This window comes from Felis catus, chromosome A1 (assembly GCF_018350175.1).
Source record: "Felis catus isolate Fca126 chromosome A1, F.catus_Fca126_mat1.0, whole genome shotgun sequence".
NCBI classification, from domain to species: Eukaryota; Metazoa; Chordata; class Mammalia; order Carnivora; family Felidae; genus Felis; species Felis catus.
In genome coordinates, this window is record NC_058368.1 from 89,131,221 (window position 1) to 89,203,309 (window position 72,089).

At 40.8% G+C, this 72,089-nt stretch overlaps 2 protein-coding genes, 1 long non-coding RNA gene and 1 pseudogene across 6 annotated transcripts; 1 reads left to right on the forward strand and 3 right to left on the reverse strand.

Annotated features, from left to right (window-relative positions):
* Positions 7,052-8,134, reverse strand: FELCATV1R-PS12 (vomeronasal 1 receptor felCatV1R-ps12 pseudogene; annotated as a pseudogene).
* On the forward strand, positions 17,359-48,172 carry BTNL9 (butyrophilin like 9). 4 transcript variants are annotated; one of them, XM_003980676.4, is made up of 11 exons: positions 17,360-17,553; positions 21,337-21,471; positions 23,290-23,637; positions 26,676-26,957; positions 31,979-32,107; positions 32,292-32,324; positions 32,625-32,645; positions 42,352-42,372; positions 42,632-42,658; positions 45,056-45,082; positions 45,944-48,172. In XM_003980676.4, exons 2-11 carry the CDS (start codon positions 21,360-21,362, stop codon positions 46,564-46,566), a joined length of 1,623 nt encoding a protein of 540 aa, XP_003980725.2. In that variant the 5' UTR covers positions 17,360-17,553; positions 21,337-21,359; the 3' UTR covers positions 46,567-48,172. The 4 variants fall into 4 exon arrangements, with proteins under 4 accessions (XP_019685899.2, XP_011279698.1, XP_006927541.2 ...); XM_019830340.2 differs by lacking the exon at positions 32,292-32,324 and having other exon boundaries at positions 17,359-17,553; XM_011281396.3 differs by lacking the exon at positions 21,337-21,471 and having other exon boundaries at positions 17,359-17,553.
* LOC123385247 lies at positions 26,956-31,986 on the reverse strand. The gene is made up of 3 exons (XR_006597448.1): positions 31,795-31,986; positions 31,344-31,435; positions 26,956-27,330 (listed from the first exon to the last, which is right to left on the reverse strand). It is a non-coding gene; the product is annotated as an uncharacterized LOC123385247 (long non-coding RNA).
* Positions 48,173-64,390: 16,218 nt separating the features above from the next.
* LOC101093739 (olfactory receptor 2M4-like) lies at positions 64,391-67,995 on the reverse strand. The gene is given in 3 exon segments (XM_045062378.1): positions 64,391-65,224; positions 65,226-65,316; positions 67,967-67,995. Coding segments are annotated over 3 exon segments (954 nt in total).
* Between the last annotated feature and the right edge of the window lie 4,094 nt (positions 67,996-72,089).

Below are 72,089 nucleotides of genomic sequence, written 5' to 3' on the forward strand. Positions count from 1 at the left end.
CAGAAGTACTTTTGGAAGAGTTTATTGCCTCCCCAAAGATAAAATACGCTGCAGGTACCAGACAAAGGCCTTTCATCAGCAGGATGGAGAGGCTCTACTCTGGAGGATCACAGTTCAATAAATGCTGAAGTCAACCACAAGGAAAATTTGGACAACACTCAAATACATGGAGGTAAAAGAACATCTTACTAAAGAATTAATGGGTTAACCAGGAAATTAAAGAAGAAATTTAAAAATACATGCAAACCAATGAAAATAAAAACACAACAGTCCAAACCCTTTAGGATGCAGCATAGGCAGTCCTGAGAGAAAAGTATATTGCAATTCAAGCCTGTCTCAAGAAGCAAGAAAGGTCCCAAATACACAGTATAACCTTACACCTAAAGGATCTAGAAAAGGAACAGCAAATAAAGCCTAAAGCCAGCATAAGAAGGCAAATAATAAAGATTAGAGAAGAAAAAAATGATATAGAAATAAAAACAAACAGTACAACAGGTCAATAAAACCAAGAGCTGGTTCCTCAAAAGAATAAGCAAAACTGAAAAACCCCTAGCCAGACTTATCAAAAAGAAAAGAGAAAGGACCCAAATAGATAAAATCACAAATGAAAGAGGAGAGATCACAGCCAACACTACAGAAATCAAACAATTATAAGAGAACACTATGAAAAATTATATGCCAATAAACTGGGAAATCTGGAAAAAATGCACAAATTCCTAGAAATTCACACTCTACTAAAGCTGAGACAGGTAGAAAGAGAAAATTTGAAAAAAACCATAACCAGCAAAAAAATTGAATCAGTTGTCAAAGATCTCCCAACAAACCAGATTCCTGGGCCTGATGGCTTCCCAGGGGAATTCTACCAGATATTTAAAGAAGAGTTAATGTCTATTCTTCTCAAAATGTTCCAAAAAATAGAAATGGAAGGAAAACTTCCAAACTCACTCTACAAAGCCAGCATTACCTTGGTTCCAAAACCAAAGACCCAGCTAAATAGGAGAATTACAGGCTAGTATCCCTGATGAACATGGATGCAAAAATTCTCAAGAAGATACTAGCAAATAGAATTCAACAGTACATTATAAGAATTACTCATCATGATCAAGTGGTATTCATTCCTGGGCTGCAGGGCTGGTTCAATATTTTCAAACCAATCAAAGTGATACACCACGTTAATAAAAGAAAAGATAAGAACCATAAGTGGTCCTTTCAATAGATGCAGAAAGAGCATTTGACAAAATACAGCATTCATTCTTGATAAAAACTCTCAACAAAGTAGGGATCGATGGAACATACCTCAGCATCATAAAGGCCATATACGAAAGACCCATAGCTAATGTCATCCTCCATGGGGAAAAACTGAGAGCCTTTCCACTATGGTCAGGAACATGACAAGTGTGTCCATTCTCACCATTCATATTTAACATAGTACTGGAAGTCTAGCCTCAGCAGTCAGATAACATAAAGAAATAAAAGTCATCCAAATCAACGAGGAAGAAGTCAACCCTGACTATTTGCTAATGGCATGATATTCTGTGTATAAAACCCAAAAGATTCCACCAAAACATTGCTAGAACTAATACATGAATTCAGCAATGCCGCAGGATATAAAATCAACATGCAGTAATGTGCTGCATTTCTATACACCAATAATGAAGCAGAAGAAAAAGAAATCATGGAATTGATCCCATCTACAATTGCACCAAACACAATAAGATACCTAGAAATAAACCTAACCAAAACAGTAAAAGATCTGTATGCTTAAAACTATAACTTAATGAAAGAAATTGAAGAGGATGCAAAGAAATAAAAAAGTATTCCATGTTCATGTATTGGAAAAACAAACACAGATAGACATGTGATAGATAGATGATAGATAGATAGATGATAGATAAATAGATGATAGAGAGATAAACAGGCAGATAGGTAAATGTTAAATAAATCTGTTAAATGTCTATACTACCCAAAACAGCCTATAGCTTTAATGCAATCTCTATCAAAATACCACCAGAATTTCTCACAGAGCTAGAACAAACAATCCTAAATTTTTTTTTGGAACCATAAAGACCCCGAATAGCCAAAGCAATCCTGAAAAAGAAAAATGAAACTGGAGGCATCACAATTCCGAATTTCAAGCTATATTACAAAGGTGTAGTTATCAAGACAGTGTGGTAATGGCCCAAAAACAGACACATAGATCAATGGAACAGAATAGAGAACCCAGAAATTGACCTAGAACTATATGGTCAACTCATCTGTAACAAAGCAGGAAGGAATATCCATTGGAAAAATGCCAGTCTCTTCAACAAATGGTATTGGGAAAACTGGACAGTTACACACAGAAGAATGAAACTGGGCCAATTTATTACACCATGCACAAAACTAAATTCAAAATGGATGAAAGCCATCAAAATCCTAGAGGAGAACACAGGTAGCAACCTCTTTGACCTCAGTGATAGCAGGTTCTTACTAGACATCTCGCTGAAGGCAAGGGAAACAAAATCAAACACGAACTATTGGTACTTCACCAAAATAAAAAGCTGCGGCACAGCAAATGATACAGTCAACAAAACTAAAAGACAACCTACAGAATAGGAGAAGATAATTGCAAGTGACATATCTGATAAAGGGTTAGTATCCAATATGTATAAAAAACTGATTAAACTCAACACCCAAAACACAAATAATTCAGTTAAGATATAGGCAGAAGTCATGAATAGACATTTTTCCAAAGAAGACATCTAGATGGCTAACAGACACATGAAAAGATGCTTGACATCATTCATCATCAGGGAAATACAAATCAATACAATGATGAGATACTGACTAACACCTGTCAGAATGGCTAAAACTAACAGCACAAGAAATAACAGGTGTTGGTGAGGATGCAGAAAAAGGGGAGCCCTCTAAAACTGGGGTGGGAATGCAAACTGGTGTAGCCACTCTGGGGAACAGTATGGTGGTTCCTCAAAAATTCAAAATAGAACTATCCTACGACCTAGCAATTGCACTATTAGGTATTTACCCTAAGGATACAAAAATACAGATTCAAAGGGGTACATGCACCCTGATGTTTGTAACAGCATTATCAACAAAACCAAACAATGGAGAGAGCCTAAATGTCCATCAACTGATGAATGGATAAAGAAATTGTGGTTTATATACACAATGGAATATTACGTGGCAATGAGAAAAAATGAAATATGGCTTTTTGTAGCAACGTGGATGGAACTGGAGAGTGTGATGCTAAGTGAAATAAGCCATACAGAGAAAGACAGATACCATATGGTTTCACTCTTATGTGGACCCTGAGAAACTTAACAGGAACCCATGGGGGAGGGGAAGGAAAAAAAAAAACAGGTTAGAGTGGGAGAGAGCCAAAGCATAAGAGACTCTTAAAAACTGAGAACAAACTGAGGGTTGATGGGGGGTGGGAGGGAGGAGAGGGTGGGTGATGGGTATTGAGGAGGGCACCTTTTGAGATGAGCACTGGGTGTTGTATGGAAACCAATTTGTCAATAAATTTCATATAAAAAAAAGAAGAAGATGTGGCATACATATAAAATGAAATATTATTCGGCCACCAAAAGAAGGAAATCTTGCCATTTGCAATGATGTGGATAGGGCTAGAATGTATTATGCTAAGTGAAATAAGCCACTCACAGACAAATACCATCTGATTTCACTCATGTGGCATTTAAGAAACAAAACAGGTGAATATATGGGAAGGAGAAAAATAAGAGAGAGTGATACAGACCACAAGAGACTCTTAGTGATAGAGAAAAAAATGAGGGTTGATGGAGAGAAATGGGTGGGAGATGGTCTAGATGGGTGATGGGTATTGAGGAGGGCAGTTGTGATGAGCACTGAGTGTTGTATGTAAGTGATGAATCACTAAATTCTACTCTTGAAACCAATATTGCAGTGTATGTTAACTAACTACAATTTAAATAAAAATATATAATTTTGAGATTTTTTATTCTTAGTGTATAATAATTCTACTAATTTTGTATGTTACTCTTCTATACTCCAATTTGTACAACTAACTTGTTAGTTTTAGTGGGTTTTTCCTGATTAACCTTGCAAATAGTATGTAAAAGATAATGTCATCTGCATAGGTTTCAAATCTGGAAGCCATTTGTTTCTTCATGTTACATGGTATTCTATTCAGTATAATTTTGGATAGAAGTGGTGTAATTGGACATTCTTCTCTTGGTCATAAACTGTAGCATAAAATACATGCACTTGTTATTTTTAATGGTTTTATAGTATCCCATCTGCAAATAGTGACAGTTTGACTTCTTCCTTTCTACTATGGGTGCCTTTCGCTGTGGCTAGGACTTCAGTACAATGTTGAATAAAAGTAGTGAGAGTGGACACCCTTGTCCCCTTACCTTAGGGGAAAGTTCTCAGTTTTTCCCCATTGAGGATGATTTTCACTGTGGGTATTTTGTATATGGCTTTTATTATGTTGAGGTATGTCCTCTCCAAACCTGTTTTGTTTAGAGTATTTATTATAAACTTATTTTGAATTTCGTCAAATGATTTTCCTGCATCTATTTAAATGAGCATATGATTTTATCATTTGTTTTTTTTAGTGTGCTCTACCAAATTGATTGATTTGTGACTGTGTGTCATCCTTGCATCTGTGGAATAAATCCCACTTGATTGTGGTGGGCAATCCTTTTAACAGAAACAGCCCAAATGTCCATCAGTAGAAGAATGGATAGGGGAAATGTAATATAGATCTTCATTTCACATGATATACAATGGAATACTACTCAGTCATAATAAAGGATGAAATTTTGCCATTTGTGACAACATGGATGGACCCAGAGGGTATTATGCTAAATGAAACAAGTCACTATATAATTTCACTTATATGTGGAATCTAAAAAGCAAAACAAATGAATAACCAAACAAAAAGTAGAATTACACATAAATACAGAGAAAAAGTGATGGTTGCCAAGACAGAGATAGTTGGGGCGTGGCAAAATGGGTGAAGGGGAAGTGGGAGAAATAAGCTCCCGGTCACACAATGTCATGAGAATAAAAGTTACAGCAGAAGGAATACAGTCAATTGTATTTTAATAGTGTTGCATGGTCACAGATGGTAACTATACTTGTAGTGAGCACAGCATAATGACATATAGAGTTGTTGAGTCACTATGTTACTCACCTGAAACTAATGTAACATTGTTTATTTACTATATTTAAATAAGCTTTAAAAATAAAAAAAATAAAACACCTGTTTATTCATGATTAAATATTACATTAGCTGTACACAATTCTTAGATGTGCTTTGGTAGATATAAACAGTTCCCTTATACAGCTAGTTATCTGAGGGTTTTTAAATGATCAGCTTTGGGTGTTGTATGTAAGTGATGAATCACTAAATTCTATACCTGAAACTAATATTACACTGTATGTTAACTAACTGGAATTTAAATAAAAACTTGGGGAAAGGGGCGCCTGGGTGGCGCAGTCGGTTAAGCGTCCGACTTCAGCCAGGTCACGATCTCGCGGTCCATGAGTTCGAGCCCTGCATCAGGCTCTGGGCTGATGGCTCGGAGCCTGGAGCCTGTTTCCGATTCTGTGTCTCCCTCTCTCTCTGCCCCTCCCCCGTTCATGCTCTCTCTCTGTCCCAAAAATAAATAAAAACGTTGAAAAAAAAACTTGGGGAAAAATAAAATAAAAATAAAATGATCAGGTCTTTGTTTTGTCAAATCCTTTTTATATTTATTGAAATAATTATTTTCAGTCCTATAATTTACCAATATTATGCATTACATTAATTGAGTTTTGGATGTTAAACCAAATTTACATTTTAAAGATAATCCTACTTGTTCATAATGTGTAATTATTTTTATACACTGGTGGATTCAGTTTACACATTATTTTTGGAAAGTGGATGTGCCTATGTTCATGAAATACATGGTCTGTAGGTTACTTGTGATAGTGTTGCTCGTTCTATTATCTGGATAATAACTGGCCTCATAAAATAAACTGGTAAATGAATTGGCAAATTTCCCAGTTCTTCCCCACTTTTGAAGTGTTTATAAAGGGCTGGTAAATATTCCTTATTAAATGTTTGATAACTTTATCAGTGAGCCCATAGGGTCTGGGTTTTTCTTTGTGAAATATTTCCCTAATCTCTTTACTTGCTACAGGTCTATTCATGTGTTCTATCCCCTCCCAAGTTTACTTAGATTATTTGTACCTATGTAGGAATTTAATTCTAATTGGTGGTATTCTTTGTTTCTAAGTTTCCATGCAAATTGAGATGGAAAAACAAAGAGTAATAATGTAGGAGAATGAGACTTTGGGGGCAATTTATGAGTACCACTGTCACAGATTATAAAATTTTAGGAAGAAGAATATACCTACCACTCCTTTTTCTTTTAAGTTTATTTTTTTTTTAAGAGAAAGAGAGAGAGGACGTAGGAGGGGCAGAGAGAGCAGGAGAGAGAGAGAGAGAGAGAGAGAGAGAGAGAGAGAGAGAGAGAATCCCAAGCAGGCTTTTCACTATTACCACAGATCCCGATGTGGTGTTCAAACTCATGAACGGTGAGATTATGACCTGATCCAAAACCAAGAGTCAGACACCTAACCAACTGAGCTACCCAGGCGCCCCATATACCTATCACTTCTGTAATTACTACTCATATTTATTGTTTGGGACAAAGAAAGTACAGAATAAAAACAAATAGGGAAATATCCCATTTCATTTTGGATTTTATCAAGACTGTGGACTAACTCTACCTTCTTTTTTGCATCAATAGTTAGGGCACAAAAATGAGTTTAAATATAATTATATAAAAATGGCATAGTAAATAAAGAATGGAATTGTGAAATTAATAATATTGTGATATTGTGATATGAAAATTTAAAAAGCTAGAGTGTTTAACAATTACACATGAGTTAGGCAATATCTAAACATATACACATAGACAAAATACCAAAGAATTTAGTGTATAAAATAAAAATTTATTAAAGAGAAAATAAGTTTTTGGATAATTATTTCATGAATAAGTTGTTTAAAATTGATTGTAATTTTGCCACATTTTTGCAACATATTTTTATTCTTTTGTGAGAACTAATTAGTACCAAAGGACTGACAGTGGCATAGACATTGCCCCAAATCTTCTGGCAATCTAGGATGATGGTGACACACACCCATAACAGGATTACAGATGATGAAGTCCACCCAGTACACAATCACAAAGAAACTCACCAACAACAGGATGGTCTGGTTGGCTCTTTCCTTTGGGGAGACTCTTGAGGAGAGGCTGGTGCTGTGAAGGTGCTGGCACCGCCTCTGATGCCTGAACAAGTGAGTCACCATGTATGTACTTGAGAGAAGCATGACTCCTATGAAGTAGACATCCCTGTATAATGTCAAAGTGAAAAACAGTGCCTTGATGCTGGAGGTTATAGGGAAAAGTGAACAGTATTTACTGACTTTCAGTAGACTGGTCTGGGTCACATTACAAGATGCAACAGTAGGGGCACCTGGGTGGCTCATTTGGTTAAGGGTCTGACTTTGGCTCAGGTCATGATCTTGCAGTTCATGGGTTCAAGTCCCGCATTGGGCTCTGTGCTAACAGTTCAGAGCCTGGAGCCTGTTTCGGATTCTGTGTCTCCCTCTCTGTCCCTCCCCGACTCGTGCTCAGTCTCCTTCTCTCTCTCTCTCTCTCTCTCTCTCTCTCTCTCTCTCTCTCTCTCAAATAAAAAAAATATTTAAAAATTTTAAAGAAGATGCACAGTAAAAAAGATGGGATTAATACTGAGAGACAAACCGAGAAACCACAAGATGATGAAGGAATGGAAGATGTTATTTGTGCATTTATGTTTAAATATACCCAACCAGGAGGTGATAGGGCTGATTGTAATGGCCTGGATTATGCTCAGGAGGTAGGTGATGCAGATGGAGAGACCTCTCGTCAAATCTGCTCATGTAGAATAAAGCCTTACATTTGAAATCATTCAGAAAGTTTGGTGATTCAAACAGCTCTATAGACAACAAAAACAGTATAGTGAAGAGTTTCATTATGTGGACAAAGGCCAAGTGACAGATTATCAGGTCAGTGGGCTTAGGTCTGTGATCCAGAAGGAATGTGAAGATGTGGAAGAGGAGGAAGGTGTTGGCTAAGATTCCAATGCCAACTTGTAAAAATTGACATAATTTAATAGTAACATGCATGGAAAGTGCAATCATCATAGTGTAAAAGAAGAAATGAATTTTGTACATCTAGAAAAAAAGACCTCACACCATCCATGTTATTTATGCTATAGTCAAAATCATCACCATTTTTTTATTTCACCCAGTTAATCAGTAAACCTATTTTGTATAAAGTCTTAGAAATACAGTCTCAACATTATTTCTACATCAAATTGAGTATCTATATCTATCTACAATCTATCATCTATCATCATCATCATCATCATCATCAAGAAATCTCACACAACATACTCTCAATCATGCCAGAATAATGTAATAATGTGTACTCATTTCCCATACTCCCGTGATACATGCATTTCTCCTTCTCCTTCTCCTTCTTCATCCTCTTCTTCTTCTCCTTCTTTTCCTCCTTCCCCTTCTTCCTCTTCCTCTTCTTTTTGCTTTACTGTTCTGTGTTTTGCTTTACTATTCTGTAAATATCATAATTTAGCCTATCTTATATTCAGCACCAACAATAGTAATGGCCATATAAAGGAGTCATAGGTGTTTGTATAGTTGAACTGAAGTAAACTTTATGCTACTGGGGAAAAAATCACCAAAACAGACAATTAAGAAAAAAAAATAATGTCCAAGAGGGAGGGAAGCAAACCACAAGAGACTCTTAAATACAGAGAATAAACTGAGGGTGAATGGGGGGGGGGCAAGGGGAGGGGAAAATGGGTGATGGGCATTGAGGAGGGCACTTGTTGGGATGAGCACTGGATGTTGTATGTAAGTAAATTTGACAATAAATAAATAAATTGACAAAAAAAAAAAAGAAAAAAGAATGTCCAAATAAGTCTTCCAACACATACTGTGGCACTTTCTCTTCTTCCTCCTTCCTCCTTTCATAATACATGAAAAATTATATGTAAATAAATTGAACAATGTGGAATAAATTGATAAATTATGGGAAACATATAATCTTCCAAACTGAATCAGGAAAAAAATAGAAAACTTCAATTTTTTCATAATGAAATTGAATCAGTAATAAAAAAAATCTCTCAAAAAACAGTCTCCAGGACCATGTAGATTCAGAGGTGAATTCTACCAAACATTAAATTTTTTAAATGTTTATTTTTAGTTTTGATAGAGAGAGAGAGAAAGTGGAGGAGGGGCAGAGAGTGGGAGACAGAGTCCAAAGCAGACTCCAGGCTCTGAGCTGTCAGCACAGAGCCTGAAGCAGGGCTCGAACTCACAAACCTCAAGATTATGACCTGAACTGAAATTGGATGCTTAACCTCCTGAGTCACACAGGTGCCCCATCCAACAAGCATTTAAAGACAAGTTAGTACTTATTATTCTCAAATTATCCCAAAAAATAGAAAAGGAAAGAAAACTTACAAATTAATTCTACAAGGCCAAAATTACAGATACCTACACCAGACAAAAACACTACAAAAACAAAATAAAAGGAAACTATAGCCCCAAATCTCTGATGAATATAGATGCAAAAAAATCCTCAAAAAAATATTAGCAAACAGAATTCAGCACTGCATTAAAAAATAATTTACCACCATCGAATGGGATTTATTTTAGAGATGCAAGAGTGCTTAAATACTCAGAAGTCAATCAGTGTAATATATAACATTAACAAGAGGAAAAATAAAAATTATATGATCATCTCAATAGATGCAGATAAGGTATTTGACAATATAAAGCCTTTGTTTATAATAAAAACTCTCAACAAAGTGTGTTTAAAGGAAACATACCTTGATATAATAAAGGGCATATATGACAAGTCCATGCTCACACCACACTCAATGGTGAAAAAAGGAAAGTTTTTCCTCTAAGATTAGGATCCAAATAAGGATGTCCATACTCATCACTTTTGTTGAAAATAGTACTGGAAGTCCTAGCGAGAACAATCAGACAAGAAAAAGAATAAAATTAATCCATATTGCTAAGGAAGAAGTAAAACCATCATTATTTGCAGAAGGCACAACACTATGTATAGAAAACTCTAAAGAATCAGCTAAAAATATTAGAATTGAAAAATTAATAAAGTTCTATAATATAAAATTAATGTACAGCAATCCATTGAATATCACTACACTAATAATGAAGTAGCAGAAAGAGAATTTAGGAATGTATTTAACCAAGAACGTGAATGACCTATACTCTGAAAACTATGTGATATTGATAAAAGAAATTGAAGATGACACAAACAAATAAAAATATATTTCATGCTCATGTATTGGAAGAACAAAGATTGTTAAAATGTACACACTACCCAAAGCAACCTACAGATTCAGTGCAATCCCTATCAAAACACCAATAACATTTTTCACTGAACTAAAAAAAATCCTAAAATTCATATGGAATCACAAAAGATCTCCAATAACCAAAGCAATCTTGAAAAAGAAGAAAAAAATATGGAGGCATTACAATTCAAGATTTCAAAGTACACTAGAAAGCTATAGAAATCTGAACAGTATACTACTCGCAAAAAAATAGACACATCGGTGGAACACAGAAAAATTCCACATTTATATTATAATTTAATTTATATAAAAGGAGGAGGCAACAATATACAATGAAAAAACAATACTTTCAATAAATTTGGGGGGACAAAACTAGAGCTACATGCAAAAGCATGAAACTGGACCACTTTCTAAAACCACATACACAAAAATAAACTCAAAATGGATGAAATGCCTAAACTTGGGTAGAAAAAAAAGTACCTTTGCAGTAACTGAAAAAAAAATTAAATAGCTATATTTGATAACTGAAACCATAAACCTTCTAAAAGAAATAGGCAGTAATCTCTTGGACACTGACTGCAACAACACTTTTCCAGATATGTCTCCTCAGGCAATGAAACAAAAGCAAAACAAACTATTGAAAATACACCAAAATAAAAAGCTCATGCTAAACAAAGAAAACCATCAACAACAAGAAGACAACCTACCAAACGGGAGAAGGCATTTGCAAATTATATTTCTGATAAAGGGTTATATACACAATATACATAGAATATACAGGAGAAGGCTTAAGACGCTAAAGTAGGGGGACCCTGGGCTTTCTTCATCCCTCAAACACAGTTCTATTGAACTGGTCTGATTACCGTGGTCTGATTACTTGGAACACCTAGGATATTGATCTAAGGACTGGTAGAATGATCTCCACAGTGGAAGGGAGACAGCTTGGCAGGTGTGAGGTATGTGGAAGTGAATTGGGGGAGAGAAAAATGGCCGTGCCACAAAGGGGAGGGAACCGTTTCTGTAGAGATAGAAGGGCTAGAAAGAGAGAGGGGTCGAGAGTGTGGCATTGAGTTAGCACAAGAGGAAAAACCTCTCTGGACCATGGACTGGGGAGGGAGAAGTACTGAGTGTTCCAGTTCTTTTTTTCAAACAGCTTTTGGAGCTCAAACTCTGAGGTTTTGGAAGTGTGTGACTTTCTCAGGAGTGGAGCTGTGGTGTGCACTTCTGGGGAGGAGGGAGGTGGCCCCAGAGTGCATAATGATGTGTAGACATCTCTGAGGTGCACTGGGAGAGAACAGTCGCCTTTGTGGAGTACTTTTGGAAGAGGGTTTCTTGACTCCACAAGGACAAAAGACCCTGCAGGTGCCAGGCAAAGGCCTTTCATCAGCAAGGTGGAGAGACTCTATGTTGAACAAGGGGAGAAGATCCATGCCATGCTGGGTCCTTTAAGAATTTAGGTTTTGAATCTCAGCCATATGCCAAAGATAAAATACAGGATAGTTGTGGGGCTGAGTGAGCTGACTGCCCTTACTATTCTGTGAGGGCTGCCTGAACAGCAGGTTTGAAAATCCTGGTCTAGGAGTGAAAGATTGGGATGGTGGCATTTTCCCCCCAACACCAACATGGTGGGACCTCAGAGAGCAAAACAACAGCCCCCACTGGAGGCAGGACTTACTTACCTGACCCTCCTAGCCTGGCAGCTGCTTATTTACTGGGGCAAGACTGACTCTGAGCCAACGCAGCTGGCCTCATCTCCAAACTAGCACAGCCAGCACCCGCCTCCCACACCCATGCACAAAAACCAGACAACTCTTTTTTTTTTCCTATTTTTCCACCTTCTTTTTTTCTTTTGGAATCAGGATCATGTTTCTTTCTTTCTTTTTGTTTTTCCATTTCCTTTTCTCTCTCTCCCTCTCTCTCTCTCTTTTGACCACACTTTATTCTGTTCTTTTTCCTTTTTTTTTTCCTTTTCTTCTCCTTTCTTCTTCTTAGTTTTTTCTTTCTTTTTCTTTGGAATAAGCCTCATATTTTTTTATTCTCTTTTTTTCTTAATGTTCCTTTTCCTTTTCTCCTTTTTTGAGATCATGCTCCACCCATTTTTTTCCAAGTTTACTTCAACAAACAGATCAAATCAGACTTAGTTAAAGGTCCAAACACTCCACCACTGCAAGCAAGGATGAGCTCTGCAGAGGACTTAAACCAATAATATGAAAATACAGGTAAGGTGAATAATTTTCCAGGAAAATATAAATGACCAAAATTGATTTATTTGTCAATTCTGGTCTATTCAGATACTGAACATATTTTTACAATAGTTACACATCAATTGTCCCCAAAGCTCTTGTCCAGATGGTTCCCTGAGTTAATGCTAGAAAACCAACAGTTCTGTGGTGCATTAAAAAAAAATTCTTGGCAAAGAAGATGGAAAGTTTCATTATTTGTTCTGAGATTGCTGTGCAATCTTTTTTTTATATAATTTTATTTTTAAGAAACACAAGGTGAGGCTTGAACTCACAACCTGGGATCAAGAATCACATGGTCCACCAACTGAGCCAGGTGCCCCAGCCACATAATCTTTACTCCAAATTGATGAGAATAATACTGGGGGTGGTGGTGGGGAGAGAATTAAATGTAGGGAAATTACATACCTACCTCACTAATGAATATAGAAGAAAAGCTGATATTAAATATTAGTATACAGAGAAGAATATTGTAAAAGTACTACACCAGGACTGAGTAGAATTTATTCTAGGAATAAAAGAATTCTTCAGCATTGGTGTAGATGACATAATAGAGCTCTCTCTTTACTGCAGAAAGAATCACATGTTTGATGTCCATGAATGTGGAGCACCATCTTTAAGATCAGATCTTTTTTTTTTTTTTTCATTACAACCTCCTTATATAATTCAGTCTCTGTCCAACTCTAAGTTTGGACCAACTCTCTGAAAAAGCATAATCAAAGTATAGTAACCAGAGTTCATCTACTTCCTTCCTCCAAGTGGAAAGGATTCATGTGAATGCTGTTCTCAAAGGGCCTGCATTCAGCTGGTGGCTTCTTTACAACCAATTCTCATTCTACACAGTTCTGCATATTATGAGAGGATGCTGGCTAACTCTACTGCAAAGAAAGTCTTCTGAGGTGGGAGTGCCCAATGCTGATGCCTTAGGGCAACACTCTTCAAGTTATCCCAGAAATGTCCATTGACCTTGTAGACTTCAGTCTTGTTGGGCAGTGTGTGAAGCCCTTGCTGCTCCAAACCCCTCCCTCCTCCCAGGACCCAGCTAAGGATGTGTGCCTGCAACTCAGAGAGCAGACAGTGTACTTATCCCACTCTCTCACTCTGTGTGTGTGTGTGTGTGTGTGTGTGTGTGTGTGTGTGTGTGCTTTACCATCTGTATGACAAATGTACAGTGGTGAGTATGATGGGGTTCTTGAGCAAAAGGCTAAGAAAAAATTCTTGAAAGTCTTTGGTACAAGAAAGGTGATTTTATTAAAGCACAAGGACAGGATCTGTGGGCAGAAAGAACTGCACTGGGGTTGTGAGGAGTGACTGATTAAGTTAGTGGGGGTTAGGGATAGTGTTAAGTCACTTAGGAATTTGAACACAAGACTTTCAGGACCTTGAGAGGCTAGCTACTGTTAAGATAAAATTACTTTTAGTCTTTGATAAAACAAAAACATTAAGGAGGTAAGGCAGCCATGAGTTGCTTGAGCAAGGTCACACTCTGCATGTTTCAGTTGTCTATTAGTGGGCTGCAAGCTGTAAGGAGATTTAATTCAAGCTACATTTTTGTTGCCTTTGTTTCCCTCATCAGGTTCATGCTGGCTGACAGGCACACGACTTTCAGTCCAAGCTTTTGGAAAACAACAAAGGAAGTTATGTAATGAGGAAAGCTCAGGGGGCCATGCTTTGGGCTGACCGGGGTGGAGGGAGCAAGCAATGAGAAATTAGCAAATCCATTCTTTCTGCCCCTGAATAGTACAGAGCAAAATCCATCTTTGTTAATAATTGTCTCTTCTTTCATATGTCAATCCACACAACTGACTAGCTTCCTTTGTAAGGAGTAATTTGCTGGTGTATGAGAACATGGCAAAGGCCAAGGAGACTTGGTCCCTAAACTCCAGGGGCCAAAATTATAGATGAAAATAGAGCCACATAAAGACATACACAAATGTGTCCCTATGAGACATTTATACAAGTTCAAACTATGAGGGGCAACTTGAAGAGTGAGAAGGAAGATATTTGTACACAAAGAGAGGTAGAGTTCACCCATGAAGATACTGGAAGAAGGAGTTATGAGCAGGGTCTTGGGGAAAGAGCATGGATTGGCAGAGAGAAGAGGTGGGTAGAATGCCATGTGAAAAAGCATGATGGTAGCAGGTGCTGACTGGTGAAGATTAGGGGCCAAAAATAAAAGGAGAGAAGTCTGAGAGGTGGAGATAGAGGTGACACACATTTCTGCATGGACTCTGAAGATGAGGGAAAACAGATTTTTTTCAAACTAAGGAGAAGACATGACTCCCCATCCTTCCCAAGCCTGCCTCTGTGCTCACAAATTCATCATAAGCCCCTCTTACTGTCATTTCTTCTGCTGTCTTTCCTGAGAAGAGGAGGATTAATTCATCTCATTGTGAATTCAGCAAGACTTTTTGTTGCATCTCCTCCAGTGCCCCAATGTGGTGTTGGAGAGTGGCCTTTGTGCTGTGGAGGGGATTCTCTGGCCCACCCCCAAGTTCCCTTAGACAACCCCCTGGTGAGGGCCAGGGTACACCAAAGAGAACTGGTTTAAATGAACTGACAGAGAAGCTCTAAGGAGGTGGGTTCTTCACTGTCTAAGGGCAGGTGGAAGTTCTTCCCTCCCCACTTACAGCCTCCGGGAGTACAGAGGTCATTCTTTTTTTGGATACAGGTCTTTATGTGCTTCCCGAGGACTTCAAATGGAGGTACCCATATGCAGCCGGTGGATGGGGCACGGGGCCCTGTCCTTGCTGGAGATGCACCCTGATGTGCAGGGAGTAGCAGGTGGTGTCTGCCTTCCACATCTCAGCAGGGCTGTATCCAGAGTCACACAAGTGAACTCTGCCTGTGGCCTTGGCATTTCTGCTGTGACAGTTCCTTTTTTCCCCAGGCACTGTGGAGGACCCCAGGGGAAGGACAATAAAAAGGTCAAGATAAATGTTGCCAAATAGCCTGTCAGTGTGGTCACCATTTTTCTTCTCTAGCCTGAATCAATTCACGTCCTTTCAACTTCAAAATAGCTCTTGGCTGTCCGTAGAACAATGTTCCGTTTCACCAATGTTCCGTTTCACCATGTGACAGGAAAGATCCTTTGCAACTTGATCCCATCTATTTTTTTTTTACTTTAAGTTTTAATTTTAGTTCCAGTTTGTTAACATACAGTGTTACACTAGTTTCAGTTGCACAATATAGCATTTCAACGTTTCCATGCAATACCAGCTGCTCATCATCACAAGTGCACTTTTTTTTAAGGTTTATTCATTTTTCAGAGACAGAGTGTGAGTGGGGGAGGGGCAGAGAGAGAGGGAGACAGAATCTGAAACAGGCTCCAGGCTCCGAGCTGTCAGTACAGAGCCCGATCCGGGGCCGAACTCACATGGACAGCGAGATCATGACCCCAGCCGAAGTTGGAGGCTCAACTGACTGAGCCACCCAGGCACCCCTTAGGTGCACCTCTCCTCTGGTAACCATCAGTTTGTTCTCTACAGTTAAGAATCTGTTTCTTGCTTTGATTCTCTCTCTCACTTTTTCCCTTTGCTTGTTTGTTTTGTTTTTAAATTCCACATATGAGCTAAATCATATTACTTTGCTTCATATTTTTTGGTCAGCCTTCCCTTCTACTGCTCAGTTTCATAAACTGTCAGAGCAAGCCCATAGCCTTTTCCTACCCACACATGCTAACCACCTCTTTCCACTCAGATTGTCTGTCCCCTTCCCCTTGTCTTCATCATTATTTTGCTCCTGCTCCTGATCTTGTTTAATGTTCATTTTATGTTTAATCTATTCCTGAGCTCTCCTCTATTTCTCCAGCTCCAGGGACATGGACCCACCATTTGAGCTTGCTGCACAGCCCCTTTGCCATCCTAGGACATTTTTATGCATGCATAAGCCTATGATGCATGCAGCAGCCTGCCTGCACATGGAATGTCACCTTCAGCTCACTTCCACTGTTCTCACTTCCACTTACTCAAAGCCCTGGCTCCTGCACAGGCCCCTCCCCAAACATCAGGCATTTCTGGGAGTCCTTGAGAGCATCCTGCCTGTACTGAAGGTACCCTATGTCCCAGCTCTGACCTGCCCCTTAGGAAAGATATCAGGTAGGCGTACATCCAGGTGGCTGCACTGTGGCCTATGGTAATGGGGTAAGGTGAGGTATGCTTGCTTCTTCTTTGTTGAGCTCCACTCCATTGGAGAAATCCCAGTTCAGTGCCCAGAGAAATCCCAGTTCCAGAAATCCTTGGAAATCTAGTTCCAAGTTGTATGTGAATAGCTCTTGCAGGTTTTACTTATGGCAACTTCTCCAAGTCTATCTTCTTTACTGCCCTTGCCATGCAGAGAAGGGTATAGCTGGTTAAGAGCTGGGCACCAGCCATTAGTGCATAGTCCAGTCCAGTCTCTGCATCTTTGTGCCATTGAGCAGAGAGGGGCTAGCTGAGGATGGCCATCTTCTCTCCGTGGGGCCCCAAAAATCTCAGGCAACCAACTGGACTATTTTCTCCCTGCTCTGAGTCTCTGCAATTCACGGTCTCTGCAAAGCTTCCAGCTACCTTTCCCCTCCTTCTAAGACCTTAGGGGGATATTGTCTATGGAAATTCAATTCATGATTTTTCTCACAGAGACAGGATGTGACAGAGACTTCCTCGTTTTGTTCTCTCTATCTTTTTATATAGCAAAGAGAAGAGCAAGCAGAATGTATATTAAGGTAGAAGGTGGGTGGGTGGGTAATTCTGTCACAGATGAGTTGGTCCCCTGAACTTAGCTACCAGCTCATGTCCAGGGGACCTTAGTATCTGAGACCAAGACATTTTACTACAGTCATGTCTTTTGCAGGGAGCTAAGATCACCAGGAATCATCTGCCATTTCAGACCCTTTGCTGCTTCCTGCCAGGTATGTGGCTCATTCTCAACACCTATCTAAACCCCCACCTTCCAGAAATGGAAAGAAGAAAATGATGGCTTTGAAGAGAGGACAAGATGAGTTGGCACCATCTTATAGACTGAACCTGGCTGCAGGATGGGTTGTTTCAAGTGTGGCTAAGAGGAGATATTCATTCAGGCAGGTCCACCTGAGGAGGTAGGATTCTGATGGTCTCCATTCCCCCCTCCAGCCTCCCTAAGGTCCTTTCTTGGGGCAGTTCATCTACCTTGGAGACAAGGGGTGGGAATCTTGTGGTTCAATTGAAATCAAACCAGAGTAAGCCAGTGAGCATTAATTGACAGCTTGTGGAGGGCAAAACATTGCAGTGGGTACTGGAGGGGGAGAGGGTGGGAGAGTACTCTACCCCTCAAGGTGTACAGACTGAGATGCAGGAATGGGAGAAGGACAAACACACTGCTGTTACACAGCCCAAGCTCATGGGAGTGGTAAAAGTAAAAAATAATCTTTAAAGAGATACTTAAGAGCTGAGGGAATGCAAACTAAGAGAACATCAAGTATTGTTTAGGAATTGGAGATGCAGAAAGAGACTGGAATGGGGTTTGGGTGAGGCCAGGGAGAAAATGAAAAGAAAAGAAGGAAGGGGAGAAATGGGCTGCCTCCCTGGGTGGAGGGTGGTGGCATTTCTTTATCTTCAGTGTGTGCAACCCTTACTCCTCCAAGTGTATTCAGGAGACACCCCAGAAGATCCAGGAGAATATAGAGAATATGCCCCACCTGCAAAGATTAGCTCCAGACCAAGACTCTTTCTGGCTGTCTTTCTCTTTCCTGGGTCCTCAATCTTCCTCCGATATCCTATGTCTCCAGACTCTGTCCCAAGCAAAACCTCCTCACCAGAAATAGTCTGCAATCTATACTGTGGTGTGAATAGCTGAGATCCGAAAGTGTCTCCCCTCACAGGGTACTTGCACTCCTGTGAGGATTAGAGCCTTTAAGCTGGACAGTGAGTTCAGAAAAGGCGAACTTCAGGCAGCAGGTGGGAAGAAGTGGGGCCCTTTAGGGCACTAAGTGGCATTCAGCTCCTCTGAAGTTCCTTCAGGAAATCACCAGTCTTCCTCCAATTTAAGGCTTTGCAATGCCTTGTGCATTGGGAGCAAAGTGATCACAGGGCATGTCCCTCCTGTCCAAGAAGATGCTTTTGGCAAGGTCTGAGGAAGACTCCAGTTTTGAGTTGTTTTATGAGTAGTGGGAGATTTGGGGTTTTATTCATTAGTTGCTTGGTTGCTCATGCTTGGTTGCTTGGTCTTGTGGCTGACACCTGGGGATTCAGTCTGTTTCTGCACTGTATGTGAGATGCTGTGAGTGCTGTAGTCAGGTGGTCCCTAACAGGAGCCATGTTCTGGGGCACAGGAAAACTGAGGGTGCATCCAGCCCTGGCAAACTACAGAGCTGGTGAGGAATCTGCATCCAGGCAAGTGAGAGCTTGTCTTCCCCCAATTCTACCACCTCCTAGCTGTGTGTGAAGGCAAATTGCCTAGACTTCCTATGCTTCAGTTAACTTGTCTTTGACTCAGACTTATTAGTGATAATAATAATAATAATAATAATAATAAATACTCCTTGTGTAGGTAAGTGCTTGGTAGATAGTAAGTGTTCAGTTCATATTAGTTTTTATTATGGTGCACATGTATGCCTGTGTGTGTGTGTGTGTGTGTGTATGACCTCCTTCCCCTGTAGCCTTAGTGATGGAATTCACATGGGTGTATCACAACAGAGAACTGTGGTCACATTAATCATTCCTGGGCCTGGAACACTGACTGCCCCCCAAGAGGTAGGGAAAGCAGGGCATGTGCTCCTCCTCTGAGGCCCACCTGCCCATAACTATGAGCCTAATGCTCTGTCTCTGTGTGGTAGGAGAACCCGAGTTACCACCTAACACAAGTCTTGACTGATTCCTCAAAATCTGACTCATCTAAATGGATCCATAAATAGTCTATGAGCCCCTCATGTTTTGCAAAGTACTAGCTGGTGCTGATATACCTTCATTGCTTTGCCTTCATGGGGTTCTATCTTGAGAGTCCAGGAAACACTGAGCCATAAAGTACAAGAGAAGGGAACAGGGAGAGGGAGAGAAAATGCAAAGCCAGGGTGATCTTCCTGTTCTGGAATCCTTTGCTGCCAGTTTATTGTCATCACCAAAAGGGGAAGATGCTGGTCTGGCAAGAGCCTGGACCTCAGTCCACAGCCATTTATGCTGGCTATTCTATAACTAGTGATTCCAATAGCTACTGGCCATGAAAACAGTCCAGCCCTCTCTGGGGGATCTAACATTCCCTGCTGAAGGGTCCCTTTTGAAGCATTAATGGAGCTGTTCCAACTTGCCCTTCTGCCTGCCCACCTGCATGTTAGCTCCAGGAGGGGAGGGCTTCACAGGCCATTGCCCACTCACTGTTGTATTCCCATTGGTTGGGTCCTTCCAGTTCAGGGATTTCCCTCTCCCCCCAACTTATACACACCATTAACTTGCTTATATACCTCCTCTGACCACTCCTCTGCTATAGGATCCAGCAGCTTTTAAAGTCTTTACTTTACACCCTGATGATACTATTGCTGTGTGGGTAGTGTTTTGCAGCCACAGGACACCAAGAACATGTTTTCAGGAGAAGGAGAACAAAGCAAAGGGGTGGGGTGGCAGAAAAAGGAGAAGGGGAGACTGGAGGGCTGAAGAAAGCTTCCTTCCCCTTGCGGGTATTATGATGGAGTGAAAGGAGAAGGGTGCAGTCTCTAAAAGAAGATGGAGAACAAGAAGTTTGGAAAGTGGAGGCAGAGAGAGAGGAGGTGCTGGCTTTTATTTATTAAAGAGCATCTAGCCCTCCCATGGAAGGCTTAATGACCCCTGAGTCAGCATTGGTTTCTTCCATTGTTCAGGCAAAGAAATCAAGGTTCAGCCAGCTATAGAACCTGCCTAAAGTCCCACCACTAAACTGAGGAGAGATGTGGAAAAGCTTGTATGTCTCCCAAGATGTATGGGCTGCCCACACTCACTGGCTATCAGACTGTGAAATGTTACCACAGGTCCCATGGGAGTTTCAGGACTGAAAGGGGACATCCCTTGCCTATGCTAGGGCTGAGTCTATTGGACCCCTAATGGGGGTGTGGCTAGATGGGATGACTCCATTAATGTGGCCTAGAAGACATGTCTTTCAGGGACAGAGACAGTCACCAGCTGACCTCATGGAGGCTTCACTTGAGGTTTTAGGACTGGAGGAAGGTGTCTTAGCTGTGGTTGGAGCTGGCAGGCTGCTGTCAGGCATGCACCCCACTTCTGAACAATCAGAACTCTGTTTGTTCCTCTGTTTGTGGACCTGATGTTCTAGGCCAAAGGGAAGTAGGGCAGGGAGAATGAAAATGCCTCTGAGAGTCCTTATAGATTTCCTTTTGTTTGGGGAAAGTCACTCAGTCCCAGCTGAGCCCACACACAATGTGTGGCTCTATTCCTGACTCTAAACAATGAAAAACTGAGAAGCTGCTTCCTCTGGGACCCTTTGGCCTTGCCTCCTTGCAGCTCCATGAATCCAAGCATGGCCAGGAACACCACTAGCAGTGATACCTGGTAAAATTAGAAACAGCTCTCACATCCGGCTATGGTTTAAAAGAAGCCAAGCACTGGGATTAATAAGAACTATTATAAAAAGTAATTATAAAAAATAATAGAGGCAGCAACAGACCTCAGGCCTGCTGGGCTGTGTTCCAGCTCCTCTGCATCCATTCCAGCATCTCTTTGTTCCTCTCCAGGTGGCCCCCACTGCCAAGAAGAAATGGTGGATTTCCCAGTCTTGCCAGACTTCTCCCAGCAAGTACCTCTGTCCAACAATCTCTTCTTATTCACACATCTCCTTCTTCTTCTTTGGCCTGAAGAGGTGAACTCAGGTAGTGTGTCAAACTTGCAGCCCAGCCAGCCAGGCCATGCGCACCTCCACTTCTGCCCACCCCTCCTGCCAGGTGCTTCCAGAGCTGAAATCCATACCCTACCAGGCCATGCCAAGTGCTCCACTCCCACATATAAGCCATAGCTTTTGAAGGGCAGGAAGGACCTCAGGCTTAACAGCTCTCATGAAAGAAGCAGCCAACAGAGATGATACACTAATTATGCAAACATAATTCTCTAATTCCCTGAGCTGGAAACCAGGGATACCAAAATGATGAGGCACATCCCAGGTCCTTAAGAAATTCAAGGGAGGGGGACAGATGTGACATAAAATCTGTTCAGGGATGTGAACAAGGCTGCAAGAGAAACATACCCAAAGATTTGTGAGCACAGGTAAGAGACAAGCCTGTCTTTTCCAAAAAGCCAAGAAGAACCCTAGAGAGAAGGTACTGTTTGAGTGGACCCTTTAAGGACATATATTTTTCAAGAAGATGACAGATGGAGTGTTAACTGAGGCAGGCCATGCCCCAAGGAGAGGGCCAGGCATCAGGTGTGGGTGAAGAGACAACTTGAGGGAATCTGAAAAGGGAAGCTAGTAGGAAGTGTGTTAGAGCTATACCCAGAGGGCAGAAAGGAGTCTCAAATGGGGCAAACAAAAAAAGTCACCACTATATTCTATGAGCAAAGTGAAGGATGGGAAGGATCCATGAAGGGAGAGCTTTGGGATTGGGTTTTAGCTGAGCTTCAAAGGAAGAAAAAGAGGTATGAGAAAAGGTGAAGCCAGAAAGAAGAGTGAGGGCATGCTGAGTGGCAGGAAACAATATGCAAAGGGACTGCTACAGGAATGGCAACTCTCATGGAAATTTCAAAAAACAGGGAGTAAAGGAACCACATGGAGACACCATTTACAAGGGTGATCAAATAAAAAAATTCTAATAAAAATCTTGAAGGCAAGATTTGGCCTTTATTTTTTTTTAAAATTTTTTTCAACGTTTATTTATTTTTTGGGACAGAGAGAGACAGAGCATGAATGGGGGAGGGGCAGAGAGAGAGGGAGACACAGAATCGGAAACAGGCTCCAGGCTCTGAGCCATCAGCCCAGAGCCTGACGCGGGGCTCAAACTCACGGACGGCGAGATCATGACCTGGCTGAAGTCGGACACTTAACCGACTGCGCCACCCAGGCGCCCCAAGATTTGGCCTTTAGATAGGAAAATCCATGAAGCAAGGAGCCCCCATAGATTATTTTAATACCTTTTGTTATTAGGGAAGCTGTACATGTGCATTATAAAAAATTAGAAAATCAGAGAAGGAAAAAATAAGAAAACATCTATTCCCATCATGCAGAAATTATCACCATCAACCATTTGGTATATCTCACTTCAGGCCTTTTTTTTCCTGCACATGTTTTTATGCAAACATGTCACTTTTTAATCAAATAAAAGAGTAGTGTACATATGGTTCTGAAACTTGCCTCTTTTTTTTTTTTTTTTTTTTTTGGTCAAAGATTTCTTTTCATGTAATGTCCTGGCTATATTTACATAACTGTCCCCAAAACAACATTTGCAACTGGTTGGTTCAAACAAATTACCACTCCAGCACCACACATTGTATCTGGTTGTAATATCCCTTGTGTATATTTTAACTTGGCATATTTGTGACAATTATTTCTTCAAGAAGCCAAGACCATTGTTCTGTAAAGTGTCTTACTTTTGTCATTTGAGTTTTTTACTATAGATTCCTGAGCTGCAAAGGAATGTGATAAAAATTTATCTTTGATGAGAACTGATTTGGGCTGTTTTTCTGGCTTCTCATCCTAGAGGAGGTCAGTGTGGTAGGCCCTGGGGAATCCATCCTGGCACTTGTGGGGGAAGAAGTGGAGTTCTCATGCCACTTGTCACCATACCTGGATGCTGAGGATATGGAGATCCGCTGGTTCCGGAGTCGGACCTCTGAAGTGGTCCACCTGTACCAGGGGCGGCAGGAGCTCTACAGCCAGCAGATGGTGCAGTTCCAGAACAGGACCAAACTCCTCAAAGATGATATCATGGATGGTAGTGTAAACCTGCAACTCCTTGGCATCATTCCTGCTGATGAGGGCCTGTATGGGTGCCGTTTCCTCTCCAGCAACTTCTCTAGGGAAGCAGTCTGGGAGCTGGAGGTAGCAGGTATGTGACCTAGCCAAGCCCCAGTAGGAGAGACAGAGAAAGGGGTCCATTTGGACAGATTTGCTTTGCTCAAGAGTAGACAGAGAAACATGGAGAAAGGGAAAATATATCTAATTTAAAAAAAACTATTAAAAAGAAAGATTCTTTAGCAAACGAACAAAGTAAATGTTCACAAAAAATATATACAAATGGCCCTTAAACATACAAAAAGATGATCACCTTTACTCATCATGAAAGAAAGGTAAATTAAAGCTACCCTGATGCACAATATTTTACCTCAGAGATTGGCAAAAATTCAACAGTTTGACCATACAGGGGAAGCAGGCCTTCTGCTCTGTACCCTGATGATGAAGTTGAAAGCAAAACTCCAGTGCAGGGGGATTTGGCAATAGTTAACAGGATAGCTTGCACATCTACCGTTTAAACTGCAACCCCATCTCTAGGAGTTTACCCTGAAGATAAACCTCCTACAACTCCAATATGAAAAAGGCATACATATAAATTTAATCTTTGTAACATCATTTGTAATTGTACAACAGTGGAAACTACCTTAGTATCTAAGCGTAGGTGTTGACTATGTCACACATTGGAATGATCCACAGTATGCAGCTGAAAAAATGAGGAGGAGCTCTATGAACTGATGTGGAGTGACTTCTAGGTTGTTGGCAAGAGAAAAAAACAGGTGCAAAAGAGTTCTATAGCATTTAAACTTTTGTGGGAGGAAAAATAAACATTGCACAAAAGGAACACAGGAAGGATACACTAGGAACTAATGAAATTGGTTACCTGAGAGGGGGGAAGGTGCAGTGGATGGAAAGGATGGAGAAAGGTTTGGGGCTTTCCTGGTACACATTTTTTACAGTATGGCTCTTTAAATATGTTAATGTATTTTTATTTTTTTAATACGAAATTTATTGTCAAATTGGTTTCCATACAACACCCAGTGCTCATCCCAACAGGTGCCCTCCTCAATGCCCATCACCCATCCTCCCCTCCATCCCACCCCCCATCAACCCTCAGTTTATTTTCAGTTTTTAAGAGTCTTTTATGGTTTGGCTCCCTCTCTCTCCAACTTTTTTTTCCCCTTCCCCTCCCCCATGGTCTTCTGTTAAGTTTCTCAGGATCCACATAACAGTGAAAATATATGTTGTCTGTCTTTCTCTGTATGACTTATTTCACATAGCATAACATTCTCCAGTTCCATACATGTTGCTACAAAAGGCCATATTTCATTCTTTCTCATTGCCAAATAATATTCCATTGTGTATATAAACCACAATTTCTTTATCCATTCATCAGTTGATGGACATTTAGGCTCTTTCCAATTTGGCTATTGTTGAAAGTGCTGCTGTAAACATTGGGGTACAAGTGCCCCTGTGCATCAGTACTCCTGTATCCCTTGGGTAAATTCCTAGCAGTGTTTTTGCTGGTTAATAGGGTAGATCTGTTTTTAATTTTTTGAGGAACCTCCACACTGTTTTCCAGAGAGGCTGCACCAGTTTGCATTCCCACCAACAGTGCAAGAGGGTTCCTATTTCTCCACATCCTCTCCAGCATCTATAGTCTCCTGATTTGTTCATTTTAGCCATTCTGACTGGCGTGAGGTGGTATCTGAGTGTGGTTTTGATTTGTATTTCCCTGATGAGGAGCGATGTTGAGCATCTTTTCATGTGCCTGTTGGCCATCTGGATGTCTTCTTTAGAGAAGTGTCTATTCATGTTTTCTGCCCATTTCTTCACTGGATTATTTGTTTTTTGGGTGTGGAGTTTGGTGAGTTCTTTATAGATTTTGGATACTAACCCTTTTTCTGATATGTGATTTGCAAATATCTTTTCCCATTCTGTCGGTTGCCTTTTAGTTTTGTTGATTGTTTCCTTTGCAGTGCAGAAGCTTTTAATCTTCATGAGGTCCCAATAGTTCATTTTTGCTTTTAATTCCCTTGCCTTTGGAGATGTATTGAGTAAGAAGTTGCGGCGGCTGAGGTCAGAGAGGTTTTTTCCTGCTTCCTCCTCTAGGGTTTTGATGGTTTCCTGTGTCACATTCAGGTCCTTTTTCCATTTTGAGTTTATTTTTGTGAATGGTGTAAGAAAGTGGTCTAGGGGCGCCTGGGTGGCGCAGTCGGTTAAGCGTCCGACTTCAGCCAGGTCACGATCTCGCGGTCCGGGAGTTCGAGCCCCGCGTCAGGCTCTGGGCTGATGGCTCAGAGCCTGGAGCCTGTTTCCGGTTCTGTGTCTCCCTCTCTCTCTGCCCCTCCCCCATTCATGCTCTGTCTCTCTCTGTCCCAAAAATAAATAAAAAACGTTGAAAAAAATTAAAAAAAAAGAAAGTGGTCTAGTTTCATTCTTCTGCATGTTGCTAAACATATTAATGTTTTGCATATTCAAAATATAAAGTTAGCTCCTCAGGATGGAGAAATAAAGGAGTGCATGTGACACAGGCACTTGAATGCTGGTGGGATTCAAGAGACACAGAGGGCAATATATTGAAATTTGGGGTGGGATTTTTCTTTACTTCAAGGGACTGTCCCTTATGTAATATGACTAAATTCCAGCAGCTCTTCTTGGCCAAATAGCCCCCCATAATATTTCCAAATGTCCTTCATGGGTACTACTGTTCCCATGTCCCACATGCCACCATAAATTTAAAATATCATTTATGGGCACCTGGGTGGCTAAGTAGGTTAATAATCCAACTCTTGATTTTGGCTCAGGTCATGATATCATGGTTTGTGGGATCGAGCCCCATGTGGGGCTCTACACTGACAACATGAAGCCTATTTGGAATTCTCTCCCTCTCTGTCTGCCCCTCCCCAACTTGCACATGCAGATACTCTGTCTCTCAAAATAAATAAATAAATAAACTTAAAAATAAACTGTAATTTACATTCCACAGGTGGGGGCTGTGAGCCCACATGTGTGTTAGGAGCAGTCACAGTCATGATTCCTTATAATGACTGCAGATGGTGAGTGGTGGCATGAACATCATGTACAACTTCTGGGAAGGAGCCTGATCTTTCCCACTCTTCTTGCTTTTCCCAGGGATGGGCTCAGACCCTCACATCTCCCTTGAGGGCTTCAAGGAGGGAGGCATTCAGCTGAAGTGCAGTTCCAGTGGCTGGTACCCCAAGCCCCAGGCTCAGTGGAAAGATCATAAAGGACAGTGCCTGCCTCCAAAGATGGAAGCCATAGTCCAGGATGCCCAGGGCCTGTTCAATCTGGAAACATCTGTGATTGTTCAAGGGGGTGCCCACAGTAATGTGTCCTGCTCCATCCAGAACTCTCTCCTGATACAGAAGAAAGAGTTCACCATCCAGATAGCAGGTCAGTTGGTGCCAACTAACCCTCATCTTCTTACTCATCATGTCCTCCTTGTACATTGTTCCAAAGGCCATCTAAAAGGGCACAGTGGTACTGGGGCCTGGCTGTCTATGGGGTGGGCTGGTCTTGACACCTGAAAAGTTAGTGATTTGGATATCAGGAACCTACTAAGAGTACAACAGGTACCACTCACCCAAACAGTATGCAGGGGAGGCCCCAGGGAACCAACTTATGCACTAAAGTCCATGCCCTAAAATCCGGAAACTATTAATTAGAGGTCATCATGAGATCCCATGTGTTCCTAATTGCATCCCTTACATGATATTTATTGAGAGCCCTCAATAAATATTGAACTCTTGCACTCAGGTTCACATTCCTGTGGAGAAAATACAAATAAAAGAGTGAATTATATTGTAAGGTTAGAGGATGTTAGGTGCTAAAAAAAGTATTTTAGGTGCTGTACAGAAAATGAAGCAGGGAAGTGTGCTAGGGCATGGTAGGGTGTGTATGTGGATTTAAAAGTGGTAGGTCAGGGGCACCTGTGTGGCTCAGTCGGTTACGTGTCCGACTTCGGCTCAGGTCACGATCTCACGGTCGGTGGGTTCGAGCCCCGCGTTGGGCTCTGGGCTGATGGCTCGGAGCCTGGAGCCTGCTTCCGATTCTGTGTCTCCCTCTCTCTCTGCCCCTCCCCCATTCATGCTCTGTCTCTCTCTGTCTCAAAAATAAATAAACGTTAAAAGTGGTAGGTCAGGGAAGAAGATGGTTAGGCAATGAGCTGAAGGGTGAGGCCATTATCTAGGGCCAAAATTTTATTATAAGGCACACACTGAAGGTTTTAATTTTCATGACCAATTGTTTTAAGTCTTGAGGATAAACCTAACCTATGGAGCATTTTTCACATTGGTATAAATAAAGTTATATTACAGTTGACCTTAAACAATTCAGTGGGTTAAGAGTGCTGACCACTTTTGACTCCCCAAAACTTAATTATTAATAATCTACTGTTGACTGGCAGCCTTACTTATAACACAAATAGGAGCTTAACATACATTTTGTATGTTATATGTATTATATGCTGTATTCTGACAATCAAGTAAGCTAGAAAAAAGAAAATGTTATTAAGAAACCCATAAGGAAGAGAGGAACTTGGGAAAATGACAGAGTTGGAAGACCCTGAACTCATCCCATCCCACATTTACAACTAAATATCATCCACATCCAAGTCAACAAACCAGAGAGTGATCTGAAGACTTGCAGAACAAACTCCACAATTAAATATAGAGAAGAAGCTGCAGCTGAAAGGTTAGAAAGGTCAAAAATGCAAAGGGAGGTTACCCACATAGAGAGGGCAGAGAAACAAGCCCTCACACCAGGGATTTCACATGGGGAAGACTATTCCCCATAATGTTTGTCATTAAAAACTGGAGAGGCTGAATTCTGTGAGTTTGTAAAAACAGTGGGATTTGGAGCCTGGAGCTTTAAAAGTCAGCTGATTTGGCATTGGGTGAGCTGGGAGTGTGACAGCTGGGTCACTTAAAAAGACAGAAGCCTGCACACAGAGGCAACATAAAAAAAGGCAGTTGACACAAAGTTGGGGTAAACAGAGGTCAGATCTGTTCATAGTGATTTCAGAGAGTGTTGGGGGAATTCTCCAAAAATGAGGGAGCTAGCAGGCCCATTTTTCTCCACCACCTCCCAGCATAAACACAGAGCCATCTGTGGGAGGTGAGGCTGCACAGACACTTGTCTTGACCCAGAGTTCAGGGCAAATTTTGTTAAAGCTGCACATGCATCCTACCCAGCTGACAGGTGCACAGCTCCACAGCCTACCCTGCCCAGCTGCAGTGCAGTGCCCAGCCCTGCACCACGAGCCACCATCATGGGCCATACTCAGTCACACTCAGGCATCATTGAGTGCTGTGACCAGCCTCATTTCCCTACCAGCCTGGTGAAAGCCCCCAGCTGTCACAGTGCTCCGGGGGATCTGGCATAGGAGAAGTGGTCCAATGCAAATATTGCTAACACCTCCACCACACTCGCAAGTGTCCATCACAGCTAGCATGCCTAGGTCCCACTAATGTCACAGAGAGCAAGCATAGCCCACAACAAGAGAAGAGTGAGGGAAGACAACTACATTGAAAAGAAAACTGACTCAAACTCAACAGTAAGGCATAAGCAAAACACATAGGATGTTTTCCTGAAGTGACTGTTCCTTGTAAACAGGGGACACTGTACTGCAGGGCACTCCAGGATCGATTCTTCATAAAGTAACTTTCAAAAGCAGAAAACATAGCTAACTTTCTTAACACGGAGAAACAGACACAGAGGGGCAGACAAAATGATAGAGAAAATTATCACAAAGAGATCTAAGTGAAACAGAAATAAGTAACATACCTGATAGATAAATTAAAGCAATAACCATAAGGATAATCACTGGACTTGAGAAAAGACTGAAGGACATTACTGATCGAGACGGGTCATGATCTCATAGTCTATGGGTTCAAACCCCGCATTGAGCTCTGTGCTGACAGCTCAGAGCCTGAAGCCTGCTTCAGATTCTGTCTCTGTCTCTGTCTCTGTTTCTGTCTCTCTCTCTCTGCCCCTCCCCCACTCATGCTCTGTCTCTCTCTCTCTCTCAAAAATAAATAAAAATTAAAAAACTTTTTTAGAAATAAAAAATAAATTTGCAAAATATAGTGATAAAAAGTCTTAAACAAAAGACAAAAGAAGTCAAGGGAAAGCCCATAAGATTAGCAGATTTTTTAATAGAAACATTGCAAGCCAAAAGGAAATGGTGATTATTCAAAGTGCTGAATGGGAAAAATCTGCAGCCAAGAATACACTATCTAGCAAGGCTATCATTAAGAATAGAAGGAAAGATAAAGAGTTTCCCAGACAAACAAAAACTTGAGGAGTTAGTGACCTACTAAACCAGCCCTGGGAGATATATTAAAAGGGACTCTTTGTGTGGAAAGAAGAGATCAAAAATGACAGTATAAAGGTAGGAAACACAAAAGCAGTAAAAATGAATATTGCACACTAATGCAAATGATTATACAAAATCAACTTTTTTGAATATCATACATAGTATATTAATAAGGCTATAACTTTTTAAAGTTTTTACTTTAATTCCAGTTAGTTAACATACAGTGTTATATTAGTTTCAAGTGTACAACATAGTGATTCAACAATTCCAAACATCACCCAGTAATGATGTACTTATCATGACAAGTGCACTCCTTAATCCCCATCACCTATTTAACCATCCTTCACCCAACCTCCCCTCTGGTAACCATTAGTTTGTTCTCTATAGTTAAGAGTTTGTTTCTTGGTTTGCCTCTCTCTCTCTTCTTTTCCCTTTGTTCCTTTGTTTTGTTTTTTAATTTCCACACATGAGTGAAATCAAATGGTATTTTTCTTTCTCTAATTTATTTCACCTAGCGTAAAACTCTCTAGCTCCATCTATGTCTTTGCAAATAGCAAAATTTCATCCTTTTTATGGCAGAGTAATATTCCATTGTATATGTATACATGTTTTCTCTATCCATTCATCAGACAATGGACACTTGGGCTGCTTCCATATCTTGGCTATTGTTGATTATACTGCAATAAACATATGGGTGCATGTAATCCCTTTGAATTCTGTTTTTGTATCCTTGGGTAAATATCTAATTGTGAGTTGTTGGATCATAAGGTAGTTCTATTTTTAACTCTTGAGGAAACTCCATGCTGTGAAATAAGCCAGACACCAAGGGACAAATATTGTTTGATTCACTTACAGTGAGGTGACTAGAGTCATCAAATTCATTTAGAGATGGAAGGTAGAATAGGAGTTGCCAGAGACTGGGTTGGGGTGGCTGGTAAATGGGGAGTTAGTATTTAATGAGTAGAATTTCAGTTTGGGAATTTGAAAAGAGTTGTGGAGATGGATGATGATGATGATCCACAACAATGTGAAAGCAACTTAATGCCACTGAATTGTACTCTCAAAAATGGTTAAGATGGTAAATTTTATGTTATACATTTTACCACAATAAAAAAGAAAAATGTAGGGGCGCCTGGGTGGTGCAGTCGGTTAAGCGTCCGACTTCAGCCAGGTCACGATCTCGTGGTCCGTGAGTTCGAGCCCCGCGTCAGGCTCTGGGCTGATGGCTCAGAGCCTGGAGCCTGTTTCTGATTCTGTGTCTCCCTCTCTCTCTGCCCCTCCCCCATTCATGCTCTGTCTCTCTCTGTCCCAAAAATAAATAAACGTTGAAAAAAAATTAAAAAAAAAAGAAAAATGTATTTTTAAAAAGACCACTGAACTGAAATCATCACTTGAAAAATAATTATCTTTAACAGACACCAAATTATTCCATTAAATTGCCACAAGAATTTTGAAAGAGTTACCTTCCATTTTCCATGTATCTCTTTGCCATCTAGCCCCTGTCTGAGTGGGCCTGGGCCACATCTTGCTTCAGTGCAGAGCCTCCTCAGTGAGCCTGGGGAGGACAAGGGGGAACTGGTAGTCAACCCTTAAGCAATTTTGCTAACATTTCTTCCAAAGGTGTGATGAGAAGTAAAAGCAAGTGTTTATAAGAAGTTGGCAAAATGAAATGACTTGTGGAGTTGACCCTAGCAGTAGAGAGCAATAATTCACCGTTCTTTGGATACCAACACCTTGGATTTTCAAGTTCTTCAGATATAGGACAATTGTGGAGAGTAGAGGGAGGACAGAGCCATGGTCACAGTTCTAAGCTGGGAGAGTAGGTGGGGTCCATCACTACCTCCCTTCCACATCCTTCAATTTCCCTTTTCCACTAAGCAAGTTCGAGCTGGCCACTATTCCTCAGGGTCCTACCTGGGGAGAGCGTGGTGCTGCCGCTGTCATGATGCCCGTTTTCACAGATTGCTATGGTGCTGCCCAGAAGGTTTAACGCCTGCCAACTTGGAAGGATTTCCGGCACGCTGGGTCCAGAATAGTCTTCTCACTTAGTGTTTAGTGGTGCCTAAAGCGAAACAACTCCTTGTGGGGTGTTTTCCAGATGCATTTTTACCCGGAACCTCACCCTGGAAGAGAGCTTTCCTTGGGTCTCTGGTGGGACTGCCATTCCTCCTGGCTTTTCTCTTGACGCTGGCGCTGTACTTCTTTCAGAAGCAACGTAGGTCCCAAGGTACGGGGCAGGCTGGGGGCCTCCCGCCAGGCTCAGGCTTTGCTGGGAGGAAAGTGGAGGAGGAGGCCCGTGGAGAGGGCACCGAAGAGGTGCGGTCTTGCGAAAACGCGGGGCTGAGGTGGGCCTTGGAAACAGCAGGCGAGTGTGTACCGTCACGTGCACTCCCCTTCTTTCCTCTTTTCAGAAAAGTTGAAGGAGCAGGCTGAGAAGGACAAAGGTAAGCAGGGAAAGAGGCGCGCTCTTTGCCCGCACCCTTAACTAGCTGAAGGTGGTGGGGAGAGGGGGAATTTGCTGGTTCAGGAAGGCGAGCACTTCAGACCCGGGGCGCTTGAAAGTGAGAAACGCGGTGGCGGAGGTTTGCTCTGCCACTTCCCCTGCCACGGAGCCGGCTCCTCCCTCGCGTGTAGCCCATCCTGGTTCCTCAGAACGCACTGGGGCCGAGTCTGTGCACTTTAGAGAAGTGAAGCCTCAGTGTACATCAATTGAGATTTTCCTCTTTTCTTCGTTTTTTCTCTAGGGAGACTCACAGAAGAGCTGGGTAAGTTCTGGGTACCACGCCCACAGTGAGGCTACCGACTAGTGGGGTAACCCGATGCGTGCGGGGTGGAAGGTGTTCAGTAGTTTAGGCTCCCTGTGGAGAGTGATGGACCGCAACAGTCTAATTCTAAACCCATCCTTCTGCTCCGCCCACCTCTCCACCCCCAAATAACTCGCGTGCAGCCCTGAAGTATGTCTGACTTCAGACCCGCCCCCAGACAAACCCTGCCAGCCCCTCTCCTGCAAATTATAGGATTCGGTTACAATTCCACCATTAAACGTTCATTTTCCTAGGATATCTTTCTCTTTTTAATGCAAATGACACTGAGAAGGGAGGCACGTTTAATTTGCAGGGAAGTGTGAGTAATTTGTCAGATTCACTTTTCTCCCCAAGGAATTCAGCACCATGGGCTGTGTGCCTGAACAGAGGAGGGTAGAGTGAATCCAAAGGAAGGGGGAGATGGAGGAGAAGGCCACAATAGGTGTGGGGATTGGGTGGGTGGGTGGGGGGAAGACCTCAGGAACCACCTTGCATGCTGCAATTAAACTCCAGGCAAAATTATGAGGTTCCAGAATCTTGTGTTGTAGTCCACCTAGTCCTGTGGAAGGGCAACTATAGTAAGTAATTAACACGCTGGTCTAAATTAGTGTATAGTGTTGCCTTTCCTAGGAGGATTTACTTTTTAATTTTTTAATTTTACATTTATTTATTTTTGAGAGACAGAGAGCACGAGCAAGGGAGGGGCAGAGAGAGAAGGAGACATAGAATCTGAAGCAGGCTCCAGGCTCTGAGCAAGAGTTCAGCACAGAGCCCGATGTGGGGCTTGAACCCATGAACTGGGTGATAATGAGTTGAGCTGAAGTCAGATGCTCAACTGACTGAGCTACCCAGGCGCCCCTAGGAGGATTTACTTTTTTAAAAAGTTTTTAATTCCAGTTAGTTAACATACAGTGTTATATTCGTTTCAGGTGTACAATATAGTGATTCAACACGTCCATGCATCACCCAATGCTCATACAGACAAGTGCACTCCTTAATCCCCATCACCTGTTTAACCCACCCCCACCGACCTCCCCTCTGTTTGTTCCAGTCTATTTCTTGATTTGTCTTTATCTCTTTCTCTCTTATATTTACCTTTTGCTTGTTTGTTTTGTTTCTTAAATTCCACATATGAGTGAAATAACGCAGTATTTCTCTTTCTCTGTCTTATTTTGCTTGGCATCATACTCTGCAGCTTCATCTATGTCTTGCAAATGGCAAGATTTCATTCTTTTTATGGCTAAATAATATTACATTACACACACACACACACACCACTTCTTCTTTATCCATTCATCAATTGATGGACATTTGGGCTGCTTCCATGGCTATAGTAAATAATGCTGCAATAATGAGCATTGTATTCTTTGTATTCATTGTATTCATTGTATTCTTTGGATAACTACCTAGCAGTGCAATTGCTGGATCATAATTGGTCTATACTTTTAACTTTCTGATAAACTTCCATACTGTTTTCCAGAGTGGCTGCACCAGTTTGCATTCCCATCAACAGTGCAAGAGGGTTCCCCTTTCTCCATATCCTTGCCAACACCTATTGTTTCCTAAGTTGTTGATTTTAGCCATTCTGATAGGTGTGATAGCTCATTGTGGTTTTGATTTGTATCTCCCTGATGATGAGTGATATTGAGAATATTTTCATGTGTCTGTTGGCCATGTCTTGGTCTTCTTTGGAAAAAATGTCTATTCATGTTTATTTGGTTTTGGGTTGTTGAGTTTTATAAGTTCTTTATAGATTTTGGATACTAATTTGCAAGGAAGTGTGAGTAATTTATCAGATTCACGAAACAATCAGTTTTGTTGATTGTTTCCTTCATTGTGAAGATGTTTTTTTATTTTGCTGAAGTCCCAATAGTTTATTTTTGCTTTTGTTTTCCTTGCCTTGGGAGATGTATCTAGAAAGAAATTGCCATGGCCAATGTCAAAAATGTTACTACCTGTGTTCTCCTAGGAATTTAATAGTTTCCTGTCTCACATTTAAGTGTTTCAATCATTTTGAATTTACTTTTGTGTATCGTGTAAGAGAGTGGTCCATTTCATTCTTTTGCATGTTGCTGCCTGGTTTTCCCAACACCATTTGTTGAAGACACTGTCTTTTTCCCATTGGATATTCTTTCCTGCTTTGTTGAAGATTAACTGACCATATAGTTGTAGGTTCATTTATGAATTTCTGTTCTGTTCTATTGATCTATGTGTGTCTATTTTTGTGCCAAATACTGTTTTGATTACTACAGCTTCGTAATATAACATGAAGTCCAGAATTGTGATTCACCTAGCTTTGCTTTTCCTTTTCAAGATATCTTTGGCTATTCTTCATGGTTTCGCACAAAATTTAATATTGTTTGTACTAGATCTGTGAAAAATGCTGTTGATATTTTGACATGGATTGCATCAAATGTGTAGATTGCTTTGGGTAGTATAGACATTTTAACAATATTTGTTCTTCCAATCCATGAGTATGAAATGTCTATCCATTTCTTTGTGTCATCTTAAATTTCTTTCATCAGTGTTTTATAGTTTTCAGAATACAGTTCTTTTATCTCTTTTGGTAGGTTTATTTCTAAGTATCTTATTAAAAATTTTTTTATGTTTATTTATTTTTGAGAGAGAGAGAGAGAGAGAGAGAGAGAGAGAGAGAGCATGAGCAGAGGAGGGGCAGAGAGAGACACACACACAGAATCGGAAGCAGGCTCCAGGCTCTGGGCTGTCAGCACAGGGCCTGATGTGGGGCTCGAACCCACAAACTGTGAGGTCATGACCTGAGCCGAAGTCGGACACTCAACTGACTGAGCCACCCAGATGCCCCTCTAAGTATCTTATTGATGTTGGCACAATTATAAATGGAACTGATTCCTTAATTTATTTCTGGTGCTTCATTATTGGTGTATAGAAGTGCAACAGGTTTCTATGTGTTGATTTGTTACACTGTGACTTTACTGAATTCTTTTATCAGTTCTAGCAGTTTTTTAGTGGAGTCTTTTGGGTTTTCTATATAGAGTACCATGTCATCTGCAAATAGTAAAGTCTTACTACTTCCTTACCCGTTTGGATTCCTTTTGTTTCTTTTTGTCGTCTGATTACTGAGGCTAGGACTTCCAGGATTATGTTAAATAACAGTGCTGAGAGTGGACATCCCTGTCTTGTTCCTGACCGTAGAAGAAAAGTTCTCAATTTTTCCCCATTAAGGATGATATTAGCTGTGGATTTTTCATAGATGGCCTTTATTATGTAGAAGCATGTTATCTCTAAACCTATTTTGTTGAGGGTTTTTGTCATGCATGGATGTTGTACTTTGTCAAATGCTTTTTATGAATCTATTGAAAGGCTCATATGGTTCTTATCTTTTTTTTCTTATTGATGTGATGTATCACATTGATTGCTTTGTGAATATGGCGCCCGTGCAGCCCAGGAATAAATCTCACTTGATCATGGTGAATGATTTTTTAAAAGTACTATTGGATTTTGTTTGCTAGGATTTTGTTGAGGATTTTTGCATCTATGTTCATCAGAGATATTGGCCTGTAGTTCTCCGTCTGTCTCTGTCTCTCTCTCTTTTTTTCCTTGGTGTCTTTATCTGGTTTTGGCATCAAGGTAATACTGCCCTCATGGAATGAATTTGGAAGTTTTCTTTTATATTTTTTGGAACAGTTTGAAAAGAATAGGTATTAACTCTTCTTTTTTTTTTTTACTTTTTTAAAAATATAATTTATTGTCAAGTTAGCTAACATACGGAATATACAGTGTGCTCTTGGCTTCAGAAATAGATTCCCATGATTCATCACCTACATACAACACCCAGTGCTCATCCCAACAAGGGCCTTTCTCAATACCTATCACCCATTTTACCCTCCACCCTACCCTCTTCCATCAACCCTCAATTTATTCTCTATATTTAAGAGTCTCTTATGGTTTGGCCCTGTCTCAGTTTGTGGCTATTTTTTCCTTCCCTTCCCCCATGGTTTTCTGTTAAGTTTCTCAAATTCCACATATGAGTGAAAACATATGATATCTGTCTTTCTCTGACTGACTTATTTCACTTAGCATAATACCCTCCAGTTCCATCCATGTTGTTGCAAAAGGTAAGATTTCATTATTTTTTATTGCCAAGTAGTACACCATTGTATGTATGTATATACCACATCTTCATTATCCATTCATCAGTTGATGGACATTTGGTCTCTTTCCATAATTTGACTGTTGTTGATAGCACATGATTAGGTGAGATTCATTACTAGGCTGCAGGGCTGGTTCAATATCTGCAAATCAATCAATGTGATACATCACATTAATAGAAGGATATGAACCATATGATCTTATCAATAGATGCAGAAAAAGCATTTGACAAAATACAGTATCCTTTCTTAATGAAAACCTTCAAGAAAGTTGTGATAGAAGGAACATACCTTAACATCATAAAAGCCATATATGAAAGGCCCACAGCTAATATCATCCTCAATGGGGAAAAACTGAGAGCTTTCCCCCTAAGATCAGGAACATGACAGGGATGTCCACTGTCATAACTTTTGTTTAACATAGTGTTGGAAGTCTTAGACTAAGCAATCAGGCAACAAAATGAAATAAAAAGCATCCAAATTGGCAAAGAAGAAGACAAACTTTCACTCTTCACAGGTTACATGATACTCTACATTTCAGGAAAACCTGAAAGACTGTACACAAAAACTGCTAGAACTGATACATGAATTCAACAAAGTCTCAAGATGTAAAATCAGTGTACAGAAATCAGTTGCATTTCTGTACACCAATAATGGAGTGACAGAAACAGATATCGGGGGGGGGGGGGCACCTGGGTGGCCCAGTCAGTTAAGCGTTCGACTTCAGCTCAGGTCATGATCTCATGGTTTGTGGGCTCTGTCCCCACATCAGGCATGTGCTGATGACTCAGAGTCTGGAGCCTGATTCAGATTCTGTATCTCCCTTTCTCTCTGTCCCTCCCCTGCTTGCTCTCTGTCTCTCTCTTTCTCAAAAATAAATAAACATTAAAAAAAGAAAGAGATATCAAGGAACCAATTCCATTTACAAATGTATCAAGAACCATAAAATACCTAGGAATAAACCTAGCAAAAGATGTAAAAGGTCTATATCCTGGAAACTATAGAAAACTTATGAAAGAAATTGAAGAAGACACAAAGAAAAGGAAAAGCATTCCATGCTCATGAACAGGAAAAACAAATATTGTTAAAATGTCCATACTACCCAATGCAATCTACACGTTCAGTGCAATCCCAATCAAAATAACACCAGCATTCTTCTCAGAGCTAGAACAAGCAATCCTAAAATTTGTATGGAACCACAAAAGACCCTGAATAGCCAAAGTAATGTGGAAAAAGAAAACCAAAGCTGGAAGCATCACAATTCCAGATTTTAGCCTGTACTACAAAGCTGTAATCATCAAGACAGTATGGTATTGGCACAAAAAGAGACACATAGACCAATGGAATGGAATGGAGAACCCAGAATTGGACACACAAAAGTATGGCCAAATCAACTCTTCTTTATATGTTTGGTAGAATTCTCCTGTGCAGCCATCTGGTTCTGGACTTCTATATGTTGCGAGTTTTTTTGATTACTGATTCAATTTCTTTGCTGGTTATTAGTCTGTTCAAATTTTCTATTTTGTTCAGTTTCAGTTTTGGTAGTTTATATATTTCTAGAAATGTATCCATTTCTTCTATGTTGTCCAATTTGTTGTTTGTCCAATTTTTCATTATATTCTCTTATGACTGTATTTCTGTGGTGTTGGTTGTTCTTTCTCTTCTCTCAATTGTGATTTTATTTATTTGAGTCCTTTCTCTTTTTTTCTCGATAAGTCTGGATAAAGAGCTATAAATTTTATGGATTTTTTTTCAAAGAACCAGCTTCTGGTTTTATTAATCTGCTCTATGGTTTTTGTAGTTTCTATATCACCTAATTATTTTCTAATCTTTATTATTTCTTTCTTCTTCTGGTTTTAGGTTTTGTTTGTTGTTCTTTCTCTAACCTCTTTGGTACAGGGTTCGGCTGTTTGAGCTTTTTCTTGCTTCATGAGGTAGGTCTGTATTGCTCTCAACTTCCCTCTTAGAACCAGTTTTGCAGTATCCAAGAAGTTTTGGCCCATTGTGGTTTCATTTTCATCTGTTTACATGTACTTTTTAAATTTCTTCTTTGATTTCTGGTTGACCAGAAATTCATTGTTTAGTATCGTGCTGTTTAACCTCCATGTATTTGTAGTCTTTCCATATTTTTTTCTTGTGCTTGTTTTCTAGTTTCATAGCATTATGGTCATAAAAATTGCACGGTATGATTTCAAGCTTGAATTTGTTGAGGGTTGTGTTGTGGCCTAATATGTGATCTATTCTGGAGAATATCCTGTGTGGACTTGAAAAGAATGTGTATTACAAAAATAAACTCAAAATGGATGAAAAACCTAAATGTCAGACAGGAAGCCATCAAAATCCTTGAAGAGAAAGCAGGCAAAAACCTCTTTGATCTTGGCCGCAGCAACTTCTTACTCAGCACGTCTATGGAGGCAAGGGAAACAAAAGCAAAAATGAACTACTGGGAACTCATCAAAATAAAAAGCTTCTGCACAGCAAAGCATAAATAGCAAAATAGAAATAAAAGGAAAAGTTGCAAACTCATTGTATGAAGCCAGCATTAACTTGATTGCAAAACCAAAGACCCCACTAAAAAGGAGAACTACAGACCAAATTCCCTAATGAACATGGATGCTGAGATGTCAGCACAGAGCCCAACATGGGGCTTGAACCCATGAACCATGAGATCATGACCTGAGCTGAAGTCAGATGCTTAACCGACTAAGCCACCTAGATGCCCCTAGATGGGTCTTCCTTTTTAACCATTCTGTCATCTTATGTCTTTTTATTTTTGTGTTTGTTTAGGTTCAGTTAGTAAACATACATTGTAATATTAGTTTCAGCTGAAGAATATAGTGATTCAACAGATTCAACACTTCCATACAACACCTGGTGGTCATCATATTAAGTACATTCCCTATTCCCCATCACCTAATTAACTCCTCCTCCATCCATTTCCCCTTGGTAGCCATCAGTTTATTCTTTATAATTAAGATCTGTTTCTTGGTTTGCCTTTATCTCTCTTATTTTTTTCCCTTTCCTTCTTTGTTTTGTTTCTTAAATTCCACACAGGAGTGAAATCATATGGTATACCCTCCACCTCCATCCATGTCATTGCAAATGATTTCACTCTTTTTATGCCTGAGTAATATTCCATTTTATATATACCACAACTTCAAAGATTCATTTTTAATATTTCTTGCAGAACTTGTTTAGTGGTCATAAGTCCTTTAGTTTTTGTGTGTCTGAGAGATTCTTTATCTCTCCTTCTATTCAAGAAATTCAACTGTGTCTTCTGAATTTGGAAGTAGTGACTTTATGAAGAAGGGGTCCTGGAGTGTCCTGCAGTACATTGTCCCCTCTTCACCACACCTGGCAGTTCATGAGAGTATCCAATATGTGTTGTTTATGTCCTGCTATTGTGTCTTGAGTCACTTTTCCTTTCAGTGTAGTTGTCTTCTCTAATTAGCTGCCTGTTGTGGGCTGTGCTTGCTCTCTGTGATGTTAGTAGGACCCCGGCAGGTCAACTCTAAGGGGGCATGACTGCTGGGGAACTTGGGAACCGGGTGACAATGCTAGCAAAGTTTGTGCTGGATCACTAATCCTATGCCAGATGCCCTGAAACACTCTAGGGGCTGGTGGCTATGTTATGGGGTTTCTAGGGGCAAAAGCCTGGGCAAGAGAATGAGGATGGCTGGGCATGGCTGGTACTTGTGCTCAACAGTGGTTGGGGATGCATGACTGGAGGTGACATGGCTTAACAAAATTTTCCCTGAGCCCAGGATCAAAGCTAGTAAGTTGGTTGGTGTATGCTAGTCCCCAGGAGAACTTGTGGACATGGCATACTGCTAGTGGGTTTTATAGAAAGTGTCTGTGCAGCCCTGTCTCCCATAGGTGGCTCTGTGTCTATGCTGGGGTTTGGGGAAGGAAAATGGCATCTTCCAGCTCTCTCATTTTTGAAGTCCCCTAACATGCTCTGAAATCAGTATGAACAACTCTATCTCCTGTTTGTCTCCAGTGTTGTGTAAACTGTGATTGTTATGTTGCCTCTCTGTGTGGGCTGCTGTCTCCTTAAGGGCAGTGACCCAACTATCACTCACTCTTGGACTTGCCCAGAACTGAGTCAGCTGACTTTTAAAACTCCAGACTCCAAGTCCCACTGGTTTTACAGACTCAAGGAATTCAGTCCCTCTGGTTTTTTTTTTAAATTTTTTTTCAACATTTATTTATTTTTGGGACAGAGAGAGACAGAGCATGAACGGGGGAGGGGCAGAGAGAGAGGGAGACACAGAATCGGAAACAGGCTCCAGGCTCTGAGCCATCAGCCCAGAGCCTGACGCGGGGCTCGAACTCCCGGACCGCGAGATCGTGACCTGGCTGAAGTCGGACGCTTAACCGACTGCGCCACCCAGGCGCCCCTATTCATTTCTTTAAAGAATTTTTTTTTTCAACGTTTATTTTACTTTTGGGACAGAGAGAGACAGAGCATGAACGGGGGAGGGGCAGAGAGAGAGGGAGACACAGAATCGGCAACAGGCTCCAGGCTCTGAGCCATCAGCCCAGAGCCTGACGTGGGGCTCAAACTCACAGACCGCGAGATCGTGACCTGGCTGAAGTCGGACGCTTAACCGACTGCGCCACCCAGGCGCCCCAGTCCCTCTGGTTTTTAAAACCAAATATTATGGTTTTAAAATATTTAAAATATATTAATTTAAAATAAAATATTTTAAAAATTAAAAATAAATAAAACGTTTAAAATATGGTTCACTCTTCCACGTGTGAACACCCTGGTGTGAGGGCCCATTTCTCTGCTCTTTCCATGTGTGCAGCTCCTTCTCTCCTACAGACAGCCTCCCTTACCTTTCTGACCTTCCTAACCTTTCAGATGCAACTTCATCTCTGTGTTTAGTTGTGGAGTTTGTTCTGCTAGTCTTCAGATTGCTGTACGGTTTATTAACTTGGATGTAGATGATATCTAGTTGAAAATATGGGATGGGGTAAACTCAGGGTCCTCCACCTCTGCCATCTTCCCAAGCTTCTTGCTAGAATGATTTACTTTTAAAATGAGACATAAGGTGGAGAAGTCAAAGGAATGCATTTCTAGTGGTAAAATATCAAGGTCTTAATATCTGGCTAGGGGAAATAATTGAGTGTGATGTCTTCCCAGTCTTTTAAATAGTATACCTAGTAAGTGACCCTGAGGCTTACACAGGCTGTGTTCAATGCCTGGACCTATGAAGGACCTCCTCTCTAGGAAAAGTTTCTGATTTCAGGGCAAAAGAGCAGTAGTCTCTCAAACCAGACATGAGCACTGGAAAGAAGCCCCTTAGTATCAGGACCTGTTTTTCTTTCCCAGCCTTGTGCAGATTTTTGCCTTAGAGCAAAGAATAGGATGAAGCATAAGAATCCCGTAGATTGGTGGTACAGAGACTAAGATGAGATGTGGTGAGCAGTGGTTTAAGACTAAGAAACCTCTTCCCGGTGGCCTAACTACCTTGGGAAGGTAGTTCCCCTTACCCAAAGACTGATGTTTTCTCTGTGTGTTTTGCTTTCAGGGAAGCTTCAGACAGAGCTTGGTAAGTAACCCCTTTTGGGATTATTTCTTCTTGTCTATCTTTTAGCATCTGATTTTCCATGTATGTTCTTTTCATATCCCAACCATGATGCCCAGTATGGAATGCTGATAGCAATGTGGGTGGCGGGAGAAAATGCTGATAGCAATGTGGGTGTCAGGAGAAAGGGGAGAAGGGCAGGGGTGGGTGCAAAGTCCAGTGTGTGAGCAGGAAAGCAGCACTGACCTGATGTTCTGATTCCATTTTTCCATGACTGCTTCAGACTGGAGAAGGGCTGAAGGCCAGGCTGGTGAGTGAAATCTGTCTCCCTCCCACTGTCCACTTTACATCTCAACATCCCAGTCACTCACTCTGACCAACCACGCTTCATTCTGGTTTATTCCACAGGCACATGGCATGCATTAATGTATGTCACTTAATAGAAGTTATATTCTAGTTTTGCTCTTATATTTACTTTTGTATCATCCTGAGGTGTAAGCATATTGTAAGCCATTGGTGAAAATTATGGTTGCACATCAGAATCATCTAGATCCTGGTACCGACCCTCAAAGACTGTGACCTGTGGGTCTAGAGTGGGCATGTTGACCTATATGTAAATATTTTCCCCTATACCTTCTTCCATTCCCTACATAAAGCAGTCTAATGTGTAGCTTTATTTTGTATGTATTCTTGCAAAAGGTGAATTTCTTCTTTGTGCACAAGCATTTTAGTTTCTGTAAATGACATTTACAGTCTTGGGCTGTTCCTTGCTTTTTTCACTCATCACTGTGTTTTAATACCCATCCCTGCCACCACATCTGGTCTGTGTCTCCTTGCTGTGGAGTACTCCATTTTAGCCAGCCACCTTCTTGGAACAGACATCCAGCCTGCCTCTAACTCCATACCACCACACAGATTGCTAACTGAATAGCTTCAAATGTGTTCCCTTCTGGCTTTATGTGGATATTTCTCTGGGATGTGTACCCAGGAAGGGAATTGCTGGTCCATGGGGGAGGGGATATGTCACTAAGTGGGATAGAGGGATCCCCCAAAGGCAGTATCATCATCCTGCCATTGGCAGTGCATGGAGGTTCCACATGCTACATCCCATATGAGCCAGCTTTCTAAGTTAGCTTGTCAATGGAGATGAGTGATTGCTCATTGTTCTTTCAGTCTGTCCTCCTCTGGACACTAAGAAGTTTGGGCATCTCTTCATATGCTAGATGACTTTGGGGGCTTCCTTTTTTGAATATTGCAAGTTCATGTCCTTTGGCTATTTTTAGTATGAGGTTACTATCTTTCTTTTATTGATTCAAGGAGACATGTGTACATACATACACATATCACCAACAAAGTTTCAAAAACTCAAGTCATAAGATAAAAATTTGATGAATTAGATTTTATCAAAATTAATGATTTCTTTTCAGTAGGAAACCATGGACATAGCTGATAGCAGGTGACAGATTAGAGAAGGAATTTACAATGTTTAATACCAGTGAGGGATTAATATTCTTATGCAGATATATCTTCATCAAATTTTTACCTTATGTCAGGTGTTTTTGAAATTCTACTGAAGAAAAACTTCCTCACACTTAGGTCACAAAGATACTCTCTTCCACTTTCTTCTGTTCACTTTATATGTGTTATGTGTATGTCTTTAATCCATCTGAAGGTTGCCATCTACTACATCATCTGTGATTTCCCCATTGATGTGGGTATTGCTCTTAGTTCATATTTGGTTCCCATGTGTAGATAGGACTATATTTTGACCACCTATTACTTCATTGTTTTCACTGCTATGGCTTTTGTACCCAAAAGTACAAGTTATTCTCCTTTTCTGGGAGTGAATGGACATTTTTAAAAGTGAACGGACATTTTTAGGCCCATTTTAAATTTTAGAATAAATTTACAAAATCTTTTTAAAAGATCCAGAAGTGCCTAAGTGGCCCAGTCAAACATCTGACTTTGGCTCAGGTCATGATGTCCCACATCATGGGAGTTCGAGCCCCACACCAGGCTCTGCACTGACAGTGTCAAGCCTTCTTGGGATTCTCTCTCTCCCTCTCTCTCTGCTCCTCCCCCATTAGCTTGCTCTCTCAAAATAAATAAACTTAAAAAAAATAAATTTCTACTAGTTATTCTGATGTAAAAACAGGTTTGAAAGGCCCTGCTATAAATTTATGAATCTCTGAAAACTTCTATTACTTTTGCTATTTTGTGATTTGATTTCTCTGTTGTAAAGCAAAATAAGATAAAACAAAACAGATATCAACTCAGAATGGTTCATATTAAGAAAGGATGCAAGACAGAATGTCTAAAGGACATATTCGGACAGGAGCCATGTTCAACCAGGCCCCCTTGGACTGAGCCTGCTGGTCAGATTGAAATTTCATGTGCAACTTTCAGGGCATCTCAGCCACCTGTATTGGTTCTCTTTGCCTACATCCTTTGTTCTCCTGCCTTTCTCAGTACAAGGTTAGACGGCATACAGATTTGGTATAACCCAGCACTGACACCACCCACCTACCCAATTCTAAATTCCCAGAGAAATGCCATGGTGAACCCAGACCAGTCTGGACTCTACCTGTCACGGTAGGAAGGAGATCATTGGGTTTGTGTCATTCCTCATGCATCTTGAGTCTCCCTCAACGTTCTAGAGTTACTGGCTCAGATCTCTAAACCTGTTTTCCTTTCTGCTTGGTTTCAGAGTGGAGAGCAGCCCAACAATATGCAGGTAACTGAAGTCAAGGGACTGTAACTTGTGATTGGGTTGGCTGGATTTTAAACACAAGGGAGGTGGAGAGATCTGAGATTAGAGGAAGGGTCTGTCCAAGAGCCAAGTATGGAGCCTGCATGCACGCAAACACATACAGCATAATCCTACCTTTGCACATATACTACATGACACATATGCCTGCATGTGCACATCTGATTATACTCACACATGCACATTTTTGTGCATGCACATTATACTCACACATGCGCATATCTTCTTTAAAAGCACATCATTTTCTGTGTTTTACCAGATTTTTTTTCATCTGGCAGGAAGGCTGCTAGGGCCTGTTTGTAGGAACCTCTTATCTGAAAGAAGAGATCCTTAAGGTTCTCATCTATCAAATGGGTGTGCTTTGAGGGGTGAGGTGTTGAAGTGCAAGGCACTGGACCAGATGATCTCAGAGGTCCCTTTCCATTTTAAAATCCTAACATTGCTATAAAACTGAGGCTCAGAGTTCACATGATGATCTCAAGGTCACACAGAGTGGTGGCATCCAGGAATTGGACCAGCCAGGAGCCTCTTCACCTTGACCAGGAGTTGGGAGAAGTGAGCCTGCCTCCATCTCCCACGAATCTATCTTGTTTTCTATCTCTGCTCTCCGTGGCACCTAGTATGGCATTCAGGAAACTTTAGGAAAGAAATATGATTCCTCCTGCGGCTTTCAGGTGCTCAGGAGTGACTTGCAAGCTGCTTCAGTAAACAGGGATGGTTTTAGGGTGGGAATGACCACCAGGAGCACTACGGTTTACTTGTCAGGGAAGGGGACAGGCAGGGCCCAGAACCGTCCTCCACAAACCTTAAACCCGTGCCTCTGCACAGTGCATGTAACCCTTGATCCGGCCTCGGCGCACCGCAGCCTGGAGGTCTCCGAGGATGGCAAGAGCGTGTCCTCTTGCGCAGCAGTGTCCGGCTCTGTGGCGGGGGACCAGCAGCGGTTCTCTGAGCAGACGTGCGTGCTGAGCTGTGAGCGCTTCTCAGCTGGCCGACACTACTGGGAAGTGTATGTGGGACGGCGCAGCCGCTGGTTCCTGGGTGTGTGTCTGGCTGCAGTTCCCCGCTTGGGACCAGTGCGCCTAAGCCCGGCCAGCGGTTACTGGGTGATGGGGCTGTGGAACCACTGTGAGTACTTCGTCCTGGACCCACACCGCATCCCACTCACCCTGCGCGTGCCGCCCCGGCGTGTGGGCATCTTCCTGGACTGGGAGGCAGGAAAACTGTCCTTCTTCAACGTGTCCGACGGCTCCCACATCTTCACCTTTACCGACACCTTCTCAGGCACGCTCTGTGCGTATTTCAGGCCCAGAGCTCACGACGGTGGTGAACACCCGGATCCCCTAACCATCTGTCCATTGCCTATTAGGGGGACACAAGACCTGGAAGAGGATGACCGTGACACTTGGTTACAGCCCTATGAGCCCACAGATCCCACCCTGGGCCTATAGTGAAGCAATCTTTTGCCTGCGGGTCTGGGTCTTTGGCGGCTTCCTGGATACTTTTTGCTCTCCCGCTTCTACGGAGGAAGCATCACAAAAATGTCAGCAAAGGCTAAAGACTCAGCACAGCAGAAAGGGAACAAAAACAGGAACCTTTGCTTATATGTGTGTGTATACACATATATACATATAAATACACACACACACACACACACACACACACACACGATTTTCTTTAAGAAAAAGAGGCAATTCCAAAGCTTGTTTGTGTGGATGGTAAGAAAAAGCAAATGAATAACAATAAATTCATGCTGTCAGTAGCCACAGTACGCACTGTGGAAGACCAGAAAGAAACCGGAATGGAGGAAAGATGGAGGGAAATCTTACTGGACTGGATAAGAAGAATCGGTTAGCTTGTATATTTTTTATACTTTTTGTATATGTTTTCTAGTTCTAAAATGTCTAGAAGCAATGACACTTCATAAGCAATGAGTTCACTTAGGGCTTAGATCCCAGTGTTAACTGGCATTTCTCACTGAAATGAACTTGGAGAAATGGCTGATTCCAGGGTTGGAGCAGAGAAAGTACAGGTGAATCTGGAACATTGTGTATTCAAATGTGCTCAGAAACTGATGGGGACATAGGAACTAGGATGAAGAGGCTCCACTAGCCAGTTATGAGACAGCTTGAACATTATAATGAATAATGACAAGAATTGATCAACAAGGAATTGAGCAAATAAGAAAATTCCCTAAGTGTGCCGAGAGGTTTCTCAGTCAGAAAATAAATACAAAAATGCAGAAAAAGGAAAGAAGAAAATGAAAGGTAACTCTATGAACTCACTTTTTTAAATATGTACAGATATGTGGAGCACACACACATGTGATAGGTATAGGTAGGTAGGTATGTAGGTAGGTAGATAGATGTGTGTCTGCATGCATATGGTTCCTAGCTCTGTCAGTTTTGACAGCTTAGAAACAATAACACACCTAGCACCCAGAATTTAGCTTTTTTGTTTTCCACAAAAGGAATGAAGGTTCCTTTGAGAAATGGTGGACTCCAGGGCTGAGGCGGGGAAAACACAAAATAGGTGTGATATTATGCTTAATAAGTATATATTTGCTCTTCCACCTAGACTCTCACACAGAGCTCTTGAAACCCTTAGAATTTCCTAAATGGTAAGAGCTATTAGGGTGGCTTTTGGTATTCGCAACAAGCACCTTTCAACCATACCTTATTTATGTTAATGATATGTCTTTTGGAAAGCCCCCTAAGGATGGGGCTAGTTATCAGAGGAACCAAGTATGTGATTAAAAGGTTAAAACTTAGACCCATCTCCCAACCTCCACCTCCAAACTCAGTGAAGAGAGGCTGGAGATTAAGTGCAATCACCAGTATTGCCAATGACTTAATCAACAGAATATATGTAATGAAACCTACATAAAACTCAAAAGGACCAGGTTCAAAGAGCTTCCAGGTTGGTGAACTCTTGAAGAGGGAAAGAGAGTGGTGCACCCAGAAAGCATGGAAGTCTCACACTTTACCCCATTCCTTGCTTTTTGCATCTCTTCCATTTGGCTGTTCCTGGGTTATAATAAACCAGTAATCTAGTAAACTGTTTTCCTGAGCTCTGTGAGGTGCTCTAGCAAATTACTAAACCTCTGAAGGTTGTGGGAACCTCCAATTTATAGCTGTCAGAAGCACAGGTAACAACCTGGACTTGTAAGGGTGTGTGAAATGAGGGGCAGTCTTATAGGACTGAGTCCTTAACTTTTGGAATATGACACTATCTCTAGGTAAATAGTGTCAGAATTAACAGCTTGGTGTTTAAAAAATATACAAGAATGGGTCTAAAAGATCTTGTATTAGGGGGTGCCTGGGTGGCTCAGTCAGTTGAACATCTGACTTTGGCTTAGGTCATGATCTTGTGGTTCTTGAATTCGAGCCCCAAGTCAGGCTCTGTGCTGACAGCTCAGAGCCTGGAGCCTGCTAAGGGTTCCATGTCTCCTTCTCTCTCTCTGTCCTTCCCCTGCTCACTCTCTGTTTCTCTCTTTCAAAAATAAATAGACATTAAAAATATAACTAACTAACTAACTAAATAAAAGATCTTCTACTAGAAAGTAAGGAAGTACTCAAAGAATGAAGAGGATTTATTGTCAAATTGGGTGTTGTATGGAAACCAATTTGACAATAAATTTCATATTAAAAAAATAAAGTTTACTGATAAAAAAAAGCAGCTCAGAATGATCTGCATGCCAAAGGGGCATATTTTGGGGTGGCATATTTGGCTACCCTTCAGCCCCCCCCAAAAATTTTGAACAACACTGAAGGGGATTATAATATGCCACCCCAATATCTGCCACTTTGGCATGAAAATTATTTTGAGCTGAAGGCAATTGAGAATTAACAGATGTAGAAAGAATCTCTTACAGAGCTTCTGTTAAAAAAAAAATGAAGGGGAGATGTCAATTTGACATAAAAGTCAGCTTAAAGGAACTCTACTAGCCAAATTTGATCACAGTAATTAATGGAACTTACAAATAAGTAAAAATAGGAATCCAAGCATATGTATATCTACACTGATATACATAAATAAATGAATACCCAAATAGGGGAGAAGAGAAAATTCAACTCTACAACAGAAGTTTCAAAGTATTTCCCACAAAATAGCAATTATTTATTAATTTAGAAGCACAATACACTTACCGATTTTACAGAGGAGGAGACTGGCAGACATCACAATAACAGAGTGACAAGAGTTAACATCACCAGATATGACATAAATTTATACCATGTGTTTCCTGATGCAAAACAGTGAAGAGAAAACAACAGCATCACTTTTGAGGTATTCCTGCCCCCAAAATTCATAAATCATGAAGAAATAGACAAGCTGGCTGATACTCCTAAAAACTGTCAAGGTCATTAAAAACAAGGCAAGACTAAAGAATTATTTCAGATTGAAGGAAACTAAAGACAGAGGATGACTAATGCAATAGAGTAATATATAGAGAGAATGATAAATGAATGCAGTGGTATCATATAAGTGCTAAATAACTGGCTTTCTGGGAAGAAAAAACTGTAGCACTTGTTCATTTCCATGGTGTAAATACTACTATGGCTGATTTCAAGCCATTGACGTGACATCAGTGATGGATTTGGGAAGAAATGCCCACAACTGGCTCTCAAGCCACCAGCTCCAGCATACCACTGATTTTATGTGATTCTACATAGAGCATTTGGTCATCTATGTGACTGTTTCTCTAAAAAATCAAATAAGTTCATTTTTGAGTTTATGAAAATGCTTGGCTACATGTTATTATAAAATTATAGCCTTGTTCAGAAGAAATGAATAGACACTTTTCCAAAGAAGACATCCAGATGACTAGCAAGAAGCATGACAAGATGTTCAACATCACTCATCATCAGGGAAATGCAAATCAAAACTGCAGTGAGATATCACCTCACACCTGTCAGAATGGCTAAAATCAATGCAAGAAACAACAGGTGTCAGCAACAATGTGGGAATGCTTTTGCACTGTTGGTCGGAATGCAAACTGGTGCCGCTACTCTGGAAAACAGTATGGAGGATCTTCAAAAAATTAAAAATAGAACTACCTTATGATCCAGCAGTCACACTACTGGGTATTTATCCAAAGATTACAAGAACATTAATTCAAAGGGATACATGCACCCTGATGTTTATGGCAGCGTTATTACAATAACTAAGATATGGAAGCAGCCCAGGGCCCACTGAGTGATGAATGGATAAGGAAGAGAGAGAGAGTGAGACGATGATGATAGATAGATAGATAGATGATAGACAAATAGATGATATATAGATAATGGAACATTAATCATCCATAAAAAAGAATGAAATCTGGCCATTTGCAATGACATGGATGTGCTAGAGAGTATTATGCTAAGTGAAATAAGTCAGAGAAAGACAAATACCATATGATTTCACTCATATGTGGAATTTAAGAAACCAAAGGAGCAATGGTAAAAAAGAGATTGAGAGACAAACCAAGAAACGGACTCTTAATTATAGAAAACAAACTGATGGTTACCAGAGGGGAGGTGGGGGGGATGGGTAAAATAAATGATAAGGATTAAAGAAGGCACTTGTGATGAGTACAGAGTGTTGTAGGTAAGTTTTGAATTACTAAGTTGTACACCTGAAACTAATGTTACACTGTATGTTACGTAACTGGATTTAAATAAAAACTTAAAAATAAACTTAAAAATAAAATAAAAACTTAAAAAAATGCTAAGAGAAATAATGGGGAAACAGGGAAAAACAGAGAGAGAGAGAAGCAAATCAAGAAATAGACTCCTGGGGTGCCTGGGTAGTTCAGTTGATTAAGAAGTGTCTGACTTTGGCTCAGGTCATGATCTCAGGGCTCATGAGTTTGAGCCCTGCATCTGGCTTTCTGCTGTCAGCACAGACCCCATTCTGGATCCTCTGCCCACCTCTCTCTTTATGCCCCTTCCCCTCCAAAAAATTAAATAAACATAATTAAAAAAGAGAAATAGACTCTTAACTGTAGAGAACAAACTGATGGTTACCAGAGGGGAGGTCAGTCAGGGCATAGATTAAATAGGTGATGGGAATTAGGGAGTGCTTTTGTCATGATAAACACTGGGTGATGTATGGAATTGTTGAATCACTATATTGTACACTTGAAACTAATATAACACTGTATGTTAACTAACCAGAATTAAAGTAAAAACTTTCTAAAAGTTATAGCCTTATTAACATACTATGTATGATATTCAGAAAAAATTGGTTATGTATAATCATTTGTATTAGTGTGCAAATATTTTGGTCCTACTCACAAATGTTGTATGATAACATTAGAAGTATGTTCCTTGACTGTATACAATGATTATCCATTACTTTAATATTGTTTTTATGCATTAAATAATAAAAACAAACAGCTGATACAAAAGGCAAGTTAAATTATTTTTAAATAACTTATAGCTCTACCAGTGCATTTTCAGTAATGGGGAAGCCTAGATTTAAAGTTGAAAGGGATCTTAGACAGTCAGCTACATGTTTTTTGAACCATAGAGCCCATGCTGGAGGCCACCTGAGAGGCTGGAATATTCAGAGTAGAAACCCAAGTCTCCTTCCAGTCAAACACCATGACCCTCTTGAAAGTTTCTAAAAATAGGACATGATATATTCAGTTCTGTCCACTGTTTACATTTTTCATGTAGCTATTCCTCAAAACTGGGAAATAGTGAACACAGAACTTCTGTGTGTATCCCAATGCTGTGTAAAAATACAACTGTGAAGTGAGGCTTCCCTTGCTTGAGGCAGCCCAGGCCTGGCTAACTCACAAGTGCGGGCAGAGCTGAGAGAGGGCCTTAACCTTAACAGAGGAAGGGAATAAAGTTATTATTGGCACCGTGGGAATCTTACAGGGGAAACACATATCCCCATGGATTGAGCACTTCAACACATTTTGGTGGGCTTATAAATTGGAAAGTTTTGAGGTCAATTTTCCTAATGTTTACCAATTTCTAAATGTGAGCATCCTCTGACTGAAAAGTTCCATTTCAAGAATCTGATCTACATAAATATTCATACCAGCACCTAAATATATAAGAGGATGTTCACTGCAGCAGTGAAAGCAAGGGTGGAATACCACATACTTGCTACTAGGAGAACAGATAAAATGGTCTGTATATGCTATGGGTACTGTTGCACCATAAATTTTACAGGGAGTGTGTATTATTACTTTTATAATTAAAAAAATAAGCCAATGTTTTTTTTCCATCTGCTTCATGCAAATGGAAACAATTTCAAGAAAACATTTTTTAAATTTTTTTCATTTATTTATTTTTGAGAGACAGAGAAAGCACAAGTGGGGAGGGGCAGAGAGAGAAGGAGACAGAATCCAAAGCAGGCTTCAGGCTCTGAGCTGTCAGCACAGAGGCTGACACGGGGCTCGAACTCACAAACTGTGAGATCATGGCCTGAGCCGAAGTCAGACGCTTAACTGACTGAGCCACCCAGGTGCCCCTACAAGAAAATATTTTTAAAATATATAATTGTAAGTCAAAACCATCTGCTTGGATAGTCTTAACACTACAAGGTAGTGACATGACATGTTTTCGTGTCTGTCATAGTTTTCAAATCACTGCCTTTGATTGCCTCTGTAGATAGAGCCCTTCTTTCTTGTTCCTCAATGGCAGAGCCCACAATGTTCATATAACTTTATTAAGTGATGTGTCCAGTTTGCAAACTCTGGTCTCCTATCCAACTCTGACATCTGACAGGTTGTGTGCCTGCTGTGGCGGGGGGGGGGGCTGTTCTGCTTCTAGAGACCTTCTCTTCCTCCCTCTGACAACTTTTGCTGTTCTCTCAATAATGAGGCAAGAAGGAGAGATGAAGGAAACAGTGCAGCCATACCTCCCCTGGGTCCTCCCCATTCCTCAGTTGCCCCAGCTTAGGCTGAACCCCTAACCTCTGCTCCATTTGTTCATGCCAGGATATACCAATGCTCCTGTGATATTGGGTCCGCTCACTTGGAGACTACATTCTTGGGATGGATAGTGCATCAAAGTGGCTCAATTTAGATAGCTTTCCAGATATTTTTTTTTGACAGAGGAAACACACACCTTGTGTGTGTGTGTATATAATTTTTGTAGGGCTGGTCTAGAGGAGTGACAAGTACCCCCACCCTCCTCTCCATGGAGGATAGGGAATTGCATCTCACCATGAACATTCCACTCCTAAGGCTTTGGTGACTCCCCCTTTCCAGTATCTTTCCCATTCTCTGCCCCACACAAAACAAATGAGCTCCTCTTTTAGCCACGTATTTATGTCACAAGTTTTAAATTAGTTTATGGTCAATGCAAATCAATTCTATAATGATTAATCAAAGCATAAATATGAAAATTCAAAATAAGTATTCAACACAAAAAATACAAGCATAAAAGCGGGTTCATTCATACACACACAGCAACATAAGATCCAGTAGATGCTATTTCAGAGGATAGCAATGCTTGTTCTTCCCCTTAAAGATTATGGCCACATCAGATGTAGAAAGCCTAAGCTTATCATTATGTGTTCATACATGAGCCAAAATTTGTTTTTAAAAATGCTTTTTATATTGAAACTATTGTAAAAGATATATTTTCCAGAATTAAGCCTCCTCTCTGGCTGCAGTACTAGTTTCTAACATCTAAAATCTGACTGTTACAGAAAGTATTCCAAATGTAACCATCTGGCTCTTAAGTGTTAAAAAAAGATTTTTTTTTCCAAAAATAATTTAAAGGGATTATTGCAAACTTAACAATGCTGGCATTCTCCCAACCTTACTCCAGCATGGGGGTCTTTGGTTTGGTATCCACAACCTTGGGTCTGACCTTCACCCCATTCCCATAATTCCATGTGCTTCCTTCCCAGGCTCTTCCACTGGCTCCTCCACCCTGTATCCAGGCAGCATTGTGTCTGGTGACTGTGCCTGCTTCCAAAGTCCTGGCTTGGAACTTGTTCCCACACACACCAAGATTCATGGCCCCTCCACACACTGAGGAGACTTGGGAGGCTCTTCCTCCAACCAGCAGACCCCTGTGTACTGGCTGCCACAATTGGCATCAGGCTGAGGAACTCTCATTGTCTTCCTCTCTCCCAGCAACAATTTGGAGATGATTTTGTAGACTAAGGCCCAAAGCCATGCCATTGTGGGGCTGTGTGTATCTGTCATGGCTGCTTGCCTCCCTGATATGTTCTCCAAACCTCTCCTGGAAAGTGATCTTGGCAAAGAGTTGGTCAGCAAGAGATTTGGGAGAGACCTAGAACTGGGAAACAGAAGTAGTGGGTGGAGTTGGTTAGCATGGGGGCACTGATGAGAGGTTTTTTTTGGCCTGAAGTTGGTTTTGGAAGGGTGAACCCCACACAGACAGGGGCCCATCTGTCATCTGACATCTACTAACCTGGGAGCTCACAACCTCATTGTAGGATCAGGTACTGACCACATTTTTAAACTGTCACTTTCCTGATGGACAAGTTGCTCTCAGTATGTTAAAGAAGAAAGAAAAGGGACCAACTGTATTAAGCTAAACAAGGTCAATAGAAGAAAATGTGTTATTTAAGTTAAATTAAGTCCCTCTGCTGGCAACCTTGGGAGGGAACCTCAGGTACAAAAAAACATAGCCTATTATTTTTGTTCCTTTTCCCTTATGTTCATCTGTTTTGTCTCTTAAGTCCTCATATGAGTGAAGTCATATGATTTTTGTCTTTCTCTGACTAATTTCACTTAGCATAATACCCTCCAGTTCCATCCATGTAGTTGCAAATGGCAAGATTTCATTCCTTTTGATTGCCGAGTAATACTCCATTGTATATATATATATATATATATATATATATATATATATATACCACTTCTTCTTTATCCATTCGTCCATCAATGGAAAAATAATATAAAAACAGGGAGGGGGACAAAACAGAAGAGAATCATAAATATGGAGAAAAAACTGAGGGTTACTGGAGGGGGTGTGGAGGGGGGATGGACTAAATGGGTAAGGAGCATTAAGGAATCTACTCTTGAAATCATTGTTAGACTATATGCTAACTAAATTGGATGTAAATTTAAAAAATAAAAAAATAGATGGAGGAAGGGAAGATGATGGCGTAGGAGGACGCTGGGCTCACCACGTCTTGCTGGTCACTTAGATTCCACCCACATCTCCCTAAATAACTCAGAAAACTGCCAGAAGGCCAGCAGAATGGACTCTCCAGAGCAACGCAAAGACAAGAGGCCCATGGAAGATGGTAGGAAGGGCAGAGAAGCCATGTGTGCTACACGGACTGGTGGGAGGGAGCCAGGGCGGTGGAGGGGCAGCCCACCTGGCAAGGCAGAGCCCATGAAGTCTGGCACAAAAGCAGGGGCTGGACAGTGTGAGTTCTGACAGCCAGCTGGACTTAATATCTGGAATGTTAAAAGTCAACAGCTTTGCTTTTGGAGAGCGGGGAGGGCAAGAGGACACCGGGAGGGAGAGTTGTTGAGCCCTGGGAGACAGAGCTCAGCTTGGCAGGGGAACAAAGGTGCTGACCAGCACCATTTCCCTCTCCCACCCCCCAGCTGAAACCACAAAGTGAACTAGTTCCCGTCACCAAATGTGCGTGCACTGTGCAAACACCCAGTGCTGTGCTTCTCTGGATCCATCCATCTGATGGGTCTGCCTCCCTCATGGTGCTGCACGGCCCCTCTCAAAGGGGACCACCCATGGCAAAACGAGCTAAGCCTGCCCCTCCCGCCCCTTTGCACCTTGCGGATCCACCCTGGCTAATATGCCAGATCCCACTGAAGCAGCACCACAAGCCCGGCAGTGTGCAAATAGCCCAGACAGGGGCCACACCACTCCAGTGAGCCGTGCCCCTGGGAGAGGGGAAGATAAGGTACACACCAGCCTGACTGCGGCCCCGCCCACCAACACAACCTACTCCAGACAGCACAGGGGAAGTGCCTTGCAGTTTGCAGCCACCCGAGGGAATACCCAAAAATGATTAAACAGAAGAACTCTCCTCAAAAGAAACTCCAGGAAGTAGCGACAACTAACATATTGATCAAAAACGATTTAAGCATTATAATGGAACAAGAATTTAGAATAATAGTCATAAAATTAATCACTGGTCTTGAAAAAAGCATAGAGGAGAGCAGAGAATCTATTGCTACAGAGATCAAGGGACTAAGAAATAGGAGGAGCTAAAGAATGCTACAAATGAGGTGCAAAATAAAATGGAGGTGACCACAGCACAGACGCAGAGGAGAGAATGGGTGAATTCAAAGATAAAATTATGGAAAAAGAGGAAGCTGAGAAAAAGAGAGAGAAAAAAATCCAGGACTATGAGGGGAGAATTAGAGAACTAAGTGATGCAATCAAAGGGAACAATAATCATATCATAATAATTCCAGAAGAAGAAGAAGAGAGAGAAAGGGGCTGAAGGTGTACCAGAACAAATCATAGCTGAGAACTTCCCTGATCTGGGGAAGGAAAAAGACATTGAAATCCAAGAGGCACAGAGAACTCCCTTCAGACATAACTTGAATTGATCTTCTGCATGACATATCATAGTGAAACTGGCAAAATACAAGGATAAAGAGAAAATTCTGAAAGCAGCTAGGGATAAACATGCTCTAATTTACAGAGGTAGACCCATAAGAGTAGTCACAGACCTATCTATTGAAAGTTGGCAGCCCAGAAAGGAATGGCAGGAAATCTTCAATGTGATGAACATAAAAAAATATGCAGCCAACAATCCTTTATCCAGCAAGCCTGTCATTCAGAATAGAAGGAGAGATAAAGGTCTTCCCAAACAAATACTGAAAGAATTCATCACCACTAAACCAGCCCTACAAGAGATCCTAAGGGGTACTCTGTGAGTGAAATGTTGCAGGGACAACAAAGTACCAAAGACATTGCTACAAGCATGAAAACTACAGCCATCACAATGACTCTAAACCCATACCTTTCTATAATAACACTGAATATAAATGGACTAAATGCTCCAAACTAAAGACATAGGGTATCAGAATGGATAAAAAAAACAAGACCCATCTATTTGCTGTCTACAAGAGACTCATTTTAGACCTGAAGACACCTTCAGATTGAAAGTGAGGGGATGGAGAACTATCTATCATGCTACTGAAAGTCACAAGAAAGCTGGGGTAGCTAGCCATACTTATATCAGACAAACTAGACTTTAAATTAAAGGTTGTAACAAGAGATGAAGAAGGGCATTATATAATAATTACAGAGTCTATCCATCAGGAAGAGCTAACAAGTATAAATGTCTATGCGCCGAATACAGGAGCCCCCAAATATATAAAACAATTATTCACAAAAATAAGCAACCTTATTGATAAGAATGTGGTAATTGCAGGGGACTTTAACACTCCACTTACAACAATGGATAGATCTTCTAGACACACGGTCAATAAAGAAACAAGGGCCCTGAATGATACATTGGATCAGATGGACTTGACAGATATATTTAGAACTCTGCATCCCAAAGCAACAGAATATACTTTCTTCTCGAATGCACATGGAACATCCTCCAAGATAGATCACATACTGGGTAACAAAAGAGCCCGTCATAAGTATAAAATAATTGGGATCACACCATGCATACATTCAGACCACAATGCTATGAAACTTGATATCAACCACAGGAAAAAGTCTGGCAAATCTCCAAAAGCATGGATGTTAAAGAACACCCTACTAAAGAATGAATGGGTCAACCAGGCAATTAGAGAAGAAATTTTAAAATACATAGAAACAAATGAAAATGAAAATACAACAATCCAAATCTTTGGGATGCAGTGAAGGCAGTCCTGAGAGGAAAATACATTGCAATCCAGGCCTATCTCAAGAAACAAGAAAAATCCCAAACACAAAATCTAACAGCACACCTAAAGGAAATAGAAGCAGAGCAGCAAAGACACCCCAAACCCAGCAGAAGAAGAGAAATAATAAAGATCAGAGCAGAAATAAACAATATAGAATCTAAAAAAACTGTAGAGCAGATCAACGAAACCAAGAGTTGGTTTTTTGAAAAAATAAACAAAACTGATAAACCTCTAGTCAGGCTTCTCAAAAAGAAAAGAGAGAGGGCCCAAATAGATAAAATCACAAATGAAAATGGAATTATTACAACCAATCCCTCAGAAATACAAGCCATTATCAGGGAATACTATAAAAAATTATATGCCAACAAGCTGGACCTGGAAGAAATGGACAAATTCCTAAGCACCCATGCACTTCCCAAACTCAAACAGGAATAAATAGAAAACTTGAACAGACCCATAACCAGTGAAGAAGTTGAATCAGCCATCAAAAATCTCCCAAGGAAAGAGTCCAGGACGAGATGGCTTCCCAGGGGAATTCTACCAGATATTTAAAGCAGAGATAATACCTATCCTTCTCAAGGTGTTCCAAAAAATATAAAAAGAATTAAGACTTCCAGACTCATTCTATGAAGCCAGTATTACTTTGATTCCTAAACCAGACAGAGACCCAGCAAAAAAAAAAAGAGAACTACAGGCCAATATCCCTGATGAATACGGATGCAAAAATTCTCAATAAGATACTAACAAATCAAATTCAACAGCATTTCCAAAGAATTATTCACCATGATCAAGTGGGATTCACTCCTTGGCTGCAGGGCGAGTTCAATATTTGCAAATCAGTCAATGTGATACATCACATTAATAAAAGGAAAGAAAAGAACCATATGATCCTGTCAATCTCTGCAGAAAAAGTATTTGACAAAATACAGCATCCTTGCTTAATAAAAGCCCTCGAGAAAGTTGGGATAGAAGGAACATACTTAAAGATCATAAAAGCCATTTATGAAAAGCCCACACCTACTATCATCATCAATAGAGAAAAACTGAGAGCTTTCCCCCTGAGATCAGGAACAACGCAGGGATATCCACTCTCACCGCTGTTTTTTAACATACTGTTGGAAGTTTTAGCGTCAGCAATCAAACAACAAAAGGAAATCAAAGGCATCAAATTTGGCAAAGATGAAGCCAAAGTTTCACTTTTCGCAGATGACATGATACTCTACATGGAAAACCCAACAGACTCCACCAAAAGTCTGCTAGAACTGATACATGAATTCAGCAAAGTTGCAGGATACAAAATCAATGTACAGAAATCAGTTGCATTCTTAAACACTAATAATGAAGCAACAGAAAGACAAATAAAGAAACTGATCCCATTCACAACTGCACCAAGAAGCATAAAATACCTAGGAATAAACCTAACCAAAGATGTAAAAGATCTGTATGCTGAAAACTATAGAAAGCTTATGAAGGAAATTGAAGAAGATGCAAAGAAACGGAAAAACATTCTGTGCTCATGGATTGGAAGAATAAATATTGTTAAAATGTCAATGCTACCCAAAGCTATCTACACATTCAATGCAATCCCAATCAAAATTGCACCAGCATTCTTCTCGAAACTAGAACAAGCAATCCTAAAATTTATCTGGAACCACAAAAGACCCCGAATAGCCAGAGTAATTTTGAAGAAGACCAAAGCATGAGGCATCACAATCCCAGACTTTAGCCTCCACTGCAAAGCTGTAATCATCAAGACAGAATGGTATTGGCTCAAAAACAGACACATAGACCGATGGAATAGAATAGAAACCCCAGAACTAGACCCACAAAAGTATGGCCAACTAATCTTTGACAAAGCAGTAAAGAATATCCAATGGAAAAAAGACAGCCTCTTTAACAAATGGTGCTGGGAGAACTGGACAGCAACATGCAGAAGGATGAAACTAGACCACTTTCTTACACCATACACAAAAATAAACTCAAAATGGATAAAGGACCTGAATGTGAGACAGGAAACCATCAAAACCCTAGAGGAGAATACAGGAAAAGACCTCTCTGACCTCACCGCAGCAATTTCTTACTTGACACATCCCCAAAGGCAAGGGAATTAAAAGCAAAAATGAACTATTGGGACCTCATGAAGATAAAAAGCTTCTGCACAGCAAAGGAAACAATCAACAAAACTAAAAGGCAAACAACGGAATGGGAAAAGATATATGCAAATGACATATCGGACAAAGGGCTAGTATCCAAAATCTATAAAGAGCTCACCAAACTCCACACAGGAAAAACAAATAATCCAGTGAAGAAATGGGAAGTTAACATGAATAGACACTTTTCCAAAGAAGACATCCAGCTGGCCAACAACAGGCACATGAAAAGATGCTCAACGTCACTCCTCATCAGGGAAATACAAATCAAAACCACACTCAGATATCACCTCTCGTCAGTCAGGGTGGCTAAAATGAACAAATCAGGAGACTATAGATGCTGTAGAGGATGTGGAGAAACGGGAACCCTCTTGCACTGTTGGTGGGAACACAAACTGGTGCAGCCACTCTGGAAAACAGTGTGGAGTTTCCTCAAAAATTAAAAATAGACCTACCCTATGACCCAGCAGTAGCACTGCTAGGAATTTACCCACAGGATACAGGAGTGCTGAGGCACAGGAGCACTTGTACCCCAATGTTTATAGCAGCACTTCCAACAATAGCCAAATTATGGAAAGAGTCTAAATGTCCATCAAGTGATGAATGGATAAAGAAATTGTGGTTTATATACACAATGGAATACTACGTGGCAATGAGAAAGAATGAAATATGGCCTTTTGTAGCAATGTGGATGGAACTGGAGACTGTTATGCTAATTGAAAAAAGTCATACAGACTTTTCACTCTTATGTGGATCTGTTTACACTCTTATGTGGATCCTGAGAAACTTAACAGAAGGCCATGGGGGAGAGGAAGGAAAAAAAAGGTTAGAGAGGGCAGGAGCCAAAACATAAGAGACTCTTAAAAACTGAGAACAAATTTTTGGGTGGGTGATGGGTACTGAGGAGGCACCTGTTGGGATGAGCACTGGGTGTTGTATGGAAACCAATTTGACAATAAATTTCATATTCAAAAAAAGAAATCAAGTAGTAAACAATAGTCTCCCAAAAAACCAGAGTCCAGGGTCATATGGCTTTCCAGAGACATTCTACCAAACATCTAAGGAAGAGTTAGCACCTATTCTTTTGAAGTTGTTCCAAAAAAATAGAAATGGAAGAAAAGTTGCAAACTCATTGTATGAAGCCAGCATTAACTTGATTGCAAAACCAAAGACCCCACTAAAAAGGAGAACTACAGACCAAATTCCCTAATGGACATGGATGCAAAAATACTCAAGACACTTGCCAACCGGATCCAACAGTACATTAAAAGAATTATTCACCACCACCAAGTGGGATTTATATCTGGGTTGCAGGGCCAGTTCAATATCTGCAAAACAAGCAACGTGATACATTATATCAATAAAAGAAGGACAAGAACGACATGATCCTCTCAATAGCTGCAGAGAAAGCATTTGACAAAATACGCATCCTTTCTTGATAAAAACCCTCAAGAAAGTAGGGATACAAGGATCATACCTCGAGATCATAAAAGCCATAAGTGAAAGAACCGCCACTAATATCCTCAATGGGGAAAAAAACCGAGAGCTTTCCCCCTAGGGTCAGGAACAAGACAGGGTTGTCCACTCTCACCACTGTTATTCAACATAGTATTGGAAGTCTTAGCCTTAGCAGTCAGACAATCAGCAAGATACTCTTTGCAGGCGACATGATACTCTATATGGAAAACCCAAACATTCCACCAAAAACCTTCTGGAACTGATCCATGAATTCAGCAAAATAACAATATAAAATCAGTTCACAGAAATGGGGTGAATTCCTATACACCAATAATGAAGCAACAGAAAGAGAAACCAGGGAATTGATCCTATTTACAATTGCACCATAAACCATAAAATACCTAGGAATAAACCCAACCAAAGAGGTGAAAAATCAATACACTGAAAACTATATTAAACTTCTGAAAGAAATTGAAGACACACAAAAAAGGGGAAAATATTCCATGCTCCTGGATTGGAAGAATAAATATTGTTAAAATGTCAATACTACCCATAGCAATTTACATATTCAATGTAATCCCTATAAAGATAACACCAGCATTCTTCACAGAGCTAGAACAAACAATCCTACAATTTGTATGGAACCACAAAAGACCCCAAATACCCAAAGAAATCCTGAAATAGAAAACCAAAGCTGGAGGCATCACAATCCTGGACTTCAAGATGTATTACAAAGCTGTAATCATTGAGACAGTATAGTACTGGTACAAAAACAGACACTCAGATCAATGGAACAGAACAGAGAACCGAGAAATGGACCCACAAATGTATGGCCAACTAATATTTGACAAAGCAGGAAAGAATATCCAGCGGAATAAAGACAGTCTCTTCAGCAACTGGCGCTGGGAAAACTGGACAGCAACATGCAGAAGAATGAACCTGGGCCACTTTCTTACACCATACACAAAAATAAACTCAAAATGGATGGCAGACCCAAACATAAGACAGGAAGCCATCAAAATCCTAGACGGGAGAGCAGGCAAAACCCCCTTTGACCTCAGCCACAGAAATTTCTTACTCAACATGTCTCCAAAGGCAAGGGCAACAAAAGCAAAAATGAACTATTGGGACCTATTCAAAATGAAAAGCTTCTGCACAGCAAAGGAAATAATTAGCAAAACTAAAAGGCAACCGACAGAATGGGAGAAGATATCTGCAAAGGACATATCAGATAAAGGGTTAGTATCCAAAATCTATAAAGAACTTATCAAACTCAACGCCCAAAAAACCAATAATCCAGTGAAGAAATGGGCAAAAGACATGAATACACACTTCTCCAAAGAAGACATCCAGATGGCTAATAGACACATGAAAAAATGCTCAATATCACTCATCATCAGGGAAAGACAAATTAAAAGCTCAATGAGATATCACCTCACATCTGTCAGAATGGCTAAAATTAACAACTCAGGCAACAACAGATGTTGGCAACGATGCAGAGAAAGAGGATCTCTTTTGCACTGCTGGTGGGAATGCAACCTGGTGCCACCACTCTGGAAAGCAGTGTGGAGGTTTCTCAAAAAATTAAAAATATAACTACCCTATGATCCAACAGTTGCACTAACAGGTATTTATCCAAGGGATATAGGTGTGCTGTTTCGAAAGAGCACATGCACCCCAATGTTTATAGCGGTGCTATCAACAATAGCCAAAGTATGGAAAGATCCCAAATGTCCATCAATGGATGAATGGATAAATAAGATGTGACATATATATATATCACATATACATATTGTATATACATATACAATGGAGTATTACTCGGCAATCAAACAGAATGAAATCTTGCCATTTGCAACTACATGGATGGAACTAGAGTGTATTATGCTAAGTGAAATTAGTCAGAGAAAGACAAATATCATATGATTTCACTCATATGAAGACTTTGAGAGACAAAACAGATGAACACAAGGGAAGGAAAGCAAAAATAATGGAAAAAAACAGGGAGGGGGACAAAACATAAGAGGCTCTTAAATATGGAGAACAAACAGAGGGTTACTGGAGGGGTTGTGGGGGGGATGGGCTAAATTGGTAAGGGGCATTAAGGAATCTGCCCCTGAAGTCATTGTTTCACTATATGCTAACTAACTTGGATATAAATTAAAAAAAAAAAAAAGAAAGAAAGAAACAGTAGAGACCCACGTGGTAGAAAAAGACCTCTGTAAAAGTCAGGCAGGGCAGACATGGAGTGGTGCTGAACTGCATAGACCTCAGACAGAGCAGAAGCTCAGGTGGACTGGGACTGGGACCATTGTGGTCCCTTTTTCAGAGAACAAGAAGCTTCACCTGGCATCAGGTGCTTGGTAAAGTCATCCATTGTGGATATGGCCAATGTGCTTAAAGCCTAGAAGGTGTCATGCCTTGCACCAGGGGCTGTATTTTATGGCCTAGCAGGGAGTAAAGGCATCGACCACTTACATGTAGCAGGAGCATGAGGGCTGGGAACTGAGAAACTGTGGAGTGAAGTGGGTGTATGATGGGGTCCCTGCCTGAGCAGGGGATAAGGTGGGGACAAGGAAGGTCTCTGGGAGGAAAGAGGCCTGAAAGATGAGGAGTTAGCTCGATCCCCAGAAGAAAGCACCACAGAGTGGGAAAAGGCACAGTTCATGCAACAAAAGCAAGAAATCCTTTGAAAACCTGAAAACTGCAGCAGGGCTGGGGTACAATACGTGACTGGAGGTGGCTTGGAGGCCAGACTGGGAGGCCCTGCAAGCCACAAAAAGGGAGCCAGGTATTCCTTAAAGGGCAAGAGACCATGGGTGATTCGTCATGCCAAAATTCAAATCAGAGTTTTTACTTTTAAAAGTAAAACAGTCCCTGTTTAAAACAGTCCCTGTTCCTCAGACTGTAAATGAGTGGGTTGAGCAATGGAGTGAGGATGGTGTAGAAGATGGAGGTGGCTTGGTCTCTCACTGGTGTTTTAGTGGAGGCCCACTGCATGTAGCTGAACATGGCTCCTCCATAGTACAGACCCACCACAGCTAGGTGGGAGGAACAAGTGGTCAGAGCCTTCTGTTTACCCTCAGTGGAGGGAATCCTAATGACAGCTTCAAGGACCTGGGCATAGGAAACCACAATGACACCAAGGGGCGGCAGCAGCAGCATGACCACACAGCAAGCATAGATGAGATCCTCAAAGAGCGAGGTGTCAGCACATGAGAGGTGCAGCAAGGCAGGGACCTCACAGAAGAAGTGATTCACCTCCAGAGAGTGACAGCAGGGGAAACTTAAGACCATGCCCACATCCATAACACTGTCAGCCACCCCACCCATCCAGGATGCCAGGGCCAGGAGGGAGCAAACCTGCCAGTTCATAAGCACAGGATACTGCAGGGGGTGGCAGACTGCCACATACCGGTCATAGGCCATGATTGCCAAGAGGAAGCACTCTGCTCCTCCTACCCTGACCACTAGGAAGACCTGAGTAGAACAGCCACCCCAACAGATGAACTTATGGCCCAAGAGATTAGCTGCCATCTTGGGCACCACTGTGTTCATCATGATCAGATCCATGATGGAGAGTTGGGTGAGGAAAAAGTACATTGGAGTGTGCAGGTGCCTATTAGCCTGGATTAGCAGGAGAAAGATGTTGCCAACCAGGGCAGCAACAAAGGCCAGAAGGATAAGGGAAAAAAAAGAGGAAATCATATGTTGAGTAACTGAACAGTCCCAAAACAATGAAGTCTGACAGGGAGGTGCGGCTCCAGAGCTCTATGGCTGAGATCCTGAGAACAAACAAAGGAGCAAACAAATGAAACTACTAATCTGGCATCTCCAAATAACCATATTTCTCCTGTTTCTTCTAAAAGACAGAGCCTGACCCTCTGACATGGCCCCACCCTTTCCTCCTGCAGTGAAAATCCATTTTTTCTTCAGCTTCCCTCAGATCCTTATCTACCAAGATTTGATCCTTACTTCTCTCAAAACACAAGGAGCAGAACCCCAGAGGAAGGGAGCCAGTGAATGCAAGGGATAGAGATAAGGGGCTTAAATGACAGGTGAATAGCTGTAGACTTAAGACATAGGTTTAAGAGGGGAAGTGAGGTATTGGGAGACAAGAAAGAAATGAGGAGAGAAAAGGGATGACAGGTGTAAGGATAAATGCAAACTAAAAATTAGGAGCACCTGGGTGGCTCAATCAGTTATGCTCCCAACTCTTGATTTTGGCTCAAGTCATGATCTACTGTTTGTGGGATTGAGCCTCGCGTTGGGGGCTCTGCGCTGACACTGAAGAGCCTGCTTAGGATTCTTATTATGCCCCATCTCCCCATTAAAAGAAACAAGTAAATAAACATTTATAAAAAAATAAAAGAAGTGATTACCCCCTCTTAGAGCATTTACTTTAGAAAACTTCTCATTGTAACCTCCTTGTTTCTGCCTTTTATTTAAAACTTTTAAAAACTAAGTAAGCTTCTTGCCAGCTTTCTGATCCAGGAATGTCTTTCTCAAGGACCTAGAATCCATCTCTTTGAAATGTAATCATCAAGGAAGGTAGTGCCCCTATCTCCCAGGCTCTGTGGGAGAGTAGGACCCTAATTCAACAGGCACCATGCTCTAAGTGGCAAAACCACCTCTTGTCATAAAGTGTGAGAAGTTTATTTTTCCTTTGGATAAAGCCAATTAACTAACACAGATTGCAACCCCCTTTACCAGGTGAATCTAAGATGAGCTACGTGTCACAAATGGTACTGTCAAATCCTCTTACTTGAAGACCAGTTCTTGTTTATCTCAAAAGCATATTTGTAATGGGGTGTTACTGCCTGTCTATAAAAGGGTGATATTTCTTCTGTTTTGCATTCTCTCAGCAGATTACCTCAGTAATGGGCATCACATTCTGGTTTAATGCTTGTTCAAAAATAAAAATGTTTTCTATGTTGGATGAAGATTTTCATTTTATTTGTTTGTTTCCTTATTTATTTATGCGATTTACTTATTGTGTTTATCCAATACAGGTACTGAAACAGAGCTAAATATTGATGTCAAATGTATCATGAGAATCTCATGATGCCTCTCTGGACATATCCACCACTCTCTTCCTTGGAAAGGAGAGAAGAGACTGGAATATGCCTATCTCCCGGTTGTGCACCAGTCACTTCACATAGTGCCAAACCTAGGTTAGGTACTAAGCTAATTAGAACCACTGAATATTCTAAGACACTCTCACTGAATTTACTAAGGAAGGAACAGCCAGTGCTCACTCCAGAAGTGGTGGAACTCCAGGGGATATCCTTTTTTAAAACTTATTTATTAAGTAAAGATGCCTTGATACCACCCCTGGGTCTCTGGGTCACTGAGTATGAAAAATGTCCCTTACATGTGGATTTTTAAAAGCCCTCCAGGTGATTATGATGGGGAAATAGGTTTACATGCACTGAAATAGGGCCATCTGTGTGCATAACTCTGGCTTTATTTTGGAAGTGGTGAGAAAGCTGTCTAGAGTCAGATCATGGCGGTAGATAGGAAAGTCATAAGACATAGCAAGTTACAGAGACATTCCAGTAAACGGAGCCAGAACACAGCTCAGGGATGTAGATTCCAAGATCAGCACAGGCAGGAATGGAACACAGCCACAGTCACCAGAGTGGCATGGAAACATGTGTGGGAAGGGTCAACAGGTCTGCCTGCTGACTGTGGAGCTCAGTCCAGAGACTAGAGAATGGATAAACAAGGACACAATTTTGCCCAGTTAAACTAGATTACCATCTATCTGGTCTCTGATGCCAACAACTTTTGTCACCTGACATCAAGGAGGTATCTGTGTCCAGTGTAAGTCTCTAGGCTGAAGACTGAAGTCAGAAGAACTTCTCCCACTTCTTGGTCACTTTTAGTATCTCATCTGTCAGGTCTTCCCTCACACCCTTCAGCACCCCCCAACCCCATTCAGTTCACCACAGTTCACCTTCTGCTCCACCTTGTGAATCTCAGCTGAGATGTGCCAGACCCAAGAACCATGCAAATATCTAATCCTTAGGGCAATGTGTGACCAAATGGTGGCTTGGGAAAGGCTTTACACACACTTTCCTCCAAACCCTAAGGCCCCAAAATAAAAACTTATGGAACTAAACATCCAAGATGCTCTTCTGTTTCTCATAAAACTGACAATGAGCTCATGTCCCAGGTTTATATCTCTAGTTGCATATCAGATGTTTCAGGACACCTAATCCAGCTCATAATGAGCTCAGGGAATAGACAGAATCTCCACACTAAGGAAGAAGCCAAAGTTAATGAATTGACTTCAGGAAAAATTTCATTCCCCATAGCCATAACTCTGAAAAACACCCCAGATTGCATCTAAACAAAGGAAGAAGGCACCTACGGGACATCCCCTGACATATTCACTCACACTTCTCTCAGAGGTCTTCACCCTTACCTCACCCATGGGTGCTGGAAGAGAACATGATCATCACCGAGGGTCAGAGTGAATACCTAAACCTACAATCTGGGAGTTTTGTCATGCATGACAGGAGCCTGGTCAGTTATTCTGCAAAACTTGTACTCAGTTGATGTTCTATTTTATTTGATTGGTTATTCAACAAATACTTACTGAGCACTGTGGACATAAATGAAGACCAGCCAAATGAGAAAAGAAAAGGCTATTTATTCAGAGCTTTCATATCAAGGCAGTCAGCCACTTCCACTTGTATTTTGGCAGAGACTCAAAGGTAGAGGAGTGATTAAACTTTAGAGTGGAAAAAAAGAGAAGCTTCAGGTTTGCTCCAACTGGGAATTGTTGGCATAGGAAAGAAGGAGATAGGTTAACTAAAAGCAGGGTGGTTAGGGACATGTTGGGATTTCTCTGGTTTGTCTTAAGTTGGAAGTGGAGAATTAGGGAAGCTGGAAGTTATTAACCAAAAATATTAATTTGAGTACTATTGTTACAGAAATTACCGTTTATCTTCCTAGATTTTACTAAAGTTAGAAGTCCGATTTCTTCCAAGTTGGACTTATGGCAGGCTTACTTCCTAGGCTGTTTATTATAGATAAGGGGGTTGATTCGGGACAAATTGCTATAGTTTGTGGGTCAGAGTTCTATTTTTGTGCCATGATCCAGCCATTGTTGGTTTGTATGTTGTATCACAGCAATGTGATGACTTATACCTGGAAGTAGGAACCTGGAATCTGCATTATTGAGGAATATCTACCAGGTGGTTATTTCTCCCTGAAAAAGCTTGAGAAGCATTGAGAAGAGGATGGGATGACACTGCCTAATATCTCAATTAAGGCTATGTTAGAGGGGTTCCCATGGCTATCTCACAATTCTCATCTATGTCAGCTGAGAGAGGAATCAAAGGAAAGGGCTGAGAACTCATGCATAAGATGGATCTCCCTGATGTGCTATAATGGCTTCTCAACTACCTTGCTCTGCTCTGAGGTCTCACATTAGGATAGGGTTGTGTTGCTTATTTGATGTTCATTCCTACTTCCAGTGGATGATGCTCCAGCTCAGAAGAGGTTGCCTCGTTTAACATCAAGTTCATCTGATGGATCAACTCATAGGTGAAATCTAAAACAAAGAAGATGGGGAGGAATTCCAGGCTCACCTGCAGTAGGACTAGACATCTGTGGCCTTTCAATGTACTTTGGGGAAATTGACAACATTCTATTAAGGATGAGTTTTGCAGCATTCACCAATTTTCTCTTTCCTTCTCAACCTTGTTATCACTTGTATATCCCAAGAAAGTGTTCAGATTCATGTAATATAATGCATCTCTCTGTGCTTTTCTCTCCTTTGGCTGTGAAAAAGGCCTCCGTCTTTTCAAAATTATTTTTTTCTTCATTTTTAGTTTTTCTCATCTTTCTACTTTTCTGCCCCAATTCTTTTAATATCTACTAGGTTATTAAGATCAGTAGAAGAGAAAATAGTCCTTCACATGTTAACCATAACCATTTGTCTTATGTTGGCATACCTGGGACTAGGAATCTAGGCAAGTATTGTATTTGGAAGATGACCACAGAAAGTAAGTAGAGAAAAGTGGAATGGAAAGGGCCAACACAGGGTCACAAATATGGATGAGTGGGGTTAAGCCCTGTCATGACTTCAGGGAGTGTGCAATACATTCTTGCAAGTTGTTCACAGAACCCAACTCAAAGGGCAAGGAAGCTAGGTCATTTTTCCACCGTCCTATGAATGGGCTGTAGGCTGCTCTCAGGGGTATGAATTCCTCAGCACCACTGGTCTCCCCTGCAGGTGGCTAACCCTACACCCCATCCAGAGAAGACACAGGCAGAGTGGCAGAGTGTTTGCAAGATTTGCTGTTGTGCAATGGTACCTTGAATGCCTAGAGACTATGGATGGGGTACTGAGAACATCTACATTTCTGGACTTATTTTTAAAAGTTTTAAAATTTCCAGCTAGCTACCATAGTGTGTAATATTATTTTCAGGTGTACAATATAGTGATTAAAAACTTTTACACAACACCCAGTGTGCATCACAAGTGTGCTCCTTACTCCTCATCCCATATGTAACCCATTCCCCCAACCACTTCCCTTCTGATAACCATCGGTTTGTTCTCTATAGTTAAGAGTCCACTTCCTGGTTTGCCTCTCTCCCTCTTTTTTTCCTATGATTGTTTTGTTTCTTAAATTCCACATATGCGTGAAATCATATGGTATCTGTCTTTCTCTGACTGACTTATTTTCTTTGCATGATACTCTCTAGCTCCATCCATGTTGTTGTAAATGGCAAGATTTCAATCTTCTTTATGGCTGAGTACTTCTTTATCCATGAATCAATTTTATGGACACTTGAGTTGTTTCCATAATTTGGCTACTGTAAATGTTACTGCTATAAATTTTGAAGTGCACAGGTTCCTTTCAATTACTGTTTTTGTATTCTTTAGATGAAAACCTAGAAGTGCAATTGCTGGATTATAGGGTAGTTCTATTTTTAACTTTTTGAGAACCTCCATACTGTTTTCCAGAGTGGCTGCACCAGTTTGCATTCTGACCAACAGTGCAAGAGGGTTCCCCTTTCTCTACATCCTCACCAAAACCTTTTGATTCTTGTGTTATTTATTTTAGCCATTCTGATAGGTTTGAGGTGATATCTCATTACAGTTTTGATTTGCATTTCCCTGATGATGAATGATGTTGAAATTTTCATGCCTCTGTTGACCATCTGTATGTCTTCTATGGAAAAAATGTCTATTCACATATTATGCCCATTTTATACGATTATTTGTTTTTTGGGGTGCTGAGTTTTATAACTATTTTATATATTTTGGATATTATCAGATCCATTTGTAAATATCTTCCCCCATTCTATAGGCTGCTTTTTAGTTTTCTTGTTTCCTTTTCTGTACAGAAACTTGTATTTTGATGTAGTCCCAGTAGTTTATTTTTGATCTGGTTTTTCTTACCTCAGGAGACATCTAGTAAGAAGTTGCTATGGCCAATATCAAAGAGGTTACTACATGTGTTCTTCTAGGATTTTAATATTTTCCTATCTCACATATAGGTATTTAATCCATTTTAAATTTATTTTTGTGTATGGTATAAGAAAGTGGTCCACATTCATTCTTTTGCATGTTGCTGTCCAGTTTCCCCAACACCATTTGTTGAAGGTACTTTTTCCCCCCCACTGGATATTCTTTGCTGCTTGGTTGAAGATTAATTGATCATACAGTTTTGGGTTCCCTTCTGGCTTTTATATTCTGTTCCATTGTCTATTTTTGATCCAAGGCCATGCTGTTTTGCTTACTACAGCTTTATAGTATAAATTGAAGTCTGGAATTGTGACGCCTCCAGTTTTCCTTTTGTTTCTCAAGATTACTTTGGCTATTTGGGGTCTTTTGTGGTTCCATACAAATTTTAGGATTGTTTGTTCTAGGTCTGTGAAAAATGCTGGTGGTATTTTGATAGCGATTGCCTTAAATGTGTGGATTGTTTTGGGTAGTATGGACAGTTTAACCATATTTGTTCTTCTAATCCATGAGCATGAAACATCTCCATTTCTTTGTGTCAGCTTCAATTTCTTTCATTAGTGTTTTATACACTAATGAATACAGGCCTTTCATCTCTTTGATTAGGTTTATTCCTAGGTATCTTATGGTTTTTGGTAAAGCTGTATATGGGATAGATTCCTTGATTTCTCTTTAAGCTGCTTAATTATTGATATATAGATGTGCAACAGATTTCTATACGTTGATTTGTATCCTGTGAATTTACTGAATTTATGTATCAGTTCTAGCAGCTTTCCGTGGATTCTTTAAGGTTTTCCATATACAGTATCATGTCATCTGCAAATAGTGAAAGTTTTACTTCTTCCTTACCAAAGTGCATGCCTTTTATTTCTTTTAGTTGTCTGGTTTTTGTGACTAGGACTTCCAGTACTATGTTGAGTAATTACGGAGATTGTGGATATCCCTGTTTTCTTTGTGGCAATAGAGGAAAGGCTGTAAGTTTCTTCCCCAGTGAGGATGATACTGGCTGTGGGTTTTCAAAGATGGACTTTGGTTTATTTTATTTTATTTTTTATTTTTTTTTCCTTTTTTTAA

Bases quoted from the DNA above. Each gene is read 5' to 3' on its own strand.
- BTNL9 (XM_003980676.4), top strand. From the start codon at position 21,360: ATGGTGGATTTCCCAGTCTTGCCAGACTTCTCCCAGCAAGTACCTCTG. The intron at 26,958-31,978 runs GTCAGTTGGTGC...GGTGTTTTCCAG, and splicing joins GTTCACCATCCAGATAGCAG to ATGCATTTTTACCCGGAACC. The intron at 32,108-32,291 runs GTACGGGGCAGG...TCCTCTTTTCAG, and splicing joins GAAGCAACGTAGGTCCCAAG to AAAAGTTGAAGGAGCAGGCT.